Here is a 72,089-nt window from a genome sequence, read left to right on the forward strand (position 1 = left end):
ATGTTGCTGTGTTTAGTGTTATCCCAGAGGTCTCTGAGATTGTCTTCAAGTCTTCTCATTCTTTTTTCTTTACTCTGCTCCTCGGCAGTTATTTCCATCATTTTGTCTTCCAGCTCACTTATTCGTTCTTCTGCCTCAGTTATTCTGTTATTGATTCCTTCTCGTGTATTTTTCATTGCAGTTATTGTGTTGTTCATCTCTGTTTGTTTGTTCTTTAGTTCTTCTAGATCTTTTTTAAACATTTCTTGTATTTTCTCAATCCGTGCCTCCATTCTACTTCTGAGATTCTGAATCATCTTTACTATCATTACGCTGAATTCTTTTTCAGGTAGAATGCCTATTTCCTCTTCATTTATTTGGTATTGTAGGTTTTTACCCTGCTCTTCATCTGTGACATATTTTCTTTTTTTTTTTTTTTTTTTTTTTGCGGTATGCGGGCCTCTCACTGTTGTGGCCTCCCCCGTTGCGGAGCACAGGCTCCGGACGCGCAGGCTCCGGACGCGCAGGCTCAGCGGCCATGGCTCACGGGCCCAGCCGCTCCGTGGCATATGGGATCCTCCCAGACCGGGGCACGAACCCGTATCCCCTGCATCGGCAGGCGGACTCTCAACCACTTGCGCCACCAGGGAGGCCCTGTGACATATTTTCTTGCCATGCTTTTTTTTTTTTTAATGAGTGGGATTGTCTTCCTGTCTTACTGGTTGTTTGGCCTGAGGCTTCCAACACTGGAGCTTGTAGGCTGTTTGGTAGAGCTGGGTCTTGAGGCTGAGATGAGGACCTCTGTGAGACCTCACTCCACTGAACATTCCCTGGGGTCTAAGGTTCTCTGTTAAGTCCAGTGGTTCCAACAGAGAGCTCCCACCACAGGAGCTTCAGCCCAACCCCCGGTGGTACACTTGGGGGGTCCTCCCATCTCTTTGGGTGTCAGAGTCCCTCACCAGTGGCCGGCAGGTGCCCTAGTTGTAGGGAGACATTAACTCGGTGTCTTTCCACACCACCATCTTGACTCTGCCCTCTGTTTTTAATTTCTAAGGGCTTATTTTTGCTCTGTGAATGTTCCTTATTGATAGTACCATGTTCTTGTTTCATGGCTGTGATAGTTTTGTCTACCTCTCTAAATATATTAATGATAGCTTTTTCTTCCCTCCATAAGCTCTCTTCCCCACAAGTTGATATTTTTTCTGTTTATTTGGTCTCCATTTTCCATGTTAGAGCCTTCCACAAAAATTCAGTGATCCTTCGATTGTTCAGGGGAGCTAAAATCCTGATTGAAAGCTCTGAGTGATGGGAGCAACTTGCCAACTTTACTGTAGGGTGATGTGGGCAGGGTGCATTTCTTGGGAAGAGGTCTTACCTCTTAGCTGGTCAGTACTCCAGAGAAAAGTCTTTCAATCTCTGGAAGATAAAGGCAACAGTATCCTGAAAGCCGAGTGGGTATTATTAGCTGTTAGCACTGAGCACTCAGATGTTGTCACTTAACTCCCCTGCTTTTTGAATAGTACCAGTATACTCAACTGTGCCCAGCATAGCCCCCAATCTAGCATCCCTCTCTTTCACTCCAGAAAATACATCTCCAGACTTTGGTCAGAGTCATAGCGGCACAGCATGGAAGAACAAGACCTAAGGATAGAGCTGCTTCTCAAAATGTTTTTCCCCTACCTTCCCTTATACCTCCAGTTCCAGAGGTACCTGCTTCCACCAATTCCTGAGCCTTTTGGAAAATACTCAGTGTAAATCTAGATTCCTCTCAGCTTTCCCCCACTACTGGCTTAGGATTCAGCTTTCTTAGGTAGTTAACTCATTTCCAAATTTTCCATGTGCTCTCCAGTTTCATAATTTTATTGCTATTGTCTTCTGTCTTTGTGGGTTTGTACCTTTAAAAGAAATATCCATTTGACTCTAGTTTCAATGGAGTTTTAGATAGAAGAAAAATAATATACTGTCTCATCCCAGAAAACATTCAATATTTCTGATTCTTAACCCAATTTTCCTCAATCTTTGTACCGTCCTGACTTCCTCAGCCCACGTTCATGGCTATAAGAGGGATGATTAAATCAGGCTAGTTTCAGAGCTGCGGTTATAAAACAGGAGGAGATGGATTACAACACATTCCTGCAAAGGCCACATTTTATTCTTAAACTTCAGCACACTTGATGGTCTTGAACTATTGGCCACATATATCTTTTTCTTCTGTGAGATTTAGCTTGCCAGCATATAAAACAGCATCTATGGTTTTAGCACCAGGCTCCCCTTGCTTGGAGCCTCAAGGGGCATGTATTAGCAGTAAGTGTAGATCAGGGGTGCAGGACAGAGCAGGGGGACCAAGCTCTCTTTCCCACAGTAGGCTTCCAGACTGAATTGGAGCACGGAAAGGACAAACATCTCTAAATCAAGCTTGGAGTTTTGATTACTACATTGGAATTCTCATCTGAATATACTATGTTTGTAACTTCTCACCCAGGGTAGGGGTTCTTATATGGGGCCATGGACTCATTGGGTCTATGGATAAAAATCCATATTTCTATCTTGGATAGGAAAAAAATTACATGTTTGTGGTCAACCCCTACTATAATGTAATATGTTTGAGAGTCTGTCTTACCCACTCCACATCCCCAGTGTCTAGAATCATACCCAGGACATGATCAGGTTCAATAAATGCAACTGAATTAGTGAAGGAACAGTTAGGAGGGAGATCACCAAGGGGCTGGGAGATCATGGTAAAAAGTTTTGGGGTTTTATCTAAGAGATAAAGTATCTATTTCTAGAATGACTGATCAGGAAGAGACGATATTTGTGGTAAATTAAAGAACATTAACTTCACTCCTAAAACCACACTGGAGGGCTTCCCTGATGGCGCAGTGGTTGAGAGTCCACCTGCTGATGCAGGGGACATGGGTTCGTGCCCCGGTCCGGGAAGATCCCACATGCCGCGGAGCAGCTGGGCCCGTGAGCCATGGCCGCTGAGCCTGCGCGTCCGGAGCCTGTGCTCCGCAACGGGAGAGACCACAACAGTGAGAGGCCCGCATACCACAAAAAACAAACAAACAAACAAACAAACAATAAATAAATAAAACCACACTGGAACTACTCATGACTCCCCATGAAGAGATCTTAATCCAGCTGCTGAGTTCTACCCTGCTGCACAGCAAGTGGGAGATGTGCCAGAAAACTGGGATTGAAAAATGTTCATAAGTCCAAAATCCTAAGAACAGTGTGGGACTCTACAAAAATGTACGCCAAATGCCGTGAAACGTGGTTTGTACACCGCCAGCCTGCAAGGTCACAAGTTAAAGGGCCTTACAACTAAATTCCCACTCTGCAGAAATTTAAGAGATATAAATTCACAAAGAAATCTGACACACAGATGCAGAAAAGAAAATTTTTAACTGGGTAATTACTCCTAGAATTTGCACTTGAAAATTTATCTTACCCTGTAATTTCAAGTTGAAGCATTTGTGCCTATTTTCCATTTTCATCTATCAAGACATATCTTAATGTCTAGATCTGGAAAGAAGAGATGTTATTTTTATTTAAGGCTTGCAAAACAATATGCTTTGCTGGGGATTCATTCCCATCTTGAGGATTTTTGCATATATTCACTGGAGATCCTTGTCAACAGGCTACTTGTCCTACTATAAAGGTTAGTTTCAATTCACTTAGAAATAGCCACCACCACTTTTACTGTCATTTAGATTCAAAAATCCCAGACAGAGCTCTGGTATTTTCTTAACCCCTTCAACTACTTCATCTAATCAGCCCTTAATAAATGGAGATCCTACACTTATAAGGACTCCATTCACAACTCTCCATTCTAACTTCCAGGCCCTCATTTTTTTCTCAATGATTTCCTTGTCTTTTAATCCACTCTACACAATATTCTATCCTATATGATACCCTAACTATGTATCCATCAAAATACCAAGAAATGTGGGAGGTCAGTGAACTTATGTCAAAGTGAATCCTCTACAATGCCCCATCCCCCAGGTAGTCTGGTAAATTTGGGGCATTTTATCACACACTGATGGTAGTATCCAGAGTCCTGAACAAGATCAATGCAATCAATTGTGCCTCAAAACTTTTTCATTTTTAATTGAGTGATCAAAGTGCCAGGTACTATTTCAAGCCCTTTCCATATAGTAACTCATTTAGTCCTCATAACAACTCCACGAGGAAGGTGCTGTTATCACCCCTATTTTACCAATGAAGAAGCTGGGTTACACCCCTTGCTCACAGTTACCTACTAGTAGATACATGAGGCCAGGTTCAAACCAGGCAGGCTGCCTACAGAGCTCAGACCAGTGGCCACTAATACATGCTGCCTCTTATTTATACTGTCCTTGACCATTGTGTATGTGTGTATCTCTGTCAATGTGTGCCTGCAGAAATTCCACAAATCCTGCCTTAGATAATTCTTTGAAGCAGCAGCAGACAATAGGGATAAAGCTCAAGCTCAGGGCATATGTCTAGTTGAACAAGTATGAGGGCAATAAGAATGCTGAACAGTTAGAAAGGATGCTACAGAAGTGAGAACAGACAGCCTCATCCTGGTTTGAGGTCGAGAGGGGAAACTTCCTGAAGGAAGTGAAGCTTAAGCTAAGGCAGAAGGATGAGCAGGAGTTAGCTAGATGTGTATGGGGAGGGTGGGGCAGGTCAGAGAAAGGAACTAATCCCTGAGGTCATAAGGCTGGCCAGAGCGCATCCTATGAAAGCCTCACTATTCCTGGGCATGACACCCCAAGCTGGTCAACTGGCCGAGATGACAAGGCTGTGCCACAGACCGCACACCATGTGTTCATTCTTTTCTCCCCCCAGCCAGCTGCCAACTGCACAGTTTCATGGAGACACATCCTAGAACTAAAACTCCTTCAGGGATGCCTGCAGCAAAGCTGAAGGGAACATCCAGAAGGCCAAAGAAAGCGTGCTTTATTGAATTTACAATGCAGAAAATAGTTGTAGTTCCTTAGACTTTTGTATTGCTATAAAAATTATACTTTATGGGATAATTATTAATGGTTTGAAGAGAAATAAACAGTATAAGCGAAATAGAGCTGATACTATGAAAATGTAAACCATGTAAATCAAAATCATAAAATAATTATTCAATACTCAGAGGCCTACTTAATATATACATATGAAATTTCTTACACACATATACTATAAAAGCCCACAAAGACCATCACTCTGAAGCCATTCACTATACAAATATGAAAATAAATCTTTATCTTTAACCTCGATTTTATCTTCAGCAAGAGGATTGTGCAGTTTGGCTTTATGCAAATCACATTTCGTATTAAATAATCAAATGTCACCTATGTCATATAAAGCAGCAAGTAGAAAAAATAAATTATGAAAATGCATGAGGCTAAAGTTAGCAGTGAAAGATGTCTCCATATCCAACTTTCTTTTCCATGATGAAACTAAAATATTATCCAGTGTGTCAGGATACATAAAAAAGAGTATAGTATAACTGATTTTAAAAGCTCTCAAAGGAAAAATTGAGCCAAGATGAGTTACTTGCACAGAACTAAGCAAATGTATCAAATTAAATCGGTTTAAAAAATTAGATACTTTTTTCTTACCAAATATATTCTTTAAATTTGAGAACACCTTCACGAAATCAAATGTTGATAATAATCTTGATTTCCTAGCAAGGCAATGGAAAGAGATGTAAGTAGATTTTCTTTAAACAAGTTTGCTAACTGGAGCTTTAATTTTCTAATTTGGATTTGGTTGCAAAAATATTTATCCAGGTTCAAAGAGCTACAGATGATGGCTTTGTGTACCAGAGGCACCTATGTAATCTAATCAATTTGGGTGTACTAGCCGTACAACCCAGAAGCAAAGATCAAGATGATACTTCTATATCAAAGGTACATTCTTATATACAGATCGTAAGACAAATACAGACACTTTGGGGGAAAATAAAGACAACACAATAACATGGATACTAACACAGTTTTGTGCAATTGCACCAAACACCTAAACATGAGTACCATAAGTCAACACATAGGTGTCGGGTCCATTCTAACCTGGGCTCTGTAGATGCCGCCGAGGCAAACAGCGGTGGCAGAACTTTCGTCTGACCATGGCACAAAAATAACTACCACTCCCTCCCTGGTTCAGTTTTACATTCCCCACCAGCAAGGCATTCCTCTTGGTCAAAAATGTAAACTTTTTTTTCTGGGACCAAAAAAACAGGAAACAGGAATCCATGGTAGAGTTGCTGAAGACACAACCAACTTTCCAGTTAAAAAAAAATAAAAAGATCTGGTTGGTAGAGAGAAGGCACACTTTGAAAAGCTAAACAACATTGTGGCTATTTATAATCTATGTGTGTAACATATCTGGTCAATATGCATTAAAAATAATAACAATAAAGCTTGGGGAATTTAAGGTCTGATCATAAACATCATAAACAGGAGAAAAACTGCTATATGGAATTGTTTTAATTCAACAAAAAGGGATGTTTTTAGATGATGTAGTACAATAAATAAGAGCTGTTATTTCAGTTTTTTCAGCAAGCTACTTGGGTCCTAGCCCTATCACAAGGTAAGTTCAAGTCTCTGGTTGGGAATAACTTGGCGCAGGCCACTGAAACTCAAAAGCCAAACCTAAAAACCAGGCCTCACTGACCCACCCTGGGGTCAGGTGTTGACTCATTTAGCTGTTGGAGACATTTCACTGGGGAATCTGGGTGGCAGCACAGCTTCTAGGAGGGCAAGACCCACCAGGCTGCGGGTGAGAGTAACTCACTAGTCTCCTCAGACAAAGGACTCTGACTTACCTGTCCCCTAACCACAATCCGCTTCAAAAGAGATGATTTTCCAAAACCACACGTAACGTTTCTTTCACCGTTCATTATTTAAGAAACTGAATGCTGGCAACCAGGGAGTTAGGGGATTTGAGTTATACTGGAGATTAGGCTTTTAAATCACAGGGAGGTTCGAGCCTGGGTATTTTCACTTGGCAAAATGGTAAACCGTTCTAAGTACTAGTGTGCTTTTTTAATGAGATATAATTCACATACCAAAAAATTCACCATTTAAAATACACAATTTAGTGGGTTTTAGTATATGCACAAAGTTGTGCAACATTATCACAATACAATTCCACATTCTCATCATCTCCCAAAGAAACCACACACCCATTAGAACTCACTCCCTGTTCCTCCCTTCACCAGCCCCTGGCAGTCACTTGCTGTTGTTGTTTTTTTTTTTTTCAAGTGAAATGTGACAACTTTCCTGTACTTTGTATTTTCAGTAGCGCGTGGCCTTATACGTTTTCACTAGAATTTTTATTTATTTATTTATTTATTTATTTATTTATGGCTGTGTTGGGTCTTCGTTGCATGCGGGTTTCCTCTAGTTGCGGCGAGCGGGGGCTACTCTTCGTTGCGGTGCATGGGCTACTCATTGCGGTGGCTTCCCTTGTTGCGGAGCATTGGCTCTAGGCGCATGGGCTTCAGTAGTTGTGGCCCGCGGGCTCTAGAGCGCAGGCTCAGTAGTTGTGGTGCACTGGCTTAGCTGCTCCTCGGCATGTGGGATCTTCCCGGACCAGGGCTCGAACCCGTGTCCCCTGCATTGGCAGGCAGATTCTTAACCACTCTGCCACGAGGGAAGCCCTTCATTAGAACTTTTAACACTTAATTCAAACCATGGACTTTATAAGTATTCTGAGATTATAAAATACCCTCTTCTATATACAAACTATTTCTGTTGCAAAAATGTTTTCTTTTTTTATATATAAAAAATAGATCTTTCTATCTCCACTGGAGCTTAAAACATTACCATTTTTTTCCTCAATTAAATTCTGTTCTTGTATATGAAGTGAGAAGAATCAATACTCCAATATTTAAAAAGCATGAATGACCTGAGTCCTTATTAACTGTGGGCCATCATGCTCTCCTTCCCACTGCTTAAAGACCTACAGAGCTGAGACGGCCAAGGCCTGAAAGGCAAAGTTGCTTGTTCACAGACAAGGAAACGGATCTAATGTGGGCTGGTGACACGTCCAAGACCACAAGGCTAGTTTACAGCACAGCTAGGATGGTAACCCCCTTTTTCCTAGTTTTCTAGTATTGAATATTGGAAGTAAATGTTATAGGTTATCTACAAAATCAGCTACCATATGAATCTAATCTACCAATGAATCTAATTATGTCAGTGAATTTTAGCTTTGATCTGAGCATGTGATTTTCATTTTTAACCACTTTAAAAATATATATGTTATCTGGTAAGACTTTGTGAGGACAAGACAGGTACATTTAACCAGGGGGCCCAAATCATTCGTTGAAACATAGCAAAAAGAGCTGAGGTTCTGGAGGGACCCCAGAGCATCTCTCAGATTCCACACACTGTAACTCTCCACACGACAGTGTCCGTAGGATGCACCACTATGCGATGTAAGAAGCAAACAAGTCACATACATTCAGTACTCTCGAAATGAAGGCCTCATGGGCCAGGAATGTTTGGGATTTAACCATTGCAACAATTCATCTGGGCTGACTTTTTGGAAGTGGTCCCACTCAGACTGGTAATGGATTTGCTGTCATCCTCACCAGTTCTCTTCTTCACTTCCCTAGAGAGAGAAAGAGAGAAAGACATATAGACAGAGAGAGAAAGGAGATTACTGAGGTATAAAACTGAACCGTAAACAGCTCTATAGAAATAAAACAGCACTACTGAGCACTTGCTATGCACCATCCAGACAGTGTTCAAAATGCTTTGTAGCTGTTGACTTATTTAATTCTCACAACTATGTGATTTTATTGTGCCCCATTTTATTTTTTTTTAATTTTTTTTTAACGATTTTTGGCTGTGTTGGGTCTTCGTTGCGGCGAGCGGAGCTACTCTTCGTTTGCGGTGCGCAGGCTTCTCATTGCCGTGGCTGCTCTTGTTGCGGAGCACAGGCTTAGTTGCTCCATGGCATGTGGGATCTTCCCGGACCAGGGCTCGAACCCATGTCCCCTGCATTGGCAGGCGGATTCTTAACCACTGTGCCCCCAGGGAAGCCCTGTGCCCCATTTTATATGTGAGAAACGAAGGCAAAAAAAAAAGTTAAGACATTTCCCTTTGGTCACACAGCTGGAGAAGTGACACAGCAGTTGGGCTCCAGCGCCTGCATTCTAAGCGCCAGGCCACACACTCATGCATGAACACACACACATGCCCAGGTGCATATACATGTGTGCACACACTCACATGCACACAGACTACTCTTGCTCTCTCCTGTGGTTTCACATGGCTTATAGTCTGCCACACGCACAGCTCACGCCTTAGGATTCTGGAACCTGGCTCCCGTCCCCAGCTAATGCACAAAAGCAATGATGACTTGAACCATTCTGTAATTATACACGATCATGGAGATAACAACAGATGGTTAAAATCCAGGAAAAGAAAGTCTTCCTTTTGCCTCTTCCTAAATTTCTTTTAGAATTAACTTCTAGAGGCAGCACTGGACCGAAGATCTCCGTGACCTTATGAAAGCCCCCTAGGAAGTCTCCTAGCCCTGGGGATGCTTGGGAAATACACCCTTAGACAAGCTGAATGCCAGTCTCTGTGGGTGAGGAGAGTGTGGCAGCTCATCCCCAAGAGGGTCCCAAAGGATTCTGCCTCCCTCTAGTGGTGAAGCTTGTGCGGCTGCCCCCTGGTCAGCACCGGCTCTGTGACTGCTCAGACCAGTAGAATGGCGAGGAAATGGTGTGCTGAGATTTCCAAGCCAGGCATTAATCAGGCCTGGCCGCTTTGAGCTGCAATTTAAGCAGCCCAGGGTTCTTCGCTGGAGAGAGGTCAGAGAGGTCCCGGGGGCTGAGATCCACAGGGAGGAGCATCCTGGCCGCAGACGTGCAGACGCACCACAGCCCATGTCCATCTGACTGCGAACACATGAGACACCCAAGGGAGAGGAGCTGAGGACTCTCCAAGTGAGATCCAGTCAATTCTGGCCATTTCAGAAAATAAAAAGTGGTGCTGTTCTAGGCAATTAGATTTTGGGTGGTTTGTTACAGAGCGATAGGTCCTGGGAACTGGCATATTCCCAGCACAGCGACGCTGTTCAACAGGAATAGAATGTAATGTAATCCACATATGTAATTTAAAATGTTTAGCAGCCACATTAAAAAATGTAAAGAGACAAGTGAAATTAATTTTATTAATATATTTTATTTAACTCAGTATTGCAAAAATACTATCATTTCAGCATGTAACCAATAAAAATATTAATGAGGTATTTTACAATGTTTATACTGTCTTCAAAACCCAGTATTTATTTAATATATCTGGCACATCTCAGCTTGGATCAGCCATACTTCAGGCAGCTAGTGGCCACCAAACCGGTCAACACAGCCCCAGAAGGAGCTGATACCTGCTAACCTTTGAAAACCACTGCACTGTGAGTAGGAAACAAAAGGGAAACTAGTTCTTGCTGAAGGCGAGTTAATAAATGCTATGTTACATGTCTTCACATATTCCTTATTTAATACAAATAACACTCACACCCGCTCGCACAAAATCCTCACAGGTGACAGGTGAGCATCACTGTCCTCACTTCACAGATAAGGAATCAAAGACTCAGGAAAAGAAGGAAGATACACAGTTCAATCCATAAACCCTATAAGACTCAGTTCAGACTTCTAACTTCCAGAACTGTAAGATAATACATTTTTATTGCTTAAACCACAAGGCTAGTGGGAACTTGTTACGGTGACGATAGAAAACTAGTACAACTTCCAAATGCCAAATCTCGACCACTTGGCCATTCAATAAATGTCTGATTTATGCCAAGCTCTGGGATCCTCAACTAGTGAGCTTTGAGAGAGAGACAGATGTCTTCTAAATAAATTGTAACCAGGTCCCAAGAGAGCTGCTAACACACAAGCACAGCGTTTGCAGCAACACAAAAGGTGCACCACAGTTGTGCTGGGGCGAGGGGAAGGCAGCTTTGTGGAGACTGAGCTTCAGGGAGACTTTGACAGTGGAGCGACCTCTTGATGGGATAGGAATTCACCTTCATGTAATGAGGAAGGGAGATCCCAGGTGCAGGAAACAGCATGCATGAGGCAAAGAGGCATAAAAGAACTTGGCCACAACTGGAAGCAAAGTTTGCTGTGTGGATAGATTATCTTTCATTTGGGAAGCAAGATAAGAGATGCAAACAAAGGTAGGTGAGGTTGGGCTCTGAGGGACTATTAGCCACTTGTTAAGGAGCTTGGACTCTATGCTGTAGGTAGGACAGCTACCTACAGCAAGAAAGAAAGTCTTAATTGGATTTTTATTTACAAAGATTACCCTGTTTACAGGGTGGGGGATGAACTGATGCTGGAGAAACTCTGAGGCAGAAACTGAGGTGCCTCCTGCACTACCTGGAGTAGGAAATTCTGAGGCCTGGAGCAAAACAGAGAGAGAGAGAGAGAGAGAATACGGACAGATTCAAGAAAGATTACAGAGAGGTCACCTAATCAATAGGACCCCAGAACCCACTAGAGGTAGGTGATGGAGAAAGAGAGGAAGGAGTCAAGACTGCTTCTGGTTGGTAGTTTCCTGAGATAGGAAATGTAGAAGGAGGAACAATTTTAAAGAAAAATTAACACATTAGAATTTGGACATGTTGGGGCAGTCATGCCTATGGAATTCCCATTTGTTGGTGGATGGGAATATGGTCATGGAATTTTTTTTTAAGATGGGGATTAAAAATACAGAAATTGGGGGCTTCCCTGGGGGTGCAGTGGTTGGGAGACCGCCTGCCGATGCAGGGGACGCAGGTTCGTGCCCCAGTCTGGGAGGATCCAACGTGCCGCGGAGCGGCTGGGCCTGTGAGCTATGGCCACTAAGCCTGTGCGTCTGGAGCCTGTGCTCCGCAACGGGAGAGGCCACAACAGTGAGAGGCCTGCGTACTGCAAAAAAAAAAAAAAAAAAAAAAACACAGAAATTGGAAGTCATCAGCTAGACATAGTTCTAGAAACCATGGGGGTGGAAGACATTCGGCAGAGAGAGAAAGGAAAGAGGAAGAGAGTGCAGAATAGAATCCTGAGATTACCAACATTCAAAAGGCAAGCCAGAGATACAGAGTAATGAAAAGTCCCAATTTTGCTCTTAGCAGCTGTGTCACTTTGAGCAAGCTGATTAAGCATTCTAATTCCCAATTTTCTGATCTGTACAATGGGTATAGTACTCACAGCATCCTCACAAGACAACTCACATCGCTCCCTTCTGGGAGGTCCAACAGCGTCTCTTAGCTACATATCATATGGCTGCCTGGTCATATATTTTGTTTTCTTTTTTTTCTCTAATATTAAATTGTATGGCCTATCTTACATACCCTGATATCCCTACACGGCTTTGATGCTGAGCACTCAGAATTATGCAGATATTATTGAACCTGAAAGCAAATACTAAGGGAAAAAAATAGGTGCCCATACTGTTCACCTGGACTTCAGTTTCTTTAATCTGCCAAAAATGCAGGCACATCCCACTTTAAGGAAATCAGGAAGAGACAATTTCATACAACTCAAACAGGTTTAAGGCTGGGAAAATTAAATTACCTCACCAAAAACTACCATGTGCTTCACAACTGCATTTTGAATGACTCCATCTTATGGACAGGTTTACACCCAGTGGGCTCAGCAGTGGCGCTGATACATCGGCCTGAACTTTTTGTGTTTTTCTCAAATTTCAGGCCGTTGATCGATTGAATGCCTGTTGAACTTGAATGTTTCAAGCCTGTGGCTCTAGTGATGGCAAATGTATTTACCAACGGACAATGGTTGGGATGCATTTCCTATCAGCCCTACAGGGAAAGTGCATTTCTAGGAGAAACGTTTCCTGGGATTGAGAGGTTTTCCAAGAAAAAGCAGAGGAGTTCAGGCTGTTAAGCAAACATTGATGGCCTCCCTTTGAAAACAAATTTTGTTTCAGACAGTGCAAATCCATAAACTCTTCTAGTTCAAGTTTTATGACATGACGTGGAATGAAAGGGACCATGCCGGGAAATATCTTATGAAATCTAGATGAAGAACTTACATGTTTTGCATTATATATAACATTCTAAAGGCTGTAACACTTTATTTTTTGTCACATCTTTATTGGAGTGTAATTGCTTTACAATGTTGTGTTAGTTTCTGCTGTACGACAAAGTGAATCAGCTATATGTATACATATATCCCCATATCCCCTCCCTCTTGCTTCTCCCTCCCACCCTCCTTATCCCACCCCTCTAGGTCATCACAAAGCACTGAGCTGATCTCCCCGTGCTATGCAGCAGCTTCCCACTAGCTATCCTTTTTACATTTGGTAGTATATATACGTCCATGCCACTCTCTCACTTTGTCCCAGTTTACCCTTCCCTCTCCCCATGTCCTCAAGTCCATTCTCTACGTCTGCAACTGAATTCCTGCCCTGCCACTAAGTTCAGCAGTACCATGTTTTTAGATTCCATATATACGTGTTAGCATATGGTATTTGTTTTTCTCTTTCTTACTTCACTCTGTATGACAGACTCTAGGTCCATCCACCTCACTACAAATAACCCAATTTCTTTTTTAATGGCTGAGTAACATTCCATTGTATATATGTGCCACATCTTCTTTATCCATTCATCTGTTGATGGACACTTAGGTTGGTTCCATGTCCCAGCTATTATAAATACTGCTGCAGTGAATATTGTGGTACATGTTTCTTTTTGAATTATGGTTTTCTCAGGGTATATGCCCAGTAGCGGAATTCCTGGGTCATATAGTAGTTCTATTTTTAGTTTTTTAAGGAACCTCCATACAGTTCTCCATAGTGGCTGTATCAATTTACATTCCCACGAACAGCACGAGAGGGTTCGCTTTTCTCCACACCCCCTCCAGCATTTATTGTTTGTAGATATTTTGATGATGGCCATTCTGACTGGTGTGAGGTGATACTTCATTGTGGGTTTTTTTTTTTTTTTTTTTTTTTTTTTTTGCCGTACGCGGGCCTCTCTCTGTTGTGGTCTCTCCCGTTGTGGAGCACAGGCTCCAGAAGCAGAGCCCCAGCGGCCATGGCTCACGGGCCCAGCCGCTCCGCAGCATGTGGGATCCTCCTGGACCGGGGCACGAACCCGTGTCCCCCGCATCGGCAGGCAGACTCTCAACCACTGCACCACCAGGGAAGCCCTTCATTGTGGTTTTGATTTGCATTTCTCTAATGGTTAGTGATGTTGAGCATCTTTTCATGTGTTTGTTGGCAATCTGTATGCCTTCCTTTGAGAAATGTCTATTTAGGTCTTCTGCCCATTTTTGGATTGGGTTATTTGTTTTTTTGATATTGAGCTACATGAGCTGCTTGTATATTTTTGAAATTAATCCTTTGTCAGTTGCTTCATTTACAAATATTTTCTCCCATTCTAAGGGTTGTCTTTTCATCTTGCTTATGGTTTCATTTGCTGTGCAAAAGCTTTTAAGTTTCATTAGGTACCATGTGTTTATTTTTGGTTTTATTTCCATCTCTCTAGGAGGTGGGTCAAAAAGGATCTTGCTGTGATTTATGTCATAGAGTGTTCTGCCTATGTTTTCCTCTAAGAGTTTGATAGTTTCTGGCCTTACATTTAGGTCTTTAATCCATCTGGAGTTTATTTTTGTGTATGGTGTGTAACACTTTTTTTAATGGTAGTTTTACCTGTGGAAACTATGCCATTTTCACTTAAGACTTGGGTACTTGGACAAGCAAATCTGATGGCACAGTATAAAGCAAATTAAAGTCTCTACATGTTTGTTTATTTCTAATTTTCATATTTAACACATTGTTAACAGAACTCAGAGGACTCAAGCCAGGTCACAATACAATAACAACCATTTAAAAAACTCCTTGATAAGTGGTTCACAAGAAGTGACCTTGTTATCAAACGCTTCTGCACACCGGTGTTTTGTGTTCCCAAAGAAACTCAAACCTGAGTGGAAGCTACACTGTAAACAGGGTGGTGCCGGGCTGAGCCAACTCTCTGGCAGGAGCACACGGGGGAAGGGCACAAGCGGCCTCCAGCTCTCCTATCCTTGTAACATAGAGAATCGATTATAAAAAGAGAATCAATTCTGCAATCTGGGTGTGACAGTGGCACTTTGGAGTCAGTTAACTGTAATATGACCCCACAAGGCAAGTCAGTGTTAAATAGTGATTATGTTATTCAGTGGAGTCCAGGCTGTTATATATAGAATCATAGACTGTCAGGACTAGAAAGGGCCTTAGGGATCATTTTCTTTGGCACCCTCGTTGTACAGATTAGAAATGCCTAAAGGAAGACAGGGACTTGGTCAAGACTCTTCAGCTGTTCAGGGTAGATTTAAGATCAGACTTTGAGCCTCCTGACACTACACTCCTCCAACGTGCTGGGCAGAAGCCAGCAGCCATGCGGAGGGCCTGACCTGCAGCATCCTTTCCTGCTCATCCAGGACAGCAATGCAGCACCCCCTGCCTGAAGCTAAGGTAGCACAGAGCCCCTTATTGTACTAAAGTTAAGATTCTTATAAAACCAGAAACTTACAAATGATCAGGAAAAGAACTACACGCCTTAAGTTATGTTTTTGCTTTGTCAGCAATCAAAGTATCATTGGCCTGGATTTTGTTAATGCATGTTTCTTTTCTCTCTCTCTCTTTTTTTTTAGATATTTAATCCCTTTAGACCAGCAAAGAATCATCTTTTCATTTGTGGCAGAAAACTAGGCAGAAGAAATAAATCTAATAGAAAATATTCTTATTTCCTAAGAATGCTGCAGGGATTAAAGTACAGTTAAATGCAGGGTCTTCAATGATGCGATTTTCATTCTAATCCACATCCCAAAATGTTATTTATTGTTAACACCATTGACTTAGCTTAATAATTACCTGGGTAATAATTTAAACAAAGTGCTTCCAACTGGCATGATATACAATTTGCTTTGTTGAGTTTTTTTTTTTTTCCTTTACCTTGGAAAGTGTCATAATAGATAGCTATATTCATAATAGTCTCCTGTGTTTAAAATCTGGTTCCTGGAAGTGATTCATACATGTCAACTATTAGCTTTGTGGTGACATTTTGCAGAAACATCAACGACACCTCGGATGCACCTCCTTTGTTTGGCAGTAAAGTTATTTTGTCAAAGTTCACAGTGAACAAGCAGCATTATCAGTTTTTATAAAAACCATGTTTGTTTCTCCAACCACTACTGAAAGACAAGACAGTGTTTTCCAATGTAGATTCATGTTATGGTCAAGAAATCTGGCACACACAGCAGCTAAGTGAAAATTCAATCCTGCATCCAGTTTTCGAAATGTAAGGCCAAACTTTACCGAGAGAGATGGAGAACAGCTTCCACTATATTCGAACCATCTTTGGCATTTGTTTTATAAAATAATGCCCCATAGGTCTGTAAAAAATATAAATACACCATTAAATGAAGGCTTTAATTAGGTTTCCTGGAATGCTTTTAAAACCAATAAAATAAAATAAAAATACTCCCCTTTTGAGTGTGCTAAAACTAATAGCTAAGAAATTGAATTCAAAGTTTCAATACTTTAAAAAAAAACAGGTTTGAGCCTAGTTATTCCAGGAACAACTCCTAGTCAGAGGATTTTTATTTTGCATCCAAAAAAAAACCCATAATACAAACTTTCATGTTTTAAGGTTCTTATTTCCAAGAGTCACACGTGCTACCAAGTGTTCTCTATCAAATAATTTGAGAGAGAGAAAAATGATAGCTTAAGGTAACCACTCAGGAATTAAATGTCCATCTAAATTATGTGATGAATTGGGAGGCTTGGATTGACATATATACACTAATATGTATAAAATGGATAACTAATAAGAACCTGCTGTATAAAAAATAAATAAATAAGTAAGTAAGTAAGTAAGAAAGAAAGTAAAGTATGTCTTCTTTTGGTCAAAAGCTAACACACATTCCCCTTCACCCTATCATCTTTTCCTATCAAGATTCAACAGCCTCTCTGTCACTAAAACCAATGGACATTTTCTAGTCCTCTATTTTTCAACCCCCCAGTGGTTATGCATACAATCATCGATCATACCACTCTCCTTCTTCAAACCCTTTAATGCTTTCCCCCATCCCTCTCAAGTAATACTGAAATGCTTACCTGGCCAACAAGGCTTAGCTTGTATGTGGCCCCAGCCAACCTCCCAGTGTTACCTGTCACCACTCTCCCTCACTCACAATGCTCAAGTTACCCTGGCCGTCCCTCTATTTCCCCAATGCTCCAAATTCCCTCCCACCTCAGGACCTGTGCACCTACTGTTCCCACTACTAAGTCATCCCCTACCCCACCAACCCCCTTCACCAGGCTGACTTTTACCTCCCTTCTAGATTTTTAGGTAATCCTCCCTTGAAGTTAAGTGTTTTCTAACTCTGAAAAGTCGATATTAGGTTTTCCTATTATAAAACATCTTGACATATGTATCTTCCCAGTATAGCACTTGCCACAGCTGTAATTGACCAAGTTATTTTTGTGTGTCTTTGTCTAACAAGCTGGAGACAATTTCCCTTAGGAAAGGAGAACTGTGTGTGCTGTGGGGCTGGGTGTGGGCGACATAGCCCTGTGTGGGATATGGGCAGGATGTGATGGGTGTTCTGGAGCAGAGAGAAAGGGAAGAACCTAACAACAGGCAAAGACTACTGTGAAACCTTTACCCATGAGCCCCCAAATCCACAGAAAAGCTTTAAAAAAACCAAACATGAATGTATTTCTAGTAGAAATGGGTAGTGCTGCTACCTGGCACAGCCAGGATGTTATCGGGTGAAACAGAGACTGCCTTTGAGGACGCAGGAGGGTGGAGGTCAAGAGATGCATAATAAGGAAGCAAACCTCGGGAAATCTGAGAAATCGTGAAGAGGGAATAAACCTGTTCTGCAGCCAGGAATTCTGAAACCTCTAGAGGGATACGTGGATTACATGAGTTTAATATCTATCTGCCCCAGACAGTAAACTACGTGAGGGCAAGGACAGTCTGCTTTGTTCTCTACCCTTTGCTCAGCTCACAATAAGTGCTTTTCACATGGTGGATACAATTAAATATGTGTTGAATCAATCTCTTCTGTATTTCATTGCCTAGCTTTGATGTTTATCATATTTGGTTCAAAGTTCTAAAATTTAAAACAAGTACTAATTTCAACTTAAAACAGTGAGGTTGGGACTTCCCTGGTGGTCCAGTGGCGAAGACTCCGAGCTCCCAATGCAGGGGGTCCAGCTTCGATCACTGGTCAGGGAACTAGATCCGACATGCCACAACTAAGAGTTTGCAAGTCGCAACTAAAGACCCCACATGTCACAACTAAAAGATCCTGCGTGCCGCAACTAAAGATCCCGTGTGCCACGACGAAGACCTGATGCAGACAAATAAATAAATAAATAAATAATATTTTTTAAAAAAATAGTGAGCTTGAAACTTCTTTTTAAAGTTAACATGTATATGCTACAGAGCAGTGCTTTCATGGTGCTGAGGACAGAAAGCAACGATAGCAACATCAGGTCAGACTGTTATGGTAAGAACCTCTTATTTAACCCAAGGAGCATCTGGTTCCTTGTTTGGGTAAAACAAGTCACAAGAGGGCCATGCAGCCTTCTGATACAATGATAATAACGAGAGAATAAACATTACCCAAAATAACAATCTGGACAGAAACAGGGTCCAACCACTATACAAATGCATAACCAAAAATAATTTTACACTATTCCAACTGAATACAAACCTTACAGAAAAGAACAAGTCTTCCAATTCCCTTCACCCCTTCACGCAGGTGACACACAGCACCACCTGCTGCCCCTTGGCACAGGGACCCTCTGGAACCAAACCCATGTTTTCAAAATAGGACACCCATTCTTTTCCCTTTACCCAAATTCCGAGACTAGAGAAGGGTTCCAAGGGCTGGGGAAGAGTGAGGAGGAAGACGGGATAATTTTGCCTCCTCTTTGTCCCTGACACTCAGTGGGGGGAAACGATCACGTGATGCTTTTACCTCTCTAAGGGATTTAATTCTTGGTGCAATTACTAACAGTTATGGGGCAGACAGGCATGGGGGGACTGGGAGTTCTGCCTGTATAAGGACGGAAGACCCATCAAACTGAGTGGAGGTCCATCAAACAACCTCTTCAGCTAAGGGTGACAAAAGTGGAAGACCCCTTCCAGCTTGGACCCACTCTCACTCTTACCCTGGCCAGTTTTTCTCCAAGGTACCCTGGGACATGTTTTTGTCCCTCTGCTTCGGTAGCGTCATGAACATCAGCCTTGTTTCCTACCAACACGATAGGAATGCTCTCATGGGCTGCAGCCTACCATGAAGAAAAGGAAAAAACTGTGCACACGTCACACATTGGACAAGTTATGAGGATGATGACGACAACAGCTACCATTTCCAAACGCCCCTTATGTGCCACGGGATGTGTACACAATATCTTCAAACCTCAAACTATCTCTAAAAGGAGCCAAACTTTCTCCCATTGCCAGGTGAGAAAATTGAAATTCAGAGAGGTTAAATAAGACCTCGTAAGGACCAGGGCCAGGGTGCTCCAAACTGATTCCATCACCCTCGCCACTCTACAAACCAATAAAACTCAAGAGGCGTGACCACAAAACTCTACTCGACTGTGGTGCCCACATAATTTTCCACCACTTTCACTCCAAACAGTGGTGATTACAGATCAACTTCATTACCCCAGGTATAAAACACACAAGAATTCCCTCAGCTACAATGGGACAAAAATGGAGTCTGAAAGTTCCACACTCACTGCTCTATGGTTTATAACAAAAGCAAAATACAAGGGCCCTAAAGGTCAACACTTTTCTTGTAAGGAGTCACTGAGCGATCACTCAAAGTAACAGACTCTTAGGATTAATGCCCCCAAATCAGCACAGCACGCTGTCACACAGCCCCGACACTCACAGGGGAGCTGGCGAGCACAGCAGAAGCGGTGAGAGGCAGGATTAAGCTTGAGACCCCACCAAGCCCACCACGTGGCTGCTCGCTGGCTGTGTGAAGTCAGGCAAGTCTGTTCCTGGTTCTGCCTCACCTTCCCTACCTGTAAAATGAAGGGATCAGCAAGGGCACATCCCCCTTCAGCAGGCGGGATGAGAAGGGAGGACAAGCAGACAACCCTTGCTCTGGATCCTGAACAAGAGAGACAGCAGCCCTGACTGAGACGTGGGGAATGACCCTTTGCGGTGCCTAAAGACATCCAGGTGCTCATCCGCTTCGGTGCCACACCTGATACGGCATCAAGAAATGAGCCTCAGGAACAAGGAAACTGTATTCGACTTCCTTTCTCTTCAGACCATTTTCCTCCAACTGAACGTACCAGAGTGAAGTAAAAGCAAAGGGGAGAAGGAAATGAAAGGCCTTCCCTAAAACTGGACACCCCACCCATTAAGGTGCTAAGTAATTGAGTTCAGTGGGGAACTGCTCAGGATCCAAGGGGGCATCACGTGGAAGCCATGAATCAAATATTCGCTTAAGGGCTTCCCTGGTGGCACAGTGGTTGAGAATCTGCCTGCTAGTGCAGGGGACACGGGTTCGAGCCCTGGTCTGGGAGGATCCCACATGCCGCGGAGCAACTAGGCCCATGAGCCACGACTACTGAGCCTGCGTGTCTGGAGCCTGTGTTCCACAACGAGAGGCCGCGATAGTGAGAGGCCCGCGCGTCGCAATGGGGAGTGGCCCCCGCTTGCCACAGCTAGAGAAACCCTCGCACAGAAATGAAGACCCAACACAGCAAAAATAAATAAATAAATAAACTCCTATCCCCAACATCTTCTTTAAAAAAAAAAAAAGTATTTACCATGAAACCAAAGGATATGAAAGCTCCTCAGATGAAAGACACCATCTTACTGGCGCAAAACAAAGCACAGATAGTTACCACACATGTTTAAAATACCAACTGGTTATCTCAGTGGTACTTTGAGATGTGTAAATCACCCAAATCACTACCAGAAAGAATAAGGTCGAGAACACAGTTCTCTATGCTATAGAATTTGGACCTGGCACAAGCTCACACCCAGGTGGTATCTCACCTATGCCTCTAGCACACATGGCGGCCCGATTATACCTCCAATCACACTACACACCCAGCCCCATCACCCCCTTGTTTGTGAGAGCTGCTGCCCCTTCTTGGGCTGCCTGAATTTTCATTCGCTGCCCATGGGGTTCTGATTTGATCTATAAGAAAACACAGAAGTTATCTTCTTTCCCCAGAAGCTCACTTTAGTAGTGTCCTTGGCTCTGTGGGAACTTGCCCAGCTACTAAGGAAGAGACCAGTACTGCCAGATGCCACTGGGAACCCCACATCTCACATCCAGTTCTTCCTGATGGCCTGGATCAGTGGCTTCTAATCAAGTTCGTTTTGACAAAGAGGAGAAAGGGCATTTTCCAAGACAGCCTGTGACTCTCCTGTGTAACTTCTTTGTTCCTCTGTTTTCACTTCTTACCTCAACCGTATCTTCCCATTCTCATACACTGAGAAAGCTTTGCTCACGTGCAACATCATACAGCAGCAAAACACCATCTGCTCTTCTGAAGAAAGACTTAGCAATACTTCTGAATCTGGAAGAGAGAAAAGCAGGTAAGTGACGGTTCTAATCAGTCAGTCAGTTTGGGGCTGCCTCATTCTTCATCTCTTTGATGCTCACTTTCTTCTCATCTTCTAAAATAACCCCCAATTGAGAAGAATCTAATAGCAGCCTATTACTGTGAAATAGCCATCCCCGAGGCCTAGAATGACTTGGTGAACGGTAACAGCATAAGAATCTGGGCTGCTGATTTAGAAAAGCAGATCATTTTCTCCACCAAACAATCCCAAGAATGTCTGCAAGCCTCAGAGCATAGCTTGAGAGCATAAGTTCTAAAAATTATAGCCTCAGCAGCAAGCTACCAGATCCCACGTGGAGGTACAGAGAAGGATGGAAGAAGAGGCACATCAGAGAAAACATATTTTGGGGGTGTTGGGTAGGGAATACTGGGGGTGGGTGGGAGAAGAACTACCCATGTGCAACACCACAGGGCACACACACAGGGCACACACACAGGGCACGGGGTGCTCACCAGAGGAAGAGCACACCTCCACCCACATGTCCTAACTCTAAACCAGGTGCAGCACTTTACAGGACCTTAAATAGGGCCATGTCAACCACACATATTTTTTAAATGGCTTGTCTGTGCAAACCTCAGCAGAATTCAAAGCATTATGGAAAGCACTTGCCTCTCCTGCCCAGCCATATCCCAGTGCTGCAGGGCTGTTAGCTCTCCATCTACGATGAGAGTTTTCATTTGAAAATCAACTTCTGAAAAAAAAATAAGAGGACATGGAGAACACGATGTAAATAATTCCATCGGTTTTTACTTTCAAGCCCTATTTGGATGAGACAAGGGCCAGTAAGCCAAAGTTCAGTGAGGTAGAGAGATATGAACCTGGCCTTCAAGAAGAGTAACCTTCACAAACTAATTTTAAGTCAGACCACAGACATGTGCACAGATGCACATCCGCAGGTTGGCTGACTGGGGAAGGATTTGATCTATGGACAAAAGGAAAATCTATGTTCTATTTGCCCATGTATTTAGATGGACTCAGTTATATCTGTGTGTGTGCATGCACATAAATATGCCTATGTATATATGTATATATGCAGGTATACTCTGTATATGTACATATGGTATGCTCTCTAGCAACCGAACCGAATACTGTGGTATTTTTATGAATCAAACTGAAGTGAAATTTCGAATTTGTTATCTTGAAGGGTATAACAGAGGACCACAAATTTACACAGACACCCACTGTGTAAACCCCCCAAGTGGGCCCAGATGTAAAACTGGGTTCCAGAAGTAAACCCTCAGATGTAAACCCCCCCAAGTCATAAACATGGGGCCCAGATGTAAACCTGGGTGGAAGCCGTAACCTGCTCAGACGCCAGCTGAACCCCGCAATGCTGCGCGCAGGAGCAGAGAAGGCGAGCGCCCGATGCCCCACATGACTCACACCCGAGCCTGGACCTCAGGCAACTGCAACTAACCTGGAAGCCCCTGACAGGAGGCCGACCCTCAGGTATCTCCAGAACCTGAGGCGAGGAACCCCCGACAGGATGCCTGGGCTTCAGGCAACTCCGTGACAGGATGGCTGACCGAGCCGTGTGGCTGACAGGATCTTGGTGTTCCAGCCGGGTGTCAGGGCTGTGCCTCTGAGGTGGGACAGCCGAGTTCAGGACACTGGTCCATCAGGGACCTCCTGGCTCCACATAATATCAAAGGGCAAAAGCTCTCCCAGAGATCTCCATCTCAAAGCTAAGACCCAGGTCCACTCAAAGACCAGCAAGCTACAGTGCTGGACACCCTATGCCAAACAACTAGCAAGACAGAAACACAACCCCACCGATTAGCAGAGAGGCTCCATAAAATCATAATAAGGTCACAGACACCCCAAAACACAACACCGGATGCAGTCCTGCCCACTGGAAAGACAAGATCCAGCCTCATCCACCAGAACACAGACACTAGTCTCCTCCACAAGAAGGCCTACACAACCCATTGAAACAACCTTAGCCACTGGGGGCAGACACCAAAAACAATGGGAACTGCAAACCTGCAGTCTGCGAAAAGGGGACCCCAAACACAGTAAGTTAAGCGAAATGAGAAGACAGAGAAACACACAGCAGATGAAGGAGCAAGGTAAACACCCACCAGACCAAACAAATGAAGAGGAAATAGGCTGTCTACCTGAAAAAGAATTCAGAGTACTGATAGTAAAGATGACCCAAAATCTTGGAAATAGCATGGAAAAAAGACAAGAAACATCTAACAAAGACCTAGAAGAACTAAAGAGCAAACAAACAATGATGAACAACACAATAAATAAATTAAAAACTCTCTAGAAGGAATCAATAGCAGAATAACCGAGGCAGAAGAATGGATAAGTGACCTGGAAGATAGTGGAAATAAATACCAGAGAGCAGAAAGAAGAAAAAAGAATGAAAATAATTCAGGATAGTCTCAGAGACCTCTGGGACAACATTAAATGCACTAACATTCGAATTATAGGGGTCCCAGAAGAAGAAGAGAAAAAGAAAGGGAATGAGAAAATATTTGAAGAGATTATAGTTGAAAACTTCCCTAATACAGGAAAGGAAATAGTCAATCAAGTCCAGGAAGCACAGAGAGTTCCATACAGGATAAACCCAAGGAGAAACGCTCCAAGACACATATCAATCAAACTATCAAAAATTAAATACAAAAAAATACTAAAAGCATCAAAGGAAAAGCAACAAGTAACATACAAGGGAATTCCCATAAGGTTAACAGCTGATCTTTCAGCAGAAACTCTGCAAGCCAGAAGGGACTGGCAGGACATATTTAAAGTGATGAAAGGGGAAAACCTACAACGAAGATTACTCTACCTGGCATGGATCTCATTCAGATTTGACGGAGAAATTAAAAACTTTACAGACAAGCAAAGAGAATTCAGCACCACCAAACCAGCTTTACAACAAATGCTAAAGGAACTTCTCTAGGCAGAAAACACAAGAGAAGGAAAAGACTTACAATAAGAAACTGAAAACAATTAAGAAAACGGTAATAGGAACTACATATCGATAACTACCTTAAATATAAATGGATTAAATGCTCCAACCAAAAGACATAGACTGGCTGAATGGATACAAAAACAAGACCCATATATATGCTGTCTACAAGAGACCCACTTCAGACCTACAGACACATACAGACTGAAAGTGAGAGGATGGAAAAGATATTCCATGCAAATGGAAACCAAAAGAAAGCTGGAGTAGCAATTCTCATATCAGACAAAAGAGACTTTAAAATAAAGACTATTACAAGAGACAGAGAAGGACACTCCATAATGATCAAGGGATCAATCCAAGAAGAAGATATAACAATTGTAAATATTTATGCACCCAACATAGGAGCACCTCAATACATAAGGCAAATGCTAACAGCCATAAAAGGGGAAATGGACAGTAACACATTCATAGTAGGGGACTTTAACACCCCACTTTCACCAATGGACAGATCATCCAAAATGAAAATAAATAATGAAACACAAGCTTTAAATGATACATTAAACAAGATGGACTTAATTGATATTTATAGGACATTCCATCCAAAAACAACAGAATACACTTTCTTCTCAAGCGCTCATAGAACACGCTCCAGGACAGATCATATCTTGGGTCACAAATCAAGCCCTGGTAAATTTAAGAAAATTGAAATTGTATCAAGTATCTCTTCCAACCACAACACTATGAGACTAGATATCAATTACAGACAAAAATCTGTAAAAAATACAAAGACATGGAGGCTAAACAATACATTACTAAATAACCAAGAGATCACTGAAGAAATCAAGAGGAAATCAAAAAATACCTAGAAACAAATGACAATGTAACACAACGACCCAAAAACTATGGAATGCAGCAAAAGCAGTTCTAAAGGGAAGTTTACAGTGATAAAATCTTACCGCTAGAAACAACTCAAATAAACAACCTAACCTTACATCTAAAGCAATTAGAGAAAGAAGAACAAAAAATCCCCAAAGTTATCAGAAGGAAAGAAATCATAAATGGTGAACTGGGAGATTGGGATTAACATATATACACTAATATGTAAAAAATGGATAACTAATAAGAACCTGCTATATAAAAAAATAAATAAAATTAAATTTAAAAAAATTAGAAATGAAAAAGGAGAAGTAACAAGTCACACTGCAGAAATACAAAGGATCATGAGAGATTACTACAAGCAACTTTATGCCAATAAAATGGACAACCTGGAAGAAATGGAAAAATTCTTAGAAAAGCACAACGTTCTGAGACTGAACCAGGAGGAAATAGAGAATAAGAACAGACCAATCACAAGCACTGAAATGGAAACTGTGATTTAAAATCTTCCAACAAACAAAAGCCCAGGACCAGAGGGCTTCACAGGTGAAGTCTATCAAACGTTTAGAGAAGAGCTAACACCTATCCTTCTCAAACTCTTCCAAAATATAGTAGAGGGAGGAACACTCCCAAACTCATTCTATGAGGCCACCGTCGCCCTGATACCAAAACCAGACAAAGATGTCACAAAGAAAGAAAACTACAGGCCAATATCACTGATGAACATAGATGCAAAAATCCTCAACAAAATACTAGCAAACAGAATCCAACAGCACAATAAAAGGATCATACACCATGATCAAGTGGGGTTTATCCCAGGAACGCAAGGATTCTTCAATATATGCAAATCAATCAATGTGATACACCATATTAACAAATTGAAGGAGAAAAACCATATGATCATCTCAATAGATGCAGAGAAAGCTTTCAACAAAATTCAACACCCATTTATGATAAAAACTCTCCAGAAAGTAGGCATAGAGGGAACCTACCTCAACATAATAAAGGCCATATATGACAAAACCACAGCCAACATTGTTCTCAATGGTGAAAAACTGAAACCATTTCCTCTAAGATCAGGAACAAGACAAGGTTGCCCACTCTCACCACTCATATTCAACATAGTTTTGGAGGTTTTAGCCACAGCAATCAGAGAAGAAAAACATATAAAAGGAATCCAAATTGGAAAAGAAGAAGTAAAGCTGCCACTGTTTGCAGATGACATGATACAACACATAGAGAATCCTAAAGATGTTATACCAGAAAACTACTAGAGCTAATCAATGAATTTAGTAAAGTAGCAGGATACAAAATTAATGCACAGAAATCTCTTGCATTCCTATACACTAATGATGAAAAATCTGAAAGAGAAATTAAGGAACACTCCCATTTACCACTGCAACAAAAAGAATAAAATACCTAGGAATAAACCTATGTAAGGAGACAAAAGACCTGTATGCAGAAAACTGTAAGACACTGATGAAAGAAATTAAAGATGATACCAACAGATGGAGAGATATACCATACTCTTGGATTGGAAGAATCAACATTGTGAAAATGACTATACCACCCAAAGCAACCTACAGATGCAATGCAATCTCTATCAAACTACCAATGGCATATTTCACAGAACTAGAAAAAATTTTACAATCTGTATGGAAACACAAAAGACCCCGAATAGCCAAAGCAATCTTGAGAAAGAAAAACAGAGCCGGAGGAATCAGGCTCCTGGACTTCAGACTATACTACAAAGCTACAGTAATCAAGACAGTATGGTACTGGCACAAAAACAGAAATATAGATCAATGGAACAGGATAGAAAGCCCAGAGATAAACCCACACACATATGGTCACCTTAAATTTATAAAGGAGGCAAGAATATACAATGGAGGAAAGGCAGCCTCTTCAATAAGTGGTGCTGGGAAAACTGGGCAGCTACATGTAAAAGAATGAAACTAGAACACTCCCTAACACCATACACACACAAAAAAAACCTCAAGATGGATTAAAGACCTAAATGTAAGGCCAGACACTATAAAACTCTTAGAAGAAAACAAGGCAGAACACTCAATGACATAAATCACAGCAAGATCCTTTTGGACCCACCTCCTAGAGAAATGGAAATAAAAACAAAAATAAACAAATGGGACCTAATGAAACTTAAAAGCTTTTGCATAGCAAAGGAAACCACAAACAAGACAAAAAGACAACCCACAGAATGGGAGAAAAGATTTGCAAATAAAGCAACTGACAAAGGATTCATCTCCAAAATTTACAAGCAGCTCATGCAGCTCAATATGAAAAAAACAGACAACCCAATCCAAAAATGGGCAGAAGACCTAGACATTTCTCCAAAGAAGATATACAGATTGCCCATAAATACATGAAAGGATACTCAACATCACTAATCATTAGAGAAATGCAGATCAAAACTACAATGAGGTATCACCTCACACCAGTGAGAATGGCCATCATCAAAAAATCTAGAAACAATAAATGCTGGAGAGGGTGTAGAGAAAAGGGAACCCTCTTGCACTGTTGGTGGGAATGTAAATTGATACAGGCACTATGGTGAACTGTATGGAGGTTCCTTAAAAAACTAAAAGTAGAACTACCATACGACCCAACAATTCCACTACTGGGCATATACCATGAGAAATCCATAATTCAAAAAGAGTCATGTACCACAATGTTCATTGCAGCTCTATTTACAATAGCCAGGACATGGAAGTAACCTAAGTGTCATCAACAGATGAATGGATAAAGAAGATGTGGCACATATATATGATGGAATATTACTCAGCCATAAAAAGAAACGAAATTGAGTTATTTGTAGTGAGGTGGATTGACCCAGGGTCTGTCATACAGAGTGAAGTAAGTCAGAAAGAGGAAAAACAAATACCGTATGCTAACACATATATATGGAATCTAAAAAAAAAATGTTCTGAAGAACCTAGGGGCAGGACAGGAATAAAGACGCAGACATAGAGAATGGACTTGAGGACATGGGGAGTGGGAAGGGTAAGCTGGGATGAAGAGAGTGGCATGGACATATATACACTACCAAATGTAAAATAGATAGCTAGTGGGAAGCAGCCACATAGCACAGGGAGATCAGCTCGGTGCTTTGTGACCACCTAGAGGGGTGGGTTGGGAGGATGGGATGGAGGCTCAAAAGGGAGAGGATATGGGGACATATGTACGCATATGGCTGATTCATTTTGGTGTACAACAGAAACTAACACAGTATTGTGTAGCAATTATACTCCAATAAAGATCTATTAAAAAAATTAAAAGAATGGAAGAGGGGCCCATCAGCAGTAAAGTGATTTAAACACATTGCTGGAAAAAGGAAACTGGATGGTAATGTACTGACAAAGGGAAGAGAGTTTGGGAAAAGGAGGTCCAGAAGATGTGTGTTGAAGGTCCTACTGTACACAAAGAAGAGACAACTGGTCATGCAGAACCCCAGAGAGTGAGAAGGGGGGCTGAAAATAGAGATTAAAATTGTATACTAAGGCACACTGCCTCTCAAGCCCATAGCTGCTCTTACTCTACGAAAGAAGAGCAGATAAGCCACAGCTGATTCCAAATGCAACAAGACAGGGTTTGTCTTTTTAAAAATAACTGAATGATTCCCAAAAGGAAAGCTAAGACTTCTCTCTAAACATCCATACCCCATGCACCTAGTAATCAGGGTCCCCTGTCTGTCAGCCAGCTTCACACACAGAACTCCAAGGAAGACCATCTTTCAGAGGAGATGCCTTGAGGTAAACAGATCTACTTGCTACATCAGCTACCTAAAATGATCTGAAATTCCAAGATGACATCTGGGTAGCAAGTTTAAAAAGCAATCAGTCCAATAAGAATAGAAATTTCCTGGACTCCAAAATTAGTACTTTCAAGGAGAAAAAAACAAATTCCATGCACTGCAAAGAATAAGTAAGTTGCAAGGTATCAGTGATATCATGAAGATGGCAGAGTTTCTTTTTACAAGAAACCAAAAACTCAACCAGAGAATCCAAGAGAAATAAGCAACTTTACAAGAAAGTCATGAACCAAACACAAAACCAATTAAGAGGTAGCAAAACTTGGAACTGGCAGTACATAAAGGGGATTCATCTGACCACAAAGCTAGGAACCTTCTCTTTTGAGTGACATAGGAATAAGGACTGGAGAGAAAGAAATGAGTTTCTCAGAACCAGTGGCATAAGGTGTTGACAATTATACTAAATTGGTAAACTTCTGTATAGTTCTTTACAGCCTTTAACATGCTCTCCCATAAATCATCTCCTACTCTCTTACAGGACAACCCTAAGAGGCAGGCAGGAAGTCTGGTATGTTTATACCAGAAAGCACCACCTGTGTAAAGACAGAAAGACAACCCATTGCTTATTAGCTGGGTGACTTTGAACAAGTTATTAAACCTGGAACTCATTGTTCCCATCCATAAAAGTGGGGAATTTGCACTTTCCTCAGAGAAAGTTTGAGAATTGAATTCTTTTTAATTATGAAAAAGAGCTTCATAAACTACAAAGTCAATAAAATGTTAGTTATTAGGGTTAGACAGGACAGTTTATTATTAATCTCCATTTACAGATGAGAAGCTAATGATCAAAATGAGGAAGTCAATTGTCCCATGTATTACAGGCAGAAATTGGCAGGTCTTGATAAGGACTCAGGTCTCGTCACTACTGACTCTCACTGTTCAGGGCCTGTTTGGTCTTCATCATATGCTGTATCAGGGCAAGAAACTCTGTCTCCTTTTGCAAACATCCTCTTAGTCTAAAGATTTGGGATGACATGGAAATAAGTAAAGACAGTGGCTAGGAGAATCTGTGACTCTAGCATAAAGCAAAGGATTGGTCCATTCAAATTCTGTAATAAAAGCTTAGTATGTATGGTCTAATGACCTGTGGAGATCAGATATAAGGTTGACATTGATAATAATTCTCCAAGGATATGGGGAGAATTCTTAATAATTCCAGAGGTTTCAATAGCAATAACCCACAAAATGCAGTTAATTGTCAATCTCATTCAGTATAAATACTGGAAGGAGCATTAAAGGTTATCATATGAACAATCAGAAAAGCAAAGTGACGTGCCCAAATTGCACAATGCCACTTTCATGGATGATTATTTTTTAAGCACCCATTTTCATTTTAGCTAAGATAATTCCATTAGTTATGGAGACCACCCACATGCAGGAAGTGAATCCAGTACTGTGCTGGAGACAATGTGTACCAGCAGTTGAGAGGCTATTTATTTTAAGCATCTCTTCCCAAACTCTGTATTCAGTGATGTTGACTTGGGAGCTTGAAATCGGTAATGGCAGGAGTATTTATACCATGGAAATCGTCAAATGCTACAAATCCCTTCTTCCCTTCCTCCCCTCTCCAGAGCCTGTTGTTATTAAACATCTACCAGCACAGCAGAGTGAAACAGGCCCTACTCATTAGAAACCAAATAGAGCAAAGGCCAAAACCAATCACACCTTTGCTTTCACTTCAGCAGGTTCTCTCCTACTTCTTGCTCATCAGGGATCCTCTAGTTCTGGAACTTTCCACAGAGAAGAGAAATATGCATTTCACTTAATAAACATTCACTGAATACATGTACCTTGTAGTAAGCTGGGTGTAGGGCTGCATGACAAGGAAAGACCATTTCCCTACTGTCATAAGCAGACCCGGGACTTGAGGGCCCTTGGTTGGTAAAGACCAAGGAAAGAAAACTGAGGTTTGATGGACAAGTGTTCAGGGGATCAGAAATATTTATTAGATCTATGCAAAAGATAAGCTGCCCTTAGAAACAGAAGAAGAAATTAGGGGCCTTAAAAAAAAATTTTTTTTGTCAAGGAGTCCAATTTGACTCTGAAATCTGATCCATTTGCTGCTTCAATATGATTCCACATATTTTTAGTTGCTAATAATTCAGACACACTGAGATACTGAAGGTATCCCTCAAAGTCCAGCTGCCACATACCTACCTTTCTGAGTTTCTTTATTGTCACTGTAGATCTCCCACTTCTGTTTCACGCTGAAGTCTGTCACTGAGGGCTTCCTCAGCTTTGCATTTTTCCTGAAAGAAAAAAAAAAAAGAAAGATTTTGTTCACTTAAATAGGTTCTTCAAAGTCCTGTGGGTGAGAAACATTCTGTGTCAAAAAGGCTGATCCCAAGTCTCCTACAGAGATGGTGAGAAGGGATAAGGGAAGTAACCAAACTTTAGATGCCCAGCACGTCCATAACGGAAACCTACAAGAGTGAAAGAATTGAGGAATCTCGCAACCTAGTTATACACATCACCTGGGGTGACACCTCTATGACCACGACTCAATTGTGGTAGAGGGCTGTAACACATCAATTAACTAGCTAATTAATTACTGCTGTGTTTAATTAAAAGCTACTGGCACAGCCAAGGGCCCCAGTGCTTGCCTGAATCCTATCATGTCATCAGGACTCAGGAAGTCCTGGTGGGTTTACTGTTTTTCCAAGAGCTCACGCCTTATCTACATTCAAATCACATCACATGCAAATGTCTATGCAAGTGCTGCCCCTTAGGCTGGTATTTCTCATATGTGTCACCCCTGGTGCAGAGAAGGGCAGAAGGGCACCCCAGGAGGTCAGGGGCTGAAGCGCTCATGAGTCCAGATACCTTGGAATGTTCTTCTCTTAACACATTATGGAAATTTATATCCTATGTTCAGTATTCAAATAAAGCTTTACGTTTATAACTACTGGAATTGAGTGTAACAAGGCCTAAATAAATGGAGAATATACCAGGTTTGTTCATTATTTATTATTATTAAGATGCCAATTCTTCCCCAATTGATCTTTAGATGCAATTGAAGTCCAAGCAAACCCCCAGCAGGGGACTTCCCTGGTGGTCCAGTGGGTAGGACTCCAAGCTCCCAATGCAGGGGGCTCAGGTTCGATCCCTGGCCAGGGAACTAGATTCCACATGCATGCCGCAACTAAGACCTGGCACAGCCTAAATAAATAAATAATAAATAAATAAATATTAAAAAAGAAAAAAACCAGCAGGTTTTTTTAGTTTTGGGGGTTGATTTTTGAGTTTTTTTAGAAACTGACAACGTGATTCTATGGAAATTAGAGGACTTAAAATAGCCAGGACAACTTTGAGAAATAAAAAATTTGAAGAACTAATATTACCTGATTTTAAGACTTATCATAAAGCAATGGTCATCAAGACAATGTAACACTGGCATAAAGATAGACAACTCAATCAATGTAACAGAGCAGAGAGCTCAGAAATAAACCCAACACGAATACAGAAGACTGATTTTGGACAAAGTGCAAAAGCAATCCAGCAGAGATAGTCTTTTCAACAAATGGGCTGAAACAATTAGATATGCACGTGCAAAAAAATGAACTTTGATCCATACCTTGCAAAATGGATCCTAAATGTGAAACCTAAAACAAAAAAACTTATAGAAGAAACGTAGGAGAAAGTCTTTGCAAACTTGGGGTAGGCAAAGATTTCTTAAACACCAAAAGCATGATCTGTGAAAGAAAAAATTGACAAATTGGACTTCATCAAAATAAAACATTTCTACTCTTCAAAGACACTGTCAAATTAGTTCCGCTCATTTTATTCACAAGAAAATTCTGGTTTGGAGAACCATTTCTATGGCCACTCTACTCTCCTATCTCATTTCCTTCAAACTTCCCATCTTCTAAACACTCTTAGGTGCTCACTGTCCTCAAATATTTCGCATAGCACCCAACACATAATACATAAATTTTCAACAGAGGAGACAAATATGTTATCTTGGTTGACTTCACATCATCCCATCCCTTAACTATTTTTTTTTCAATTTTTGAGACTGAAGAGTTGGGAAATAGCTTTATCCCTCCCTAGTCAAAGTATATTTTAATATCAGTCTCTGATCAAAACCAAAACTCTTTGCATTTCCTATCTAGAAATCAAACACTGCACATCAGTCCAGGCTCTCCCAAAAGTCACCTGTTCCATGAGGCCTGCCTGCCTGCCCTGACTGATTCAACCACAAGAAATCCCTTCCCCTGTCACATTTTATCTGAAGCTCTGTGTGCTGAGTTTTCTGTGGATGTTTATCTTCCCAGTTACCCTATCAGTCTCCATACCCCCTGCAGCACCCAGAGATCCGACTGGCAACAGATCCTGCATTAATGAATAAATGAGGTCGGAGCCCAGGGAAGAAGGACACAGTGGGAGGTGAAGTGAAGAAGGCGGTGTTCTGTACAGGATCTGAGGCAGGTGAAGGACTCTGCCGCTGGGAGGGTAAAGAACACAGTGGTGAGGAAGGAGCAGGGGACCCTTGCCGGGCACAGAGTCAGGAAGGAGACAAACGATGGGAAATCTGATTGACAAGCTGAAAAGGGTCAATCCCCCTCTGAACACAGTGAGAAAGGAGAGATTCTAGAAAGCACAACAGATTGCATCTGAAATCTACAGTCAAGAGCATACACTCCACTTCAACCTGCTGGTTGCCTTCTCCTTCCTTTATTTTTCCTTCTTCTCCTTTTACATTGTTTCAAATGGGGGAGGTGCCCAATATTTCCTATATAACCTACACTAAGAACGCTGAAAAGACTCGAAAATTATCAGCTGGAGAAACTGTCTGTCCTACAGGGATCTGTAACTAATATTTCTGATATGCAGAGATCCCTTCGTTTTCTTCCATCTCAGAATTGTGTCTTTATGGGTCGAGGTTACTGAAATCGGAACTCTGGCTGAACGGCTAAAACAATGTTGTGAATCCTAAATATATTTCAATAACAAACTAGGATGCATTTTTAATAAAAGAATATTTATGTTTAAGTTTATAAGCATTATTATATGTATGTAAGTACCCACAAATCAAGTCACATGATTATGTAGATGAAAACGCACTTAAAATCCTGCGTAACATAGATTACCCACCACCAGCTTCTACAGAAGGTGAGGACTTGCTTGTCTTTCTACATCTCCCAATGACTTCTTAATGTACTATAGAACCATGAGTCCCAGTAAAGAGCTCACTTCCTCTCCTAAAATTAGCATATTCTGGGATATAAGTGCCTTCTATCTGTTCACTCAGCAGCAAATGGATTTCTTGAATTCATATTTAATATATATTGAACACCTACTACTAACTATTGAATGATTGGCATTTAGCTATATTATTCTTGATATTGTGGAAGAATAACTGTTGGGTGCATAAGCTATAGCCGAATTTTCTTCAACAGTTAAATCTTGACCTTACACTTGAGTATATATGATACTGGCAAGAAAATCTGTTGGAGATTGTGTACAACCTGCTCTGGCCTTCTTAAAAGTCTTTCTCAAAGGTTACAAGTGTTTACTCTGAAAAATCATGTAATTAAATGAGAATTTATTTTCTATGATGTCTTTGAACTATCTTAAAACTATCCGTACACATGTAGAGTTTGTTTAGTTACTATACAAAAAACATATCACAAAAAGAAGTCTTTAATCTACTTTTAATTTAAAAATCATTGATTTTTACCTACCTACCCTGCTACCTAACCTTCAAACACAAAGATAAACCAATCATCGTTTTCCAGTCTCTCTGTTTTATGCAGATAGACCAAAAAATATCAAACTAAAGCAAAATTATAGAGATTTTCTTACAAATTTTCTTCAACACATTTCCCCTTTAAAACAAAATGTTGTTGACATCTTCAATTTCAACAGTTAAAACCCTTTGAGACATCATCTCATTCAATGATGCCTGGGGTGTATTTTCCACAAGGTAGAAGTTTCCTGAGATACTCTCCACTTCATTGCTTCCCCAGAAACCTGCAGGAAATTTTAATTACTTTTTCATTTAATTTTCTAAAGAACCGAAGGGTGATTTTCTGGAATGTGATTTTAAAAAGAAGGTAGCCGGGGCTTCCCCGGTGGCACAGTGGTTGAGAGCCCACCTGCTGATGCAGGGGACACGGGTTCGTGCCCCCGTCCGGAAAGATCCCACATGCCGCGGAGCGGCTGGGCCCGTGAGCCATGGCCGCTGGGCCTGTGCGTCTGGAGCCTGTGCTCCGCAACGAGAGAGGCTGCAGCAGTGAGAGGCCTGCGTACTGCAAAAAAAAAAAAAAAAAAAAAAAGAAGGTAGCCAAAAATCCTATTAAAATCTTTTCCACACTATACCAGGATCATTTTCCCTGAAAAATAGTCCACTTTTGTGCTCCCAGAGCTACAGCCCGCTAAAAGAGCAAACAACCTTCAGATCTGCAAACACTATCTCCTGAAGAAATCTGACCTCAACCCCTCAGGAGATCCAAGAAAAGAAAAGTCAGTCTTTGGGACTTCCCTGGTTGCTCAGTGGTTAAGACTCCACGCTTCCAACGCAGAGGGCCCAGGTTTGATCCCTGGTCAGGGAACTAGATCCCACATGCATGCCACAACTAAGAGTTTGCATGCCACAACCAAGACCCTGTGCAACCAAATACAAAAATTAATTAATTAATAACAAAAAAAGTCAGTCTTCTCTTAATTGAGTTACCACTTAACTCACTGGTTCATCAGATAAGGAAAAAGCAATTTCAGTCAGCTGTGTATTTACATTTATCTCAATTTACATTTTTCATCCCCAAACTTCACTGGTTTCCAGTTCTGGTTCCCTGAGGTATGAGCTACCCTCTCTCACCTGTGTGGATAACATCCCTTTTGGGCAGTACAACTGGCTTAAAAGCTACTAAACAAAACAGAAATAAATGCTGAATGGTTTCTTTAAATGCAAGTGGTACTAAAGAAGGAGCCATTATAAAGTTATTACAATAATCTGCTTGAGTGGACAAGGAGAACCCACAAAGCAGTAGTATCTGTTTACCTCCATATACAGTTTTTGTAGCATTTTTCCAAGACAAAAAAAAGAGCATTAAAGATAATCTCAATGACCAATGATTGGGCTGGGGGCCCAAGACACAGGTGCAAGCCCATATCTTGCTTATGGCTTCATATCAGCATAAGACTATGCCCACTTTTGGCTAGACACCTACTTCTCACATGTATTCATAATATTATAAATCCATGTTTTATGTTTACCTTTCTAAATGACATAATTTCTACAAAGATAATTTAGAACTACAGTGTCTGCTTTGGGGAATGTTCAAAATGAACAAAAGGGGGAAAGGGGTTAAAATATGCATAAAAACAGAAAAGGAATAAAACTGCAAAAAATACCAATTTCAAAATGATGGCAGCACTCCAGTCATCTGAAACTCACATATCTGGCACCATGAAGAATCCAAAAGAAGACTGAAAGTCAGGAAAGGATGAACAGCACCTTGTGAGACACCCCTCTTTGGCACAGGACTACATTCAAGGGGGTTTAAAACTCAATTCTAGTATATCTGATCATTTTGCTTTCTGAGTCTTCAGCAAACAAAGGTACTCAGGAAGGAAGGAAGGAAGGAAGAACCAACAATAGTAAATTGTAACCTGGCAGCCAGACAGCAAAAACAGAAAATGCACACAGGAACTCAAAAAGCCAGGCTGAACTACCATTCCCCAAATCCTGAGGATATCACTATACTACAGTCCAGGATGAAACTCGGCTTCATAATGATGGCCCTGAGTTAGCAAGGAAAGCTGAAGGTATTTTGCAAACAGTTATTAAAAGCAAGGCATTGGGTGACTCCATATGTTTACCAAAAGACATGTGACAGACTGCCCATGGCGGCACTCTACGCAACAGCCACAAAGTAGACAGTACCCAAATGGCCATTAACAGTAAAACAGATAAATGAATTGTGATATCTTCACACAGTGAATACTCTACAGCAGTGGAAATGACAGATCTACAGCAACAAGCTCACAAGCATAATATTGAGTGCAAGAAGCCAAACCCATGTAGTAAGGAAAAGAACAGGCAAGAGATCATGCCTGGGGGTCAGGGAGGGGCTGTAGGGATTGGTTGGAAGGGAGCACAGGAGCTTCTAAGGAACATGCTGTTTCCTGATCTGGATGCTGAATATGCGAGCATTCCATCTGGAAAGATTCAGCAAGCTGTACACCAAGCTCTGTGCCCTTTTCTGTATGTGTATTTGTCTCTGAAGAACACATTCACAAAATATTATACAATATACTTGATGAAGTATAAATTTCTTATCTTCGTGGTAAATCCAATCATGAACACTTCACAATTCAGATTTCAAGTAACCAGAGGCAACCCCAGGCAAAATTTGAAGCACATGATGTTTATCTTTCCTCCCTCAGTTCCACATTCTCTTTCTGGGGCTTTTCTATCTTTTGAAAAGCAACTCCCCCCGACCAAGCGTGGTCACACACCACGCCCTCCCCGTTTCTCATTTCCTCAGCAGAGTTTAATACACACACAAATCTCCCAGGGATCCCGTTAAAATGCAGATGCCTCAGTAGGTCTGTGGTGGGACCGACCTAGAGCCTGCATGTCTAGAAAAACTCCCAGGTGTGGCCAATGCTGCTTGAGTGAGGCCTCGAGCTGCAAAGCCTGAGAAAAGACGTGATTTAAAATTAGTGCCTGCCAAGCTCCTGGGTGCTGAGGAATGCCTCATCCCGGGAATATGAGCATGGAAGTTTTAGGACCCATGTCTGGTGAAACATTCTTGGCTTCCCAATACCTGTCAAATTGCATCCCTATTAGCTCTACCAACTCAGGGACAAAAACTAGTAGTTGGGGACAGTAAAGTAAAAACCTGCTCCTACTCTAGGGAGTTTTGCTCTGTTTCTCATGAAAACTTCACCTTTGGACTTGTTAGCATAGTGCCTTTCCCATAGCACTTACAGGAGGGAGGGAGGGAGGGAGGGAAGGAGGGAGGGAGGGAGGGAGAAGAAGGGAAAGAAAGAAAGGAAGTGAGCAAGCAAGCAGTTAGTTTGCCTGGGAAAGTGCAGCAATGTAAAGTGCTGGTGTGACTTGCCAGATGGCTGAGAGGCTGCTTAAATCCAAGATGTCTCTTCCATGAGGGGCTCAGTTTGCAGTTACGAATATTTTCATGAAGAGTGAGGTTGTAGGGTGAGAATGGAGGGGTAGACACCAGGGTGAGTAAGCCCTCTTCTCCCAGGGCATCTCAGAGCCATGAACACAGATAGGGAAAGCCTCTTCCTGGCAGATAGAAAAATGTTAATAACTTTAAAGCCTCCCCAGAAACTTGGTATGTGGTTTTGAAGTGTTTCGGCATTTGGAAGGGGTACAAGGGGAATATAACATATGTATAGGGATTTTTCCCAGATTCAAATAAATATTTGAAAATTTTCTGGTGTGTATTTTATAAGATGGAAGCAATAAAAAAAAAGAAAGAAAGAAATGCTCTCTGATCTTTCCAAAACATTCCCGTAACATAGGGAATCTCGAAAACAGAGTATATGTAAAACATTTTATTTAATAGCTGCAGTGGTTAATTTTATGTGTCAACTTGGCTAGGCTGCAGTGCTTACGTATTTGGTTGTACGTGTCTGGACGGTGCTGTGAAGGTCTTTTGTATGTGAGATTAATAAAGCAGATTACCCTCCATAATGTGGGCAGGCCTCTTCCAGTGAGTTGAAGACCTTTAAATGAAAACTTATCGTCCCCAAGAAAGATGGAATTTTGCCAGCCCACTGCCTTCCCGAATCTCCAGCCTACCCGCCCAGCCTGCAGATTTCAGACTTGCTAGCCTCCACAATTGTGTGAGCTAATTCCTTAAAATAAATCCACCCCCAGCCCCCGCCTCTATACACTCACACACACACACACACACACACACACACACACTCTCACATCTTACTGGTTCTGTTTCTCTGGAGAACCCCAACTAACATAATGGATTATGTCATTGTACTTTCATTGGAGTTAATCACATAAACAAATACACCAGCTTCACAGTGAATAAATGTTAGCACTGCTTAAAAGAGTTGAGTAAGATTATTCAGCTTACTTGGTTGAATAAGTTGAACTCAAGAAGAACTGAATTCTTATTCAGCTACTGAATGAGAACTTTAATTTTGAATATCATTCAGCAGAATAGGTCACTTTTTAAGGGCCCAAATGCTCACATAATATAACATTTTAATTCTCACAGGGCTCATTAGGATTGTAACAGCCTATCTAATAGATCAGAGGACTTCTGTGGACAGATTTTATTAGTCCAAAGACAGCTTATTCACTGTAATCTTTTAGGAGAGAGGCAATACATTATCTTTTTAGACCAATATAAAACCGCCAGATCTGTACACATGGAATCAATCTAATGCACATTTCTGGCTCAGTGCCTTCCTTTAGCCTCCCATGAATTTGTACTCAAGACTAGGACTGCTCAGACAGAGTGCATGTTCCTAGAGCCTCAATTAGCTCGTCCCCTCGGTCAGTAGGTGAGAGATGCAGAAGTGAAAGCTGCATTTCCCAGCATGTCAGTGCTCTGTGCCCAAGTAACAGCCACCAAATGCAAGCCTATTACCGCCACTGAAGGTAGCCAGCTGCCAGTGAACCCAGTGCTAGGCACAGTGCCCACTCCCCGGGGACTTCCTGCTGGCACAGACATTCCACATGCTTTGTGTTTGTTCATTTTGTCCTTGTTCCCGTAACTTGGTAGCCACAACCCATACACCTCCATCCATCAAGTTACCTTCACCGTAAAAAAATAAAGAAATAAACTGCAAAATCCTATATTTTCACTGTTTAAAACATCTACAGTTTATCCTGGACTGATTTTCTGGACTGCTGCATGTCTCTGTCTATTAAGAACGTAACGTGGGGTTTTTTTTATTGGGCTAATATCTTATTAGGATTGTTACTGTTTTTGAGTATTCTGGCTGCAAAGCTGTACAGATATGGAGAGGTCGGCCCCATTCCTACTTTTTTTTTTATATGTCTTGTGTGTGTTTGCAGAATATTAGTTTTTTTCTGGAATGCACATACTACGTTAGAGCAGAAATGCATGCACTATTATTCATTCATTAACATCCCCAAGCTACTCATATCTGCCAGACTGAAGTACAGGCTATGCCAACAGATCCCCAAGGAGGAAAACAAAAAGTATTTACATCACCAACACTAACACTAGTTTACGGCATGTCTGTCAGAAAACATGACATACAAATGTCCTAAAACACGGATTTTCTAAGCAAATGTCAGTTGACTCCTCAGAAATTCTTCTGCCTCAGCCAGAACAGACTGTAACCCTGCTCTATAGGAGAAAGAATTACAACGTGACTGTGTCACACCAGGGGATGCACTGTGCGGCCACCACGCCTAAGAAGATGGGCAACAAGCCAGCACATGCTGCCTCAACACCCCTGACCCTCCACCTCGGGACCAGGCAGCCACAGATGGCTCACAGCAGCGGAGACTTCCACCACTGCATTCAGGTTTCAAAATGAATAACTCACTTGCACTTTTTTGTTTTCTAGCCAGACATTAAAACAAACAAACAAACAAAAACACTCTAGGTCAGAGATACCATTATGACAACATGGCCACTTGAGCATGCTCCATAACTGTGTAGTTGTAAATGATCACAAGTGGGTATCATGGCTGAACATTCCCCAGAATGTCCCCCCAAAATTTTTAAAAATTGAAATAAAAAAAATGAAATTGAAGAGAGTGGTTGCCATCAGTGTGGGGCGGTGGCAGGGGGCGGGGATGGAGCTCTCAGAATCTCTTTATCTGGAGTGTTTCTGCCTGGTCACCTGAAAAGGACAGGTATGAGGACATTTAAGGGGAAACTCTTGATGGAGCCTGTATTTGGGGCTGACAAAAATTACAAGACACAGAGCTTTTGTAGCTATCCAAATTTCTTATCTCTATAAAAAAGAAATTGGATATTTCCATAGTTTTTCTCTCCTTGTGGTTAAGAAACATATAACGTGAAATCTACCTTCTTGACAAACTTGTAAGTGTGCAGTACTGTCACCTACATGCACACTGTTGCAGAGCAGATCTCTAGAGCTTGTTCATGTTGAACGACTGAAACTCTCTAACCCACGGAACAGCCAGCGACTCTTCATTTCCCAATCCCCCAACCCCTGCCAACCACCATTCTACTTTCTAAGGGTTGGCTATTTTGATACCTCATGGAAGTGGAATTATACATTATTGGTCCTTCTGTGACTGGTTTATTTCACTTAGAATAATGTCCTCAAGGTTCACCCATGTTGTCACATACTGCAGAAGTTCCTTCTTTTTTTTAAAGCTGAGTGATATTCCACTGTATGTATACACCCCATTTTCTTTATTCATTCATCTGTCAATGGACACTTCAGCTGTTTCCAACTCTTAGCTATTGTGAATAGTGTTGCACTGATCATGGGAGTGCAGATATCTCTTCAAGATCCTGATTTCAATCCTTTTGGATATACATGCAGAAGTGGGATTGCTGGATCATATGGTAGTTCTATCTTCAATTTGTTGGAGGAAACTGCATACTGTTTTCCATAGTGGCTGCACCACTTTACATTCCCACCAACAGTGTACAGGTTCCCAATTTCTCCACATTCTAAATAGCACTTATTACCTTCTGTGTTTTTAATAACAGCCATCATAACAGGTATGAGGCAATATTTCACTGTGGTTTTGATCTGCATTCCTCTGATGATTAGTGATGTTGAGCATCTTTGTATCTCCTCAAAAATTTTTTGCCTGAAGGACAAAATATTCCAGCAATGAAAGGAAACACCATTGTGGTACCAGAAAATATGACCTCTCATCACTAAATTCCCTTATTTTGATCAGAAATCATTCCATTCCAATGATTTTTTACCTGTCTTAAAACTGTGACAGACAGGTACTTCCAGCTTCAAATGAAGAGAAGGAAAGATATCAGGGGAAAAGGTGTTCTGGATATCTCAGTGCTTTCAGAGCTCAGCCCTCCTCCCCCAAGGACACACCTATCAGGGCAGCATAACCTGGAGGTAGAAAATATTGTACAGCACTACCTGTTGAGCCTGAACAAGGTAACTCTGAAATGACAAGAATATCCAAGAGCAAAAAAGAGAGTAAAGATAGACTAGCTTTGGGTCAAAATATGATCCCACAAACTTGAAAGGGGAAGAAGTAACATGATTAAAGGTCTAAGGGCACCATGGAACCACATGTTCACGGATCTTCAAAGCAGGATCACAACTGACACTTGAATTTACCAGGGCATATTCACAGGAAGGAAACAGGGGCTGCAAACTGGAAATGGTATCTTTCCCACCTCATGGAGTATGCAAAATGAGAAATTTCTACTTAAAAGCCGATGTTTCACCATCCTTTATAAGCTGGCATCGCTGGCGACACTGGGCCTACATCCTGCCTGTCAGCATCTGTCCGTCCCCCCAGCAGATAAAGCAGAGGCTGCTACTGGGCCCCAACTCCGTTCTATCGGGTCAGTGTTACCTGCCTGGCCGCGGAGGCCTCTGAGTTTGTGAGCCCCTCTCCATGACATCAGTCACAGTCCACGGGATGGTGAAGATGGGAACCTGAAGATAATCTGACCAGGACCTAGAATCTCTCTTGTTGAAACTGTATCATCACCACACAAGATAAGTGGAGATAAAGTCTCTACTGAAGAGAGGAAAACACTGCCTGAATTTAGTAGGTGTGTTTGATTTCCAACCCCCAGTGAGACCTGGACCCAGACCATCCACCTCATGATTCTTCCCATTCATTACACTCACTGGTGCCTCTGGAGAGAGAGCAGCTGGCCAAGAAACTTGGATTTTTGACTGGATATGATTTTTAAGCACCCAGTTCCTAGCACAGTCCCAGGCACATGTGGGTACAAAAAAAATCTTTTTTAAATGAAGTAATTAAAATGAATGACATAGGAAAAAAGCAAGAAGAGTTTCTTCTGTGGGCAAATGGCAAACATGATCCTTAAGACTGGGACCAATTTAAGATGAACTTCTTCCACAATATTTTTGCCCTCAATTTAAATGATGGACAAGATCAGTAAGCAATGAAAAATGGAGAAACTAATGTTTTCAATCTTTTAGAGTTCTTGAGGAGTTCAAGTCCCTTTAGAACAGTATTTCTCACACTTGACTAACACGTAGACCTTATTAAAGAAAATATCTCCTATGGATTGCAGAGTTGATGTAAATATTGTCTATATCATGTTACGAACTATGAACAAACATAAACAGATATAAACTGACTATAATTATAGTTCCAAAACATTAATGTGCCCAACACACGTTTGAAAATCAATGGAATGATAATTAACAACATTCACTTAATCCAACAAGGGATGCACTTCCACTGAAACTACATCCCCACAGCTAATGTCAGTAGGCACTGGCAGCTTGTGTGCTGCACTTTTGAGTTACATTTACAAGATCAAAACCCCATTCCCCATCACTTTTCCATTGAGAACACAGAGACTCCAACACTCTATGTTGTCAATCAGGTCATTTTACACAGACACATCACTTACACTAAGCCCACTGCTGTGCCTTCCTCATCAGCCCATGACAAGTGGTGCTGTGGGTGCCACATAACCAGTCTGAAACAAAGAGGCAGGTTTTGAAATGCTGTAGCCAAATCTGTCATGCAAGGGTCATCCAGGTGATTGCAAATGTGCTCCAAATAAGTTGTTTTATATTATCATATAATGATAACATAAAATGAAAACAAAAATGTTTAGTCTTCTAAGACTCCCAAGCATACAAGACCCAAAGGGCCCCTGATTGGAGAAACATTCTTGGCATGAAATGTCCATAGTCCGAGGATGTGACCAGAGGTATTTTTCCATTTATTATACTGCATCCCAGGTCCTTCAGGTGTTAGGAACTCCTAGGTTTTTTTTTTTTTTTTTTGCGGTATGCGGGCCTCTCACTGTCGTGGCCTCTTCCGTTGTGGAGCACAGGCTCTGGACGTGCAGGCTCAGCAGCCATGGCTCACGGCCCAGCCGCTCTGTGGCATGTGGGATCTTCCCGGACAGGGGCACGAAGACGTGTCCCCTGCATTGGCAGGTGCACTCTCAACCACTGCGCCACCAGGGAAGCCCCTAAGCCTTTCTCTTTTTGTCCACACCATAAGGCAGAGTAAACAAGCTCTCATCAAAATCTGACAGCAAAGCTCGTAACAAACAGTGAGATCTGAGGTTAAGAGCAGGCCACTGTCCCAATGGCCAACACTGGTAGTCCTCTAAGGATGGAAAAGCCAGAATACCTTTCTGGGGCCAGGAGGCCAAAAAGAAATTACTATCTTGAGATAAAACTCAAATATCAGAACCAGAAGGGGTCACCACCAGCAAGCAGAGCTCAGAAAAACTAAGCCACACACAGATTCCTGCCAGACCCAGGCACAAGGTTTGGAAGGTTCAAGGTAGGCTGTGGTTTTCACAGACAGGTAGGCTTCTCCCACTCAGCAGTAATGACACACATAATTGTGACAGAGGATATACTGAAGGGAAAAAACAAAAAGCAACAAGCCAGCAACAATTAGAAAATAAAGATATATAGAGAGAGATACAGATAAAGATATAGATAGATAGATAGATAGATAGATAGATAGATCTTTATGCATCTGTCTCTATATATCTCCAGTTATGAATGTATAAAAGGCAGAGAATCTCTGGAAAGGCTGTGGCTAGCACACTGATAGGCCCCAAAGCCAGTGCCAAAGGAAAGTATTACACTCAGTCAAAAACACTCGGTGGCTCAGTGGTTAAGAATCCGCCTGCCAATGCAGGGAACAAGGGTTCAAGCCCTGGTCCGGGAAGATCCCACATGCCACGGAGCACCACAACTACTGAGCCTGCACTCTAGAGCCCACGAGCCAAAACTACTGAGCCCGCATGCCACAGCTACTGAGCCTGTGCTCTAGAGCCTGTGCTCCGCAACAACAGAAGCCACGACAATGAGAAGCCCGTGCATCACAACAAAGATTAGCTCCCTCTTGCCGCGACTAGAGAAAGACCGAGAGCAGCAACGAAGATGCAATGCAGTCAAAAATAAATAAATAAAAACAAATACATTTTTAAAATAAATAAATAAATACTGTATTTAAAAAAAAAAAAACAACACTCTTCCAGGGCCGAGGCTCAACCCACCATCATGCCTCAAGGCTGAAACAAATCTTTATCTCCTTGGAGAGCATAAGATATTACTGGCCATATGAGTGAAAAAAAATATTGATCTTCAAACACTACAAACACAGTCCAAAGCACCCAGATGCTCACATTTGGAAGATACTCAAGAGCTGAGATCAACCAGTGAAGAGCGGATTTAACCCTCGCATCTCAAGCTGCCTCAGGGCCATTCTCATTGACTGGGAAGAGAAGGGAAACTGAGGCACTATCTAATCAATCAGTCAGTGTCTCTCCATCCATCTGCTCGTCTTCTGCCCCCTCTCACCCTGTCCCTCTCCCTCTGTGTCTCCAGATCACTCTCTGTGTTTATTTCTCTCTTTGCGTCCACCTCTCCTCTCTTCCGTTCTCATCTTGCAAAGCACCACATCATGTAGGTAAAGTGGGTTTATGAAGCAACTGCACTATTACAAAAGAAGATGATCAGAGGGAAAAGCCCTAAAGTGGAACCCAAGAAAGGGAAATGTAAAGGAAACGCTGACCAATGCTGAAACCATGCCTCTGTGTACTTGTAGCTATGTGTTTTAAAAAATCTAGTGAAGTGGGATTGGTGTTCAACTGTTGCTCTTTTCCTCTCTATTTTAGCCATCATCTTTCTAGTTGTACAGACATGCTGAAGTAAACCATTTTGACAACCCATATACAGGTCACACATGGGTAGTTTTGGTTCCTTCTCCATTAAATTTCTTGCTTCTAAATTATTCAACAAAAGAGTCCTCTTCAACACTGTGTGTGTAGAAAAGGTGCAAATCACATGAAACAGCTGACAGCATGGGTCCAATTTTGGCACCTGAACGAATCCCACCCTAGCCCTGTCTGGCAGGTCACCAATCACACTAACCCCTGCTACACTAGATGCACCCACCCTGGGTCTGTCCCTGGTCTGGCTACTGTGGCACAACCAGTGCCCATGCACAAACCCATTGTGGTTCCAGTGCCAGCTGGACCCTTGTGTTTCTGTTTCTAAGAATGCGGGGTTCTGGGTTAATTTATCAACGTGAATCAGTCCACAAACGACACTCGCTATCACTACAAATGGAACTGAGAAAACTCTGAAAAGCTTCAGCTCTGATTAGAGGAGAGAGATGAATTCCTCTTATGCCCTTGCCTCAGTCAAATGCTCAACGTGTGCGTGCGCATACATTTCTTCATCAATTTCTCCAGCAACCAGAGATAAGAAAGTCTACGACCCTGTTTAATTCTGAAAATCAAACAAATGAGCTTGTAAAGTAGTAGGCATCCATGAATATTTGTGTGCAGCAATATAAATGCACAACAATGTCTTGTTTTCTATGTAGTAGCAGGAAAACAGGGAGTACAAAAACTGCTATAGCGAAAGCCAAACTGTCTAACAGCCCGGGTCACGGCTCAGGTGCCGCTCAGGTGCATCCAGGAGGCCTGGAGTACAAGGTGCCGTAATCAAGTCGTTGAGAAGTGGGAGCGCTCCTAAATCAGTGTCTGGGAAGATTCTCCGGACGCTGCGGATTTCACTTTGGCCTGTATAACTAACAAAGTGCCCTTTGCAGGGCTCAGATATGACCAAGTAAAACTTTCTCCCCAAACTCTGACTCTGAACGCATTCCCTTTCCTTAACGCTAGGGCATCTCGTCTTGGGGAAGTTAAAGCGAGTCGGTGAAGGGAGAAAAAGGAACTCAGAGAGAGACTAGGCGGCTGCACACTCCGCAGTGTAAGGAGGAGAGATGGCAGCGCCCCTGGGAGGACAGGAAACACCACCACCACCTCCCGCCCTCCCAACTACACACACACCTGGGGATGAACTTGGCCTCGTCCCAGAGTCGTGCCTGGAAGTCCTGCCAAGCCTAGCCAGGGCTCGCCACGTCCCAGGAGGCGGCCAGAGCCGCCGCCGCGTCCTTGTCGCCCTCGTCCTCCTCGCTGTCCCTGGGGTCGGACCCCGCCTGGTTCTTGCGGCCCCCAGCCAAGGCGCCGTCCACCGCGGCCGGCCCAGCAGAAGCCGAGAGCAAACTCCTGGAAGGTGAGGCGCAGTCGCGATCGGCTTCCAGCCTCCGGAGCCGGCCTAGGCGTCGGCCGAGAGCACGCGCAGCTCCGCCCACAGCGTGCGGAACTTCTTGCGCTCCAGCTGCCCTGAGCGCTTCGCAGGCGACGAAGATGGAACGCAGTCCGGTCAGCTCCTCCAGGTCCCCGTCCGGCTTCGTCCCGCCTGGTGGGGCCAACCGAAAGGGCTCCGCGGCGCGACGGGGCACGCGGTCCGCCCCGGCTGTGGCGACAGCGGGGAGTCCGGAGCCACCTGCTGCCCCCGGGAGCCGCGGCAAGTTCGGCGACTCGGGCTGGTTTGGCCACTGGCGGGAACCTCCGGGCGGGGCGAGGCGCCTGGGTGCGTCGTAATGGAGCGCTCCGACGTGGCTTCGCGTTCTGCCAGCCCTGGAGCGGTGCCAGCGCGCCCCTGACCCCGCGCAAAAATGCCCGCCCGCGACTGACACCCCGGCGCGGCCGCACGCGCCTTCCCGGCGGGGCCTGGCTTTGCCCAGCCTGGGAGAAGGAGCGCCCAGCTCTGGTTCCCACGCCTCCGGGATCCCGGCTGTGCTTCCCGTGCAGAGCTCTGGAGCCTGGGTTTGGGGCTCTTGGAGTTGGGGGGCCCGGCCGGAGCTGGGAGTGAGGCAGTAGGCTCTTCGGCGTAAACAGTGTTTACTCGGGTCAATCAAGAGCTGGCAGGAGCGTAGGGAGCTAACTCACTGGACAGAAAGGGGAAAGGAAAGTAGGGGTAGGATTCCAAATTGGTTAACGTTATGTGTATTTTATTCTTTTCCGATTCCGGAAAATTGGTAAACTTCTGTATATACAAGATTTACCAGAAGACCCCCATTCTCTGATTTTACTGGCTTTCTTTAATGCATGTCCGTCCAACATTAAGATCCAACTAGTTAATGCACATTAGGAATCACATAGATCTTCCAGATCCTCAAATCCAAATAATTTTTCACAGTTCTTGTCTCCAAAACCTGAGAAAATTAATAACCAAAATCCTTGACAGGCAGCAATATTTAAACAAGGACTGAGGTAGCTTTTAAACAAATCTTATGGAAATTATATGTGCAGATGTATGTTACCCTTTGATCTTAATTTCAACAGTACTGTTGTTTCCTTAATACTGGCTGCTTAATGGGTATAAGATCTTTAAAATTCATCCATTTTTATCCTTTTTTTTAAAAAAAAAAACCTCGTCTTATTTTCAAGAGACCCTCACTTTGTCCTATGACTTATGTATATGTTCCCTTTGGTGATTCTCATAGCTTGTGAAAATGCATTTGGGTTATTTTTACTTTATCACATCAGTTCCCTCCACTTTTTAGACTTTTTTATTTATTTCCATTTCTTTTAGTAATGACTCTGTATTCCATTTATTCTCATTCTGAATCCTCTCTATTGCTTATTACTTTGTTTTCAGTGTCATAAAAATAGAGGATTTGACTGACACATTTCTTCAAGCTGATGTTCTTAAACAGAAAGCTAAATGCTAAACATCCGAAGAACTGTTTCTTCTTGAATAGTACAATAAATAAGGTCAACACTCACAGCATCCGTCAAGCTGTAAATGCCACTGATATTTGCCATCTGTAAATTTAACTAGTAAATTATGAGAGGCATTCTATTTTTTTTTTTTTTTTTTTTTTTTTTGCGGTACGCGGGCCTCTCACTGTTGTGGCCTCTCCCGTTGTGGAGCACAGGCTCCGGACGACGCACAGGCTCAGCGGCCATGGCTCACGGGCCTGGCCGCTCCGCGGCATGTGGGATCTTCCCGCAGCGGGGCACGAACCCGTGTCCCCTGCATCGGCAGGCGGACTCTCAACCACTGCGCCACCAGGGAAGCCCTGAAAGGCATTCTATTAATAAGCCTTGGTCTTAGCAATCAAATTGCTAAGTGAATATAGTTCTGTACAAGTAGATAACTAATACATTGGAATGAATTTTATTATTAGTGCAAAAAATTGTTATTGATTTTGGGTTTATGTGCTTTCCTGTTTATTCTAAAGACTGATTTTTCCGTATAAAGTAAAAAGTGGCCTCCGTAATCCCACTTATTACCTCGGTAATGCCTTTAAAGCTTTTCAGATATACTTACTAAACTGGATCTTTGAAATATTATTATTATCATTCTGTTAGCAATTAATAAATATCTGTATTTTTCAAAATAGATGTTAATATTTTTAACTGCTTTGCCAGAAATGCTTTCTTGAAGACTGCTCTTGCAACTTCCTTCCTTAACTCACACTGACCTTTGCACTCAATTCGAAATTCTTATATTCTTTGACCTGCTTTGTCCTTTCAATAAGCCCCTTCGCTGAGGAGTCATCAAGAAACATGGATTATTCCAAACGTCTGTGTACACACCTTCTCATTTCCACTGATTTTAATCTACTCCAGTTATCACAACAGTTATCATAACAACACAACAAACACCTAGTGATTTAAAATAGCAGCATAATCTCACTGCCATCCACTTGGGCAGGGCTCAGGTAGGTGGTTTTTCTGCTGGCTTGCCTGGGATCATATAGTCACGGTAGCTTTACTGTGGCTGCTTGGTCTTAAGAGTGCCTCACCCATACATCTGGAAGTTGGTGCTGGCTGTTAGCTGGACACGTGTCCTCAGGAGGCTCACACCAGCTTTGTCACGTGGTGGCAGTGCTCCAAGAGGTTTAGGACCAATGCACAAATGCTTTTCAAGCCTCAGCTTGGGTCATGTTTGTTGCTATTCCATGGATCAAAGGAAGTCACATGGCCAAGCTCTAAGTCAATGGAGGAGGAGATTATACAAGGTCGTGAATACAGGGAGATGTACTTTACTGGAGGCCCTTACTATAATAATATACCATACTTAGCCTCTAACACATTCTCTCAGGCTTCTGTCCTGCCAACCTCCTGTTCGTTCTACACAACCACAGCTGGACAGTCCTTCTTAAACACCAATTATTCTGTGATATTGGAGCTTAGTGTTTCTCAATCAGTGGTAATTTTGTTCCCCAGGAGACATTTGGCAATATCTGGAGACATTTTTGGTTGTCACAATTTGAAAAGGGGGATATGCTAGTATCTAGTAGGTATAGGCCAGGGATGCTGCTAAACATCCTATGATGTACAGGCCCAGCCACCCATAACAAAAAAATTATCTGGTCAAAAATGTCAGTAGTCCTGGGCTTCCCTGGTGGCACAGTGGTTGTGAGTCCGCCTGCTGATGCAGGGGATGCGGGTTCGTGCACCAGTCCGGGAAGATCCCACATGCCACAGAGCGGCTGGGCCCATGAGCCATGGCCGCTGAGCCTGAGCGTCCGGAGCCTGTGCTCCGCAATGGGAGAGGCCACAACAGTGAGAGGCCTGTGTACCGCAAAAAAAAAAAAAAAAAAAGTCAGTAGTCCTGAGGTTGAGAAAGCCTGCACCCAAGCTCATCGACCCCTAGAGGTGTCTCAGTAAAAAGAAAACCAAGGGTAAGCTCTTCATCTGGGCATACAAAATCCTCTACAATCTGGTCCCACCTTATACTGTATATACAAACTTTTCTGCTTTAGTCTCCATCAGGGCTCCTCTTGTCCCCCAAATATGCCACACTTGATTACATGACTAACTTGATAGCTCCTTATTGTCATGACAAAATGTAAATACTGAACATCCTTTAGCTTTTTTCACTTCTCCCTAACCAAACCATTTCCCAGCCTTAGGGGAAGAGTTGGATCCTGCTCTTCCTACCAAAGTTTCCACAATTTCATTATGACCTGTCACTTACAAGGACATTGCTTACCATGTACTATGTCAGCTCAGGCCACAGGAATGCTTTTTTCTTTTCTTTTTTAGTCTTTTTCACAGTTTTATTTTTCACGTTAAAACACTGATTCAGGACTTCCCTGGTGGCACAGTGGTTGAGAGTCCGCCTGCTGATGCAGGGGACACGGGTTCATGCCCCAGTCTGGGAGGATCCCACATGCCGCGGAGCGGCTGGGGCCCTGAGCCATGGCCGCTGAGCCTGTGCGTCCAGAGCCTGTGCTCCGCAACGGGAGAGGCCACAACAGTGAGAGGCCCGTGTACCGCAAAAACAAAAACAAAAACAAAAACTCTGATTCATCTGGAATTTATTTTGGGTCAGGTGTGAGTTGTAGATTCAACTTTATTTTTTTCTGAATTTCTGCCTAGTTGCCTCAACACCATTTATACAACAATCTCTTCGCCATGGATTTAAATACCACCTTTAGCATATACTAAATTCCTGTACGTGTTTGAGTTTATTTCTGGACTTTGTAGTCTGTTCTATTGAGGAATCACTCACCTTTTGAAAGGACTCTTCAGCTTATAAAAAGATTCTTAAAGGAGTCCTATTGGGTTGCTTTACGTATTTTTAAGTGTTTAAAGTACCTCACAAGGTACTAAGGAATGCTTTTGAATATCCCTACTCAGGGGAAGGCAAAGGTTACATAATCTATCTTTACTATTTTGAAAAATTAGAGGAAAGAGAGGAGAAAAAAGAAATAGGAGGCATTTATTTTCTATTTGAGCATCCAGAAACAGCTAAAGGCAGTGCACAGCTATTTCCTTGGCCTGAAATATTCTCCACAGTAACTCAAGTCTAAGGGTGTGGCATCGTCTGCAGTTTGTGAAAGGGCCCTATGGAATACATGGGCTACCTAGAAGTCACTGCAATGCCCTGACACAAGTCCTGCTGAAATCAACACATCTGACATTGCTGTAGTACACGGTAGTACATACAAAACCAGAGTGTATACAATTAAATATTTGTGAGTTATAAGAGAATAAATATTCCTTTCAGAGTTATCCAACTTATTCTTGTCTCATACTACATTGAGTGACTGAAGAAAAGTAGATTGTAATGTACCATAGTAATCTCAGGTAAAAATTTTAATGCATTACAAGCAAGCAAGAAAATACAAACACTTAAAATTCTGTACTTTTTCACTTTATCATTATTTAGAGGGGTGGAGAGGACAGAGATGTTTGGCATGCAAAATGCATTATTTTTGTATGATGTCAAAATTTCATGTGCAGTTACCTCTTGCTTACCTATCTCCATCTAAATTTTAAAATAATTTATATCTACAGTTGGCAGAACTTAAAGTGATGTCTGTATTTTTTTATTTTTTTAATTTTTTTTGCAGTACGCGGCCCTCTCACTGTTGTGGTCTCTCCCATTGCAGAGCACAGGCTCCGGACGCGCAGGCTCAGCGGCCATGGCTCACGGGCCCAGCCGCTCCGCGGCATGTGGGATCTTCCCGGGCCGGGGCACAAACCCGTGTCCCCTGCATCGGCAGGCGGACTCTCAACCACTGCGCCACCAGGGAAGCTTGATATCTGTATTACTGGTCAATCTATGACTCAAAATACTGAATAAAATAAGGTTACTTCAAAAAGTCTTATATCTTATTTTAATTGGGAAAATTTCTGGGCATATTTAAGTATATTTTCAAAGTCTTTGTTACTAGAAATGCTATTTTCCTGAAAACATTAGCAGGTAAGGGCAGACGTGTTGTGAAATACTTTGACCCTTTCGTAAGCTTCTTTTATTTTGCACAGGTCAGAAGTGATGGTACAGCTGCAAAGATGGAGAATCTTCAATATAAAAAAAGAAAAGACAAGGCCATAGATTATGTGGAGGAGATACAGTTGAGCCTAGATTCTAAGCATGTTAAATGCATGAAAAGTCTTTAAAGTAACCTTGACTTGTACTTTGTTTCTCAAAGGAGATGCCATCAAACTTGAGAAAACATATATATATATATATATATATATATATATATTTTTTTTTTTTTTTTTTTTTCGGTACGCAGGCCTCTCACTGTTGCGGCCTCTCCCATTGCAGAGCACAGGCTCTGGACGCACAGGCCCAGCGGCCATGGCTCACGGGCCCAGCCGCTACGCGGCATGTGGGATCCTTCCGGACCCTGAATCAGCAGGCAGACTTCCAATCACTGCGCCACCAGGGCAGCCCTAATCTTAAATAAAGTTACCAGAAGCTATTTTCTGGGAAATATTTAATGATTGCTAGAACTCTGTTAATAAAATGGAAACAACCACGAGGATTTATAAAGCACAACCCAATGCACAGCTAATATCACATTTCCTCTTCACTTCATAATGGCATTTGGGACTGAAAGAGACTCAAGTGGGCAAAATCAACATTCTCTTACCGTCGACAGTTTTTACAAAGTTTTTTAACCACATCCAGGATGACATTCTTGCAGAAACTGAATTTTACACATTCCAAACTAGTATGACAATAGTTAGCCAATGAGCAAACCCTGGAAAGAAGGAAGAGGACAAAAGGTTATTCTAATAACCTAGATTGTGAAATGCACTTTTTACAAAGTTTACAAAAAGTCAACCCTCAAATTTACCTTGGCCCTACATATCCACTAACCCCACCCCATCGCTCCTCACCTACTGGTCCTGCCTTCCCAACCAGGCTGAGGCTACAAATGGACCTTCCAGAAACACACACAATGAACATACCTAATACAATTTCCAGACCATAAAAATAAAGTAAAAAAGTAAACATGACGGGGGCAAGGATTTAAAGATGTCAGAGTTTCATTCTGAGATTCTGAGAAAAATAGTAAAAGTAAATAAATCGAGATAATTGTTACAGTGTTATCATTTTGATGTGTATTTAATAATAATGAGGTAAAAGTAATCATTATCTTAACATCTGGCACCAGAATTACTCCCAGAAGGGAACCATCTTAGTTTGGGAGAATACCTTTATTAAAAAAAAGATTTATTTATTTATTATGTATCTTTATTCATTTTGGGCTGCATCAGGTCTTAGTTGTGGCATGCGGGCTCTTCGTTGTGTTGTGTGGGCTTCTCTCTAGTTGTGGCGAGAGGGTTTTCTCTTCTCCAGTTGTGGTGCACAGGCTCTAGAGCATGTGGGCTCTGTAGTTTGTGGCGCATGGGCTCTGTAGTTTGTGGCATGCGGGCTCTAGTTGAGGTGCGCAAGCTCAGTAGTTGCGGCACACAGGCTTAGCTGCCCCGTGGCATGTGGGATCTTAGTTCCCTGACCACGGGTCGAACCCGCATCCCCTGCATTGGAAGGCGGATTCTTAACCACTGGACCACCAGGGAAGTCCCTGGGGTAATACCTTGATAGACTCTTGCAAGAGAAAAGAATCTGCAGAATAACATGTAATAGTTCTGCCAATTTTCATAGACAAGGATGGATTTTTCTTCCTCCTGACAAGTGAATAAGGAAGACAGTGGAGAGAAGAGAGACGACAGAAAAATGGAGAAAGGCTGGAGCCAGCAAGGTGAGAAGGCTACTGGGGAGCCAGTGGAAGAACTTGTGAAAGTGCTATAAGCCCTTCCTAGGGTACCTGAAACATTTCTGCTGAAATCTGTTTTGCTCACAAATGAACTAGAAGAAGAGGCTGATGTAACACTGATCATGTGAAAGGGAGCAGGAGCCCAGGAGGCAAGAGAAGACAGGAGGGAACATGAGCACATAGATCCCACCCCAGAATTTGTCAAAATTATGGGCATGGAATTTTGATAACCTTAAGCAAAGGTTTTACCTAGATCTCAGGAGTCAAAAAGCCTCCTTCAGGACAAGGGATCTCTATAACCTAAATCACAAGTTCTCAAAGGATGGCTCCCGGACCAGCAGCAGCAGCAGCACCTGGGAAATTTTTAGAAATTTGGGGGGCTTCACCCCGAACCACTAAATCAGAAATTCCAGGGGTCAGGCTCACCAATCTAACAAGTCTTTCAGGTGATCCTGATGCACAAAAAATCTGAGAACCACTGGACTGAAAAATGATTCACAGCCTTGGCCATGTATTAGTTTCACCTGTGACATGATGAATAAAAAATACTGATGCCAGAGAATCATTCTCAATGTTTCTACCAACATAAACAACTTATACTTCAAAGAAACAAGTTCTTGAAAATAAGTCTATAGGCAGAAACACCAAAAATCTCTATTAGACATAGCTTCAGGATGGCGGAGGAGTAAGACGTAGAGATCACCTTCCTCCCCACAAATACAGCAAAACTACATCTCCATGAGGAACAGCTCCTACAGAACACCTACTGAACGCTGGCAGAAGACCTTAGACTTCCCAAAAGGCAAGAAACTCCCCATGTACCTGGGTAGGGCAAAAGAAAAAAAGAAAAAATAGAGACAAAAGAATAGGGACGGGACCTGCACCTCGGGGAGGGAGCTGTGAAGGAGGAAAAGTTCCCACACACTAGGAAGCCCCTTCCCTGGAGGAGATGGCAGGTGGCAGGGTGGGGGGAGCTTCAGGGCCAGAGGGGAGTGCAGCAACAGGGATGCAGAGAGCAAAGCAGAAAGATTCCCACACAGAGGATCGGTGCCGACCAGCACTCACCAGCCTGAGAGGCTTGTCTGCTCACCAGCCAGGGCGGGTGGGGGCTGCAAGCTGAGGCTAGGGCTTCAGAGCTTAGATCCCAGGGAGAGGACTGGGGTTGGCGGCGTGAACACAGCCTGAAGGGGGCTAGTGCGCCACAGCTAGCCGGGAGGGAGTCCGGGAAAAAGTCTGGAACTGCCTAACAGGCAAAAGACCATTGTTTCAGGGTGCACGAGGAGACAGGGTTCAGGGCACCACCTAAACAAGCTCCAGAGAGGAGCATGAGCTGTGGCTATGAGCACGGACCTCAGAGACAGTCATGAAATGCTAAGGCTGCTGATGCCGCCACCAAGAAGCCTGTATGCAAGCACAGGTCACTATCCATACCTCCCCTCCCAGGAGCCTGTGCACCCCGCCACTGCCATGGTCCCGTAATCCACGGACAACTTCCCTGGGAGAACACACATCATGCCTCAGGCTGTTCCAACGTCACGCCGGCCTCTGCCGCCACAGGCTTGCCCCGCATTCCGTACCCCTCCCTCCCCCACTGGCCTGAGTGAGCCAGATCCCCCTAATCAGCTGCTCCTTTAACCACGTCCTGTCTGGGCAGGGAACACATGCCCTCAGGCGACCTACACACAGAGGCAGGGCCACATCCAAAGCTGAACCCCAAGAGCTGTGCGAACAAAGAAGAGAAAGGGAAATCTCTCCCAGCAGCATCAGGAGCAGTGGATTAAAGCTCCACAATCAACCTGATGAACCCTGCATCACTGTAATGCCTGAATAGACAATGAATCATCCCAAAATTGAGGCAGTGGACTTTGGGAGCAACTGTAGACTTGGGGTTTGCTTTCTGCATCTAATTTGTTTCTGGTTTTATGCCTAAATTAATTTAGTATTTAGAGCTTATTATCATTGGTAGATTTGTTTATTGATTTGGTTGCTCTCTTCCTTTTTTTTTTTTTTTTTTTTTTTTTGCGGAACGCGGGCCTCTCACTGTTGTGCCTCTCCCATTGTGGAGCACAGGGTCCAGACACACAGGCTCAGCGGCCAAGGCTCACGGGTCCAGCCGCCCCGCAGCATGTGGGATCCTCCCGGACCGGGGCACAAACTCATGTCCCCTGCATTGGCAGGCAGACTCTCAACCACTGTGCCACCAGGGAAGCCCTTTTTTTTTATGTATACATATTTTTTTTCCTTTTTCTCCTTTTCTGAGTATGTATGTGTATGCTTCTTTGTGTGATTTTGTCTGTTTAGCTTTGCTTTCACCATTTGTCCGAGGGTCTGTCTGTCCATTTCTGGTTTTGGAGGTATTTTTTAGTATAGTTTTTAGCGCTTGTTGTCATTGGTGAATTTTTTTTGTTTTGGTTGCTCTCTTCTTTCTGTCTTTTTTTATTACCTTTATATTTTTAATAATATATTTTTAATTTCTTATTTTAATAACTTTATTTTATTTTTCTTTCTTTCTTTTTTTTCTCCCTTTCTTCTGAGCAGTGTGGCTGACACGGTCTTGGTGCTCCAGCTGGGTGTCAGGCCTGAGGCTCTGAGGTGGGAGAGCGAAGTTCAGGACATTGGGCCACCAGAGACCTCCTGGACCCACGTAATATCAAATGGCAAAACCTCTCTCAGAGATCTCCATCTCAACGTGAAGACCCAGCTCCACTCAACAACCAGTAAGCTACTGTGTTGGACACCCTATGCAACTAGAAAGACGGGAACACAACCCCACCCATTTGCAGAGAGGCTGCCTAAAATCATAATAAGTTCACAGACACCCCAAAACACAACACCGGACACGGTCCTGCCCACCAAAAAGACAAGATCCAGCCTCATCCACCAGAACACAGGCACCAGTGCCCTCCACCAGGAAGCCTACACAACCCACTGAACTAAACTTACCCACTGGGGGTAGACAACAAAAACAAGGGGAACTACGAACCTGCAGCCTGCGAAAAGGAGATCCCAAACACAGTGAGTTAAGCAAAATGAGAAGACAGAGAAAAACACAGCAGATGAAGGAGCAAGGTAAAAACCCACCAGACCAAACAAATGAAGAGGAAATAGGCTGTCTACCTGAAAAAGAATTCAGAGTACTGATAGTAAAGATGATCCAAAATCTTGGAAATAGAATGGAGAAAATACAAGAAATGTTTAACAATGACCTAGAAGAACTAAAGAGTAAACAAACAGTGATGAAAAACACACTAAATGGAATAAAAAATTCTCCAGAAGGAATCAATAGCAAATTAACTGAGGCAGAAGAACGGATAAGTGACCAGGAACATAAAATAGTGGAAATAATTACTGCAGACCAGAATAAAGAAAAAAGAATGAAGAGAATTGAGGACAGTCTCAGAGACCTCTGGGACAACATTAAACACACCAACATTCGAATTACAGGGATCCCAGAAGAAGAAGAGAAAAAAAAGGGACTGAAAAAATATTTGAATAGATTACACTTGAAAATTTCCCTAATACAGGAAATGAAATAGTCAATCAAGTCCAGGAAGCACAGAGAGTCCCATACAGTATTAAACCAAGGAGGAACATGCCAAGACATATATTAAACAAACTATCAAAAATAAAATACAAAGAAAAAATATTAAAAGCAGCAAGGGAAAAGCAACAAATAACATACAAAGGAATTCCCATAACATTAACAGCTGTCCTTTCAGCAGAAACTCTGCAAGCCAGAAGGGAGTGACAGGAAATATTTAAAGTGATGAAAGAGAAAAACCTACAACCAAGATTACTCTACCCAGCAAGGATCTCATTCAGATTTGACAGAGAAATTAAAACCTTTACAGAAAAGCAAACACTAAGAGAATTCAGCACCAACAAACCAGCTTTACAACAAATGCTGGAGGACCTTCTCTAGGCAGGAAACACAAGAGAAGGAAAAGACGTACAGTAACAAACCCAAAACAATTGAGAAAATGGTAATAAGAACACACATATTGATAACTATCTTAAATGTAAATGGATTAAATGCTCCCACCAAAAGACATAGACTGGCTGAATGGATACAAAAACAAGACCCATATATATGCTGTCTACAAGAGACCCACTTCAGACCTACAGACACATACAAACTGAAAGTGAGGGGATGGAAAAGGTATTCCATGCAAATGGAAACCAAAAGAAAGCTGGAGTAGCAATTCTCATATCAGACAAAATAGACTTTAAAATAAAGACTATTACAAGAGACAGCGAAGGACACTCCATAATGATCAAGGGATCAATCCAAGAAGAAGATATAACAATTGTAAATATTTATGCACCCAACATAGGAGCACCTCAATACATAAGGCAAATGCTAACAGTCATAAAAGGGGAAATTGACAGTAACACTATCATAGTAGGGAACTTTTAACACCCCACTATCACCAATGGACAGATCATCCAAAATGAAAATAAATAATGAAACACAAGCTTTAAATGATACATTAAACAAGATGGACTTAATTGATATTTATAGGACATTCCATCCAAAAACAGCAGATTACACTTTCTTCTCAAGTGCACAAGGAACATTCTCCAGGGCAGATCACATCTTGGGTCACAAATCAAGCCTTGGTAAATTTAAGAAAATTGAAATTGTATCAAGTATCTTTTCTGACCACAGTGCTAGGAGACTAGATATCAATTACAGGAAAAGATCTGTAAAAAATACAAACACATGGAGGCTAAACAATACACTACTTAATAACGAAGTGATCACTGAAGAAATCAAAGAGGAAATTAAAAAATACCTAGAAACAAATGACAATGGAGACACGACGACCCAAAACCTATGGGATGCAGCAAAAGCAGTTCTAAAGGGAAGTTTATAGCAATACAATCCCACCTTAAGAAACAGGAAACATCTCGAGTAAACAACCTGACCTTGCATCTAAAGCAATTAGAGAAAGAAGAACAAAAAATCCCCAAAGTTAGCAGAAGGAAAGAAATCATAAAAATCAGATCAGAAATAAATGAAAAAGAAATGAAGGAAACGATAGCAAAGATCAATAAAACTAAAAGCTGGTTCTTTCAGAAGATAAACAAAATTGATAAACCATTAGCCAGACTCATCAAGAAAAAAAGGGAGAAGACTCAAATCAATAGAATTAGAAATGAAAAAGAAGTAACAACTGACACTGCAGAAATACAAAAGATCATGAGCAATTACTACAAGGAACTCTATGCCAATAAAATGGACAACCTGGAAGAAATGGACAAATTCTTAGAAATGCACAACCTGCCAAGACTGAATCAGGAAGAAATAGAAAATATGAACAGACCAATCACAAGCACTGAAATTGAAACTGTGATAAAAAATCTTCCAACAAACAAAAGCCCAGGACCAGGTGGCTTCACAGGCAAATTCTATCAAACATTTAGAGAAGAGCTAACACCTATCCTTCTCAAACTCTTCCAAAATATAGCAGAGGGAGGAACACTCCCAAACTCATTCCACGAGGCCACCATCACCTTGATACCAAAACCAGACAAGGATGTCATAAAGAAAGAAAACTACAGGCCAATATCACTGATGAACATAGATGCAAAAATCCTCAACAAAATACTAGCAAACAGAATCCAACAGCACATTAAAAGGATCATACACCATGATCAAGTGGGGTTTATTCCAGGCATGCAAGGATTCTTCAATATAAGCAAATCAATCAACGTGATACACCATATTAACAAGTTGAAGGAGAAAAACCATATGATCATCTCAATAGATGCAGAAAAAGCTTTCGACAAAATTCAACACCGATTTATGATAAAAAAACCCTGCAGAAAGTAGGCATAGAGGGAACTTTCCTCAACATAATAAAGGCCATATATGACAAACCCACAGCCAATGTCGTCCTCAATGGTGAAAAACTGAAACCATTTCAACTAAGATCAGGAACAAGACAAGGTTGCCCACTCTCACCACTCTTATTCAACATAGTTTTGGAAGTTTTCGCCACAGCAATTAGAGAAGAAAAAGAAATAAAAGGAATCCAAATCAGAAAAGAAGTAAAGGGCTTCCCTCGTGGCACAGTGGTTGAGAGTCCGCCTGCCGATGCAGGGGATACGGGTTCGTGCCCTGGTCCGGGAAGGCTCCACGTGCCGCGGAGCAGCTGGGCCCGTGAGCCATGGCCGCTGAGCCTGCGTGTCCGGAGCCTGTGCTCCGCAACGGGAGAGGCCACAACAGTGAGAGGCCCGCATACCGCAAAACAAACAAACAAAAAAAGAAGTAAAGCTGTCACTGTTTGCAGATGACATGATACTATACATAGAGAATCCTAAAGATGCTACCAGAAAACTACTAGAGCTAATCAATGAATTTGGTAAAGTAGCAGGATACAAAATTAATGCACAGAAATCTCTGGCATTCCTGTACACTAATGATGAAAAATCTGAAAGTGAAATCAAGAAAACACTTCCATTTACCACTGCAACAAAAAGAATAAAATGTCTAGGAATAAATCTACCTAAGGAGACAAAAGACCTGTATGCAGAAAATTATAAGACACTGATGAAAGAAATTAAAGATGATACAAATAGATGGAGAGAAATACCATGTTCCTGGATTGGAAGAATCAACATTGTGAAAATGACTCTACTACCCAAAGCAATCTACAGATTCAATGCAAGCCCTATCAAACTACCACTGGTATTTTTCACAGAACTAGAACAAAAAATGTCACAATTTGTATGGAAACACAAAAGACCCCAAATAGCCACAGCAATCTTGAGAACGAAAAACGGAGCTGGAGGAATCAGGCTCCCTGACTTCAGACTATATTACAAAGCTACAGTAATCAAGAGAGTATGGTACTAGCACAAAAGCAGAAAGATAGATCAATGGAACTGGAGAGAAAGCCAAGAGATAAACCCACGCACATATGGTCACCTTATCTTTGATAAAGGAGGCAGGAATGTACAGTGGAGAAAGGACAGCCTCTTCAATAAGTGGTGCTGGGAAAACTGGACATGGACATGTAAAAGTATGAGATTAGATCACTCCCTAAGACCATACACAAAAATAAGCTCAAAATGGATTAAAGACCTAAATGTAAGGCCAGACACTATCAAACTCTTAGAGGAAAACATAGGCAGAACACTCTATGACATAAATCACAGCAAGATCCTTTTTGACCCACCTCCTAGAGAAATGGAAATAAATACAAAAATAAACAAATGGGACCTAATGAAACTTAAAAGCTTTTGCACAGCAAAGGAAACCATAAACAAGATGAAAAGACAACCCTCAGAATGGGAGAAAATATTTGCAAATGAAGCAACTGACAAAGGATTAATCTCCAAAATTTACAATCAGCTCATGCAGCTCAATATAAAAAAACAAACAACCCAATCCAAAAATGGGCAGAAGACCTAAATAGACATTTCTCCACAGAAGATATACAGACTGCCAACAAACACATGAAAGAATGCTCAACATTAATCATTAGAGAAATGCAAATCAAAACTACAGTTAGATATCATCTCACACCAGTCCGAATGGCCATCATCAAAAAATCTAGAAGCAATAAATGCTGGAGAGGGTGTAGAGAAAAGGGAACCCTCTTGCACTGCTGGTGGGAATGTGAATTGGTACAGCCACTATGGAGAACAGTATGGAGGTTCCTTAAAAAACTACAAATAGAACTACCATATGATCCAGCAATCCCATTACTGGGCATATACCCTGAGAAAACCATAATTCAAAAAGAGTCATGTACCAAAATGTTCATTGCAGTTCTATTTACAATAGCCCGAGATGGAAACAACCTAAGTGGCCATCATCGGATGAATGGATAAAGAAGATGTGGCACGAATATACAATGGAATATTACTCAGCCATAAAAAGAAACAAAATTGAGCTATTTGTAATGAGGTGTATGGACCTAGAATCTGTCATACAGAATGAAGTAAGTCAGAAAGAGAAAGACAAATACCATATGCTAACACATATATATGGAATTTAAGGAAAAAAATGTCATGAAGAACCTAGGTGTAAAACAGGAATAAAGACACAGACCTACTTGAGAATGGACTTGAGGATATGGGGAGGGGGAAGGGTAAGCTGTGACAAAGCAAGAGAGAGATGCATGGACATATATACAGTACCAAACGTAAGGTAGATAGCTAGTGGGAAGCAGCCACAAAGCACAGGGAGATCAACTCGGTGCTTTATGACCGACTGGAGGGGTAGGATAGGGAGGGTGGGAGGGAGGGAGATGCAAGAGGGAAGGTATATGGGAACAGATGTATATGTATAGCTGATTCACTTTGTTATAAAGCAGAAACTAATATACCATTGTGAAGCAATTATACTCCAAAAAAAAAAAAAAAAAGATACACAGCTCTCAATGGAAGACAAATTCCAAGGTCTGAGTTTACCACTGTCATGATTCTCCTTTTCCTATTCCACCCACCAATTATGCAACAGCTTTTGATGAAATTCAGCTGGTAAACCATCACCTTTCCTGATGCCAATCATTTGTTCTTGCCAACCAATCAGCACTTGTTGCACTTTTGTGTTTTAAACAAATGTGTTCAAAATCCATCAAAACTCTACATTTGAAAGACATTTTCAGTGTAGATATTTTCAGTCCCAGGTTTTAAGTGTGTAGATATGAGAGGTTTTCTAGGTATTCAACTTATATCTTTTTTTTTTTTTTTTTTTTTTTGTGGTACACGGGCCTCTCACTCTTGTGGCCTTTCCCGTTGCGGAGCACAGGCTCCAGATGCGCAGGCTCAGTGGCCATGGCTCACGGGCCCAGCTGCTCCGGGCATGTGGGATCTTCCCGGACCGGGGCACGAACCCGTGTACCCTGCATCGGCAGGCGGACTCTCAACCACTGCGCCACCAGGGAAGCCCTTACATCATTTTTGGCAATAAAGTTACATAACAATGAAAACACAAATATCTGTTCTCCAAATGTTCTCTCCATGAACTGAGTTTCCGTCCAAAGCAGTTATTTTCTCACTCATTGTTAAATATCAACTTAACCTTGAAGAGCTATATTGAGTGTGCTTATTATAATGGTTTTTAAAAAAATAGCCACTGACTGTTAATGGATGCCACAGAAAAGGTCAGTATATGTGAAACATGCACCTTTGTGTGAAAGGAAGCTATGTTTTAGTTTGAAAACTCTTTTAAGGACTTTGCCACAAAATAACCAGCTAACCTCTGTGTGGTAGGGAAGTGACAAAGGGAGTGTCACTCCCTTCCTTGTTACAAAATAGAATACTGTGAACATTTCAAAGATCTAGTTTCTGTAGGATATTGGTGAATCCTATAGCAGTTTGTACATTCCAGGCTTCAATATCTTTGCTGTGAAAAGTTGCCAACTTTTTTAGTAAACTTACCTTGAAATGCACCCCCACCTTTTGAAAAATATTCCTGTCAAAACAGCACTTCATTAGAGTAAAAAACTGCATTTCCCCTTTTTCTGTAAGGCATATAAAAAAGATTAAACCATCTCAATACTCTGTAATGACCTATATGGAAATAGAATTTAAAAAAGAGTGAATATATGTATATGTATAACTGATTCACTTTGCTGTACACCTGAAACTAACACAACATTGTAAATCAACTATACTCCAATAAAAATTTAAAAAAATTAAACCAAAAAAATTTTTTTTTCTCATTTCTTACAAATTGATAGTACACAAGAATATGGAACCACCCCTCACCCTCAACTTATAGGACATGAAAAACCTGATTTTTTTTTAAAGCATTAAGGATTGCAGGTATTAGTGTCTGTTCTAGCAGCAGGTACTGTTGGTGTATCTTTCACACATATTTATGTGACTTGAGTTACTACTTGCATGGGTTTTAGGAGCATCCTCCTTTCAGGTCACAATAAGGGCACAGGGAAGATAGTAAGTAATAACTCTGTCTACCTGGTATAAGACTGCAAGTCCATGAGTTGGTTCTGAAGGAATCAGCAAACTCACACCAGCCCCTCTTGCATGACTTTCAGTTAAATGATTACCTAAGGCAGCATCTTTCCAAATGTGGTTCCTGAGCCAGCAGTAACTTGTTAGAAATACAAATACCTGGGGCCCACCCCAGATCCTCTGAGCGTGGAGCCCAGCCATCTGTGGTTTAACAAGCCCCCCACAGATGATTCTCATGCCTTTAGTTTGCGAATCACTGACCTCAGGAATCTTCCTAATCACGCCCAGGTCACTTTTGTAGTTAGCACAGGCATATGAGCCCTGAGTCCATGATTATATCTTGGATAAGTGAATTCATTACTGAATAATGATGCTTTAATCATATATTTCCCAAAACCAGTACAAAATAATAAAATACCTCTTTAATCTGACAGCATACTTTTAAGACATTATTTCAAAATCAATTCATATTAAAATGAATGAGTTCTTGTGAAGTGTTTTAACACATGAACTATTTATTGCCCCATCCATCTATATAGGTTAATTTGAGTTAAGGAGGTTTTTTTTTTTAAGGCAATAGGAAAGTGAGTATTCAGATGTGGGGTGTGTGTATGTTGTGCGTTTGTGGCTGTTTATGACTATATTTGTGCATATGTAAGCAAAAGTCAGAAAGCAAAACCTCGGACTTCCCTGGTGGTCCAGTGGTGAAGCCTTCACCTTTCAATGTAGTGGGTGCAGGCTCGATCCCTGATCGGGGAGCTAAGATCCTACATGCCTCCTGGCCAAAAAACGAAAACATAAAATAGGACCAATATTGTAACAAATTCAATAAGGACTTTAAAAGTGGTCCACAAAAAAAAAATCTTAAAATAAAGAAAGACAAAACCTAACATATTGGGTGTGGGTGGGATGAATTGGGAGATTGGGACTGACATATATACACTAATATGTATAAAATAGATAATTAATAAGAACCTGCTGTATAAAGAAACCTAACATACAGTGCAGGTATTATAGCGAAATATGACATAAACTATTATAAGAACTTTTTCATAAGGAAATAATTAAGTTCCCAGTTATTTAAATATTTATTATATTGACTGTGCTACAGCAAAGTAACTCATAGTCCACTAGAACTTGTTATTGTGAGATATGATCTATATTAAATACAAGTCAGATTTTACTAAAAATTATCAGAATAGTAAAATAATGTGTATCTTAATATCAAAAGGCCTTCACCTTTTTGCAGCCTATGTTCTTAGGACAAGTCCTTTACCTCTCTGAAGGTCAGTTTCCTCATATGTAAAATGAGAATGTTGGATTTAGAAGGGTCTATGGTGTCTGATCTAAAATTCTACCTGAGGGCTTCCCTGGTGGCACAGTGGTTGAGAGTCCACCTGCCGATGCAGGGGACACGGGTTCGTGCCCCGGTCCGGGAAGATCCCACATGCCACGGAGCGGCTGGGCCCGTGAGCCATGGCCGCTCAGCCTGCACATCTGGAGCCTGTGCTCCACAACAGGAGAGGCCACAACTGTGAGAGGCCTGTGTACTGCAAAAATAAATAAATAAAATAAAATAAAATTCTACCTGAGATGGAAACTGAGCTGGAAATGTAAGAGTTAGCTTGAAAACTAGAGTCTCAGAGAAGAGGAAACACTTGAGGTAGAGTCAGGTACTGAGAGCCTCAGATATAGCCCTTCACTGTAGACCAGTGCAAGACTGGATGGGATACACAGGACCAGCAGAAATGGTGGCCTAAGGGAAGAAATATTGGGGAGGCATCAACAACAGGGTGTGAGGGAACACTGCCTTTCTATAGTCCTAGGGGAATGTATTTGAGATGATATTGATACCTAAGAAAAAATATAATTCCCCCTGGAATTGAGCCCACCTTGGGAAGCCAGCAAGGTAACTGAATGATTGTCTATTGCCTTTCAATTATGATGCCTTTCACATGTTGTTGACCTCATTGCCTGTCCCCTATTGCTTTTAGAGTTTGATCTCCAACCCAATTACCTGACCCAGGACTGTCACCTGCTTCCAACTAAGCTTGTCAGATCTTCCAGCAACAAGCCTTGATGTTAAGCCCCAGAGATTTTACTCAGCCTTAACCATTTTGTTTTAAAGTGCAGGTTTTATTATTATCCAGGTATGGCCAGGCCAGCAGATCAGGAGATGACTGCCATTGAAAAGAGAGTTTGTTATACTCACAGTTCCCAAGAGGAAGTAGCATGCCTCACCACACTGGGCCACATGGGGAAGTACCAGTGTCAGGAGGCAAAGGAATGAGGGGAAAATGTGGGCAAGAGCCTTTGTTGTGGTCTTCATTGGAAGGAATGGTGAGACAGAGCACGCAGGTTTAGGATTGGCTGGATTGAAACATTTTGGTGGATTCTAGGGCATAGGGGCTGCCCCTAGTTGTCAGGTACCTGGCCCGGGGGAGATTATGACTGGCAGATAGTGGCCTGGAGTGTAAGAGCTAGGTAAAGGAGGTGGTTGGGGAACGTGGGCATTGGACGGGTTGGTTTGCTTATGAAAGGTGCACTTGCAAGTGAGTCCTTTACTATGTCTAGGAATTGGAGCCCTGGGAAAGGCAGTCTCTCCAGGGTCAGCAAAGCCCCAGATGTCAAAACATCAGAATAAAAAGACATGTTTAATACACATCTCCAAAGGCCACTTCCCTCTGGCTATGCTCACACTCTTTAGTTGGTCCACAGGTATCACAAGACCAAAAGAAGGGAGCCTCTACCCAGAGCAGCTGAAGTCAAATACCCAAGGAATAGCTTTTACTTGGTATGGTCACATCTGCATCAGAGTGTAAGACTGACTGAAATATTTATGAGACCCAGGTTTGAAACCCACTGCCCCTGAGTATGTCGTTTAACCACTCAAAACCTCTGGTTTTTTTGATCTGCTCGACAGTGATGATAATATTGATCAAACTTTTGTGATAACCTAATGAAATAAGGCAGGCTGGAACTATAAAGCACTATGTAATTTTTAGCATTTATAGTTATTTTAACAGCATAAAAATAGATTGACAGAGGTGAATACTAAAGTGTTTATGGGTGAAATAATACATGCGTGATCTGCTTTAAATTATCCCAAGAAACAAACAAAAAAGAGGGAGGAGATTGATAACAGAAGATTGAAAAAAATACTGGTAATTACTGAAGCTCAGTGAGGTACATGGGAATTCATTATACAGTTCTTCTTTGTGTATTCATGAATATTTTCATAATAAAAACATTTAATGTAATTTAAGAGACAGGGAAAAGAAGTATTAGCAATCATTGGAGGACTGCTATTATATTCAAACCCAAACTCTATTGTACAATATTTTGCTATCATGAATCAAAATCTCATCCTCGGGGCCTCCCTGGTGGCGCAGTGGTTGGGAGTCCGCCTGCCGATGCGGGGGGTGCGGGTTCGTGCCCCGGTCTGGGAGGGTCCCGTGTGCCGCGGAGCGGCTGGGCCCGTGAGCCGTGGCCGCTGGGCCTGCGCGTCCGGAGCCTGTGCTCCGCGGCGGGAGAGGCCACAACAGTGAGAGGCCCACATAACGCAAAAAGGGGAAAAAAAAAAAAAAAAAAAAAAATCTCATCCTCTTTCCACAGACGCCTGGATTACTAAGGTTACTTGATCTTTTTTCAATGTTTCCAAATATCTCCAGGCTAAAATTGACTTAGTTTAATCAAATTCTTGTTATAATCCATTTGTGTTAAGCAATGGAATTCCTAATGGTTAAACTATAATCAACATGTTATGACTGTTTCATGATAAGAGGTCCTATCCAATTAGGGAATTTACCTATCAAAGGCCCTTCATGCTCAAGAGAGCTTCACTGAATAGTGATGAGGATTGCTTAATTAGTGAGGTTAAAACATCCTTCAGAAACAAGGTCAAGATGACATTTTTATCTGTGCCAAGTTGTTGAAAGAATCCTCCAAATACAGCACTCCGAAATCTTGGTGTGAAAATTCCTGTAAGACTTATCAACAGAAGGAAAAGGAAAATACATTGATCTTAATGGTATCAATGGATTTTTCTTTAGGCACATTCTAGGTATTAGATTTACATAAATATTTCCATACAGTTTCCATAAAGTGACCAACTTTTTGCTTGAGAAAACTCTTCCTCCAAATTCATTGTTCCTGTTTAAAGAAATAAGAATCCATTAAAAAAAACCAACTGTGAACCATAACTCCATAATTATAAAACAATCAACAGAGGAAATTTAAAAAGAAGCAATTCTCCGAGAGTCTTCTTTTCATGATATCTGTAAAATCTCTTAAAGAGATGGTAAGAAACACTGAGTTAGTCTATGAGATAGAAGGAGATGAACAACATAACAGACTCTTTAATCAAAATGCTGTATGCAATGTCAGAGCACTTGGTAATCAGTGTGTCTGCTCAAGGAAAGGAGCGAGAATGCATCTACACAAATATACCTGGTGGTATCAGACCATTCAAACTGCAAAGAATTATTTCCTTTTTCTTCCCATAAAAAGAAAATCTCAATGACAAATCCCCAAAAATTCTTTGCCTCATCTGACTAAACAATTCTGCATTTCCCAATGATTCGGTTCTTGGTAGACAGCATCAACTGTCAAACCCCTCATTTAATTTAGTATACATTAATATAGTTTTGTATACTTTAATACAGTTACAGTGATATAAAATGTCAGCTCTCTAAAAGCATTTAACTGCCCAAACTAGTATCAGGATATCCAGAACATGTAAAATAAAATAAGTCACATTATTTAAGACTTGCCCACTACCAAGGCTAGTTTGCCTTGGGAAAAAGACCTCTTTACAGCCTTCCTACACTTTCAAACTTCACTTGAGGGCCAAGTGTAAACAACAGTTCAGCTAAGAGGAAGAAATGAAAGCCTCACATTTATTCAATGTCTATTTTATTCCAGGTAAATGGGTATCGTAACTTTCATTGTTAACAGGGAGGAAAATGGGATGCAGGAGCTGTTGTGCAGCTTACTCAAGTTTGAGCATCTGTAAGATGTTAAGTTTCAACACTTCATGCCTTTTCTACCTCTTTTTGCTACTTCCAAGGCCAAAACTGAGCTTCACGCTACCAGCTAACTGTTCACAATATCTGCCACTTACACCCAATCTCAAAGAGTCACAAAGCTAAATGAGAGAATACAGACTCCTGCACTGAGGAACACTATGTTAAAAGTGAAAAAATAAAGAATGGAGGGAAGCCATCATCAAGTCTAGAGAACAGCATGAAGACCCACCTGCTTTAAATTAGTTTCAACTTCACCCATTCAGAGTCACTGACAACTGACAAGGGGAACACCTTGCCTCTCACTCCCCGAGCTTATTTTTCAAATCTTAACCCCCCTCAACGTGTTTTTTGCTTCCACTTGACAAACCAATTAGTCTAACAGAAATTATAAACCCAAAATAAAATTCTCTTTTCTCAGCCTCAATTGTGAACAAACCATAAGAGCAAAGCTTTGTTTTTATAAAAATAAAATGCATGGCATTATACGGGATCATGTACTTGACTGAAAGTACCTTGGGAATTGTTCTAAAAGCTTTAAACATTATGGAAGTGTATGACTGCATTATTATAGAACCCAGCCAACTATGACAAGCAAGTATGGTGGTAGGATATAAAAGCTGAAACCAATCATAGCCAGGAATTTTGGTTATAACGTTGAATGCCCTGGCTGCAGGGTTGCAGCCTAGAAGAACACCACCCAAGGCCAAGTGACTGCAGAAACTGCAGCTGCTCAGCCCAACATCTTCTAACAGAAGTCTTAGAAGTCCACTGCCCCCTCTTTTCAAAGGGATTAACTGAAAGCCCAGCTTGCATTTTCACCAGGAATACCCAAAGAACGCACCTCTGGCCATCCATTCTCTCCTCCCTTCTGCTTGGTACTTCTGGACCCTTGACCCAGCTCATCCCTACCCTACCCCACCTAAACCCTTGAACTGAGCTCTATGGAAATCCTGCTCCATACACCAAATCCTCTATGAATTTATCTGTTTCTTTGCTCAATCCCTCTACCTTGCCTTAAGGGAGACCCCTGCTGCAAATACTTTCCCACACCCCTCACAAGTGGAGACTGTTCATTCTCTCACTGTCATGTAGCTCAAAATCAGGACAGGGAGTTTTTGTCCTCTGTGCTCCCCATCATCACTTGCCAAAAATTATCACCTCTCCTCACATTATGCATGACAGCTTCTCCCCTTCCTCTTAGCTGTCAGTTACCACCCTTGCAGTTACACATCAATCACCACCCTTCATGAAGGACTTTAGTACACAATCACAGTCTTCCTCTTCACCCTAAGTCCTGCCAATATCCTGGGGGACTTCAGTAGCCAAGTCGATGACCCACCTAACATCTTAACCTTGGGTTCTTGACCCCATAACTTAGACCCTTGTCCTCTGCACCCCATCAGCCACCCACTCCGTTAGTATGGCCTTGGACCTTTTCTTTCCAGCTTATAACTACTTTTCTACCTACTCCCATTGAGACCTTCTTCCACATCATCAGGACCTCCAAATATCTGTCTTCTTTGCTTTCACTCCTAATATCAGCCTTCTAATTTCTTCATTTTATCCCTTTTTTCCCCAAGCCCAGATGTCCCATGTTTATTTACATGTGAAATGTGTTTAGCACAGTTATGATGAATGTAGTGATAACACCTGACAGCAGCAAGACCTTTTGGGGAATCAGTGTTGACTACAGTATATCATGTAAGTATCTACATATATACAAAAGACTCACTTTATTCTCTTCTTGCTTAAATCCCATGACCTACCATTTCACCGATAATCTAGCCAGTATCCCAAAGTCCTGGCTCACTTGTCTGTCATAGTCAGAATCCACATAAATTGCTATCCATGTTCTCTGGCCTTGCACTGGAGCAAGGTACACAATATATTTACATTTTAAACAAATGATCAGCAACCTGTTACATTTGTCTGGCCAACACACTACACTCTCTGAAATGCCTTTCAAACCTATGTCACTCATCTCTAGACACATCCTTATAGCTCCAACTTCCCTTTTCCTGATAGCCAATGACCTTGCCTCCTACCTCATGCTCAACACGCCACTACCATATCCTTCCACATATTTTTTCAACTTTCTCCACTCCTCCTACATTAGTTGACCATTTCTCTTCCTTTCAAAAGCTAATTCCTAATCTTTGGATCCCATTAACTCCAGCCTTTTCCAGAACTATATGCTGTCATCTATACTTTTTCCATCTTAGATATCCAATCATTCTGTTTGAAATGGATCCTCCTCACCAGAATTTGAACACGTTCAAGTTTCATCAATGAAAAACCAAAAGGTTCCTTTGACCTCACGTTCCTATCCAGTCATCACTTTATCTTTCTTTCCTGCCCTTGTAGACAAAATTGCTATTTTCTATCTCCAGTTTCTTATTCCCCATTCATTCATCGTTTCATGCC

General features: G+C 41.9%; 1 long non-coding RNA gene across 1 annotated transcript; it reads right to left on the bottom strand.

Moving 5' to 3' along the window:
- Positions 1-22,194: 22,194 nt before the first annotated feature.
- Positions 22,195-47,293, bottom strand: LOC132492450 (uncharacterized). Its single transcript, XR_009532817.1, has 3 exons — positions 47,177-47,293; positions 31,365-31,456; positions 22,195-22,276 (listed from the first exon to the last, which is right to left on the bottom strand). It is a non-coding gene; the product is annotated as an uncharacterized LOC132492450 (long non-coding RNA).
- Positions 47,294-72,089: the final 24,796 nt, after the last annotated feature.

Source organism: Mesoplodon densirostris, chromosome 6, assembly GCF_025265405.1.
Source record: "Mesoplodon densirostris isolate mMesDen1 chromosome 6, mMesDen1 primary haplotype, whole genome shotgun sequence".
In the NCBI taxonomy this organism is placed as follows: Eukaryota; Metazoa; Chordata; class Mammalia; order Artiodactyla; family Ziphiidae; genus Mesoplodon; species Mesoplodon densirostris.